The 72,089-nt window shown below is 37.9% G+C and overlaps 1 protein-coding gene across 8 annotated transcripts; it reads right to left on the bottom strand.

The window, feature by feature from the left end:
* Positions 1 to 34,731: 34,731 nt before the first annotated feature.
* LOC127802322 (protein ABA AND ROS SENSITIVE 1) lies at positions 34,732 to 71,391 on the bottom strand. 8 transcript variants are annotated; one of them, XM_052338058.1, is made up of 11 exons: positions 71,244 to 71,309; positions 69,709 to 69,726; positions 66,497 to 66,576; positions 66,040 to 66,156; positions 46,509 to 46,608; positions 39,477 to 39,693; positions 38,557 to 38,848; positions 36,544 to 36,619; positions 36,390 to 36,436; positions 36,109 to 36,285; positions 35,576 to 35,935 (listed from the first exon to the last, which is right to left on the bottom strand). In XM_052338058.1, the coding sequence occupies exons 4-11, from the start codon at positions 66,126 to 66,128 to the stop codon at positions 35,929 to 35,931; spliced, it is 1,005 nt and encodes a 334-aa protein (XP_052194018.1). In that variant the 5' UTR covers positions 66,129 to 66,156; positions 66,497 to 66,576; positions 69,709 to 69,726; positions 71,244 to 71,309; the 3' UTR covers positions 35,576 to 35,928. The 8 variants fall into 8 exon arrangements, with proteins under 8 accessions (XP_052194025.1, XP_052194018.1, XP_052194024.1 ...); XM_052338064.1 differs by lacking the exon at positions 69,709 to 69,726 and having other exon boundaries at positions 36,088 to 36,285; positions 71,244 to 71,391; XM_052338057.1 differs by lacking the exon at positions 69,709 to 69,726 and having other exon boundaries at positions 71,244 to 71,391.
* Positions 71,392 to 72,089: the final 698 nt, after the last annotated feature.

Raw genomic sequence — 72,089 nt, 5'->3', positions numbered from 1 at the left:
TGTTAACTTTAGTAGAGCATAAGATTTAGATCCAAATCAAAATCAGTGGGCATCCCTTCTTAATTGATTAGGAGGAGATTCCTATCTTCAATCTCATGATATAGATATACATATGATATGCAAAGGAAAGCCAAAAGTTGCATACCCAAGACAAAAATGGTTTTCTTTCCTCTGAGTTGTGAAAGAAGTCACCATGCTCTCTCTATTTACTCCATGTATATCATGCTCTTTTTTCAGTTCAATGAGCATTTGAGTAGAATAATGGCTTCTGAGACTACTTCCCCTTTGTTATCATGACTGAATCCTACATCAATTGTTTATTGGGAAGGTTCTAAATATTTTACTTAATTCCATGATCGTATGAGTATAATACCCCAAGAGCCCAGAGAATGGTAGTATATATCGAGGATAAGTAAAAAATGAAACAACACTATCTGGATATCTTTTGGACTGAATGTAGGTAAAGAACTCCCGGGTTAAGCATGTTTAAGCTAGGGAAGCTCAAAGATGGGTGACCCCCTAGGAAGTTCGCGTAGGCCCATCAGGGTAAGTTGTTTCGGCCCTTCCTATCGCTCGATGCGGGATGTTACAATGAGTCACCTTTTGTTAACATATTCTTAGTAAGAATCTATGGTGTTACAAGTGGTATTAAAGCCAACCCAAACTCATTACTAAGTGGATATGCAAGCGAGGAAAGTATTATGAGATTGACTTGAGTTAGATTGAAATATGGAATTTTTGGCTTGGTAAGGATGCCAACAATTAAATTAAGGGAAGTTTGTCACAATGCAATCCCATATTGGTAGTTTGTTAGGAGATTTTAGGTATGGAGAGGTAAACGAAGTCCATTCTTCAAACTAGCTTCATGGACTGCAAAACCTCCATCTCGAACAGTCACAATACAAGTCTCACCTTGACCGACAACCCTCGCTTGATAGCATGAGGGGATATTATAATTACAAATAAATTGACTAACATCGTCCACAGTAAGAGTTGAACGACTCCCCATTAAGATCCTATAGGCTTGGCAATCAGGAGTATAAGCACGAATATAGACTTTGCTACTCACCATGATCGAAAATGGCAGAACAGACTAGAAAAAAGAAGCAAGGTTGGTTAAATAGCTTTCACTTTCTCTAGGAAGTAGGAAGTTTCTTCCAAGAAGACAAAAGTTTCTTCTAGGGACAAGGAACATTCTACTAGGAAGAACGATTGTTTACCAAGAAACAAGAAAAGAATCCAATAACTAACGCAAAGATAGAGGAAAAAGCATAAACATAAATAGGTGAATTCTAAGAAAGAAATAGATTCTTTTGGGAACAAGGAACCTTCTTATGGGAACAAGAGTGTGCGAAAGTAAAAAGGCCACAGCTAACACGGTTAAAAGAGGTGAAAGCATGAAAATAACAGTCGTATAAACTCGATATATATAGGTAAGTTCCACCTTGAAGACAGAAGGTCGCAAAGGCAGTTATTTCCTCCTGAAAGAAGAAAGGCAAGGAAAATAGTTAATTCCTCCCAGAAGATGGAAGAGACAGTGAACTCTTTCTCAAGAAGAAGAATAAAGAAGAAGAAAAAAACACTAAAATCTACTCTTCTATTTTACCAAGGGTAAAATAAAAGAGTGAGGGGCAATTGTTGTACCATTCCATTTTGAGGGAGGAGGATAGAAACATTTTCACTGAGAGGAAAAATTAGGTACTCTTCCCAGATAGTTATTTTTCCTAGATAGGTTTTTCCTCCTGGATGGGTTGTTCTTCCTGGATAGGCATTTCTTCTCGGATAAGCACTTCTTTTCGGGTCGACATTTCCTCCCGGACACGTTATCTCTTTCATGGGTAGGCATTTCCTCTCGAGCATGATATTTCTCCCCAGGTAGGCATTTCCTCCCGGGTATGTTATCTCTTCCTGAGTAGGCATCTCTTCCTAGGTAGGCATTTCTTCTCAAGCATGATATTTCTCCCCATGTAGCATTTCCTCCCAGGCACGCTATCTCTTCTCGGGTAGGCATTTCCTCCTAGGTACATAGTCTCTTCCCAGGTAGGCATTTCCTCCCATACATGTTATTTCAACCTGGGTAGTGCATTACACCCGAGCACAACCTTTCCTCCTGGGACCTCCAAGTTCTTGGTGATACGAGACATGTGGCTGCCCCAAACTTTGGGGATATGAGACCTGTGGCCTTCCGAGATCCTCGGGTTCCACACCTATAAATACCCAGCTACAAGACAGAGAATGGATCTTTTTTCCACTTTCCATAACATTTATTCTCATTCAGTTCAAACTATCTACATTTGTTTTTCGTCCAATTCTGACTTAAGCATGGAGGATCTTCACGAGCAAGAAATCCTAAGAAGCCTTCTAACTGTTGTTTGTGATCGCAGCTCACTTGAGGAAGCCACCATTCTCCCAAAGCAATCAGCCATTTTCCCAGAGCAAGAAGCCTTCCTCCCGAAGCAAGCTACCTCTTTCCTGGAATACTCAACGGTCTTCTCTGAATCAGGAGCCTTCCCTCTGGGTTTTTTCCAACTAAGCCGTGAGCTTTCCTCTCTAAACCACCTTCTCGGGATCTTCATCTTCCTTCCAAAAGCCTTCTTCTTAGAGTCTCGTTATTCCTCCCAAAAACTTCCTTCTTCGAGTTTTATCTTTTTTAATACCCAAAATTTTCTAAAAGGACTCAAGCATAATTTATCATGGGTCATAAATGGAATTATCATAAGATTAGGGGTTATAGTGTTATATTCTCACAAATATGAGTAACCGAATTAACTGTAGGGAATGTCCTAAAGCTTAGATGTCTAAGGAAAAAGGTATGTCACTGACTAGCATCTCGAGGCATGATTTATAGCATTGAAAGAAATCGGATCAAAGATAGTTTCGGTACAAGTATGGTTCAGGCTGAAAAATTGAATTATCGTAAGGAACTTCTGAAAAGTATACAAAACCTTAAATGGATTCAATTTTTGCATAAGGAACAACCCTAAGGTGGTCTCGGGATGAAACATGAGGGATTTCAATCAAAGCGTACTTTCGAGCCCAAGTGTAATTTTTCAAAACTTGGTCGCAAGTGATAAAATGAAACTTGGGGGATAAAAAGTGAATGAGAAAATTTAGAGTTTCATTGTGGATTTTTTAGAAACTCAAGGGGTTCTCAGAAGGGCCCAAAATGCAATTTTGGAAGTTGAAGGGATGAAAATGCAATTCTCAGAAAACTGGCAGTGTTAACACTACCAGCCGCTAGCCACCTTTCCCATCGTCGATTGTGGTCACTGAGGGCTCCCAATGAGAGCTCAAAGGGTTCAGGGCTACGGGTAGCCGCATCGGGATTGTTAGAGTTATGCCCCACAAGCTAATTATATTTTATGTAACTGATCATATTATTCCATTGGGATTCTTTATTAAGGCCATAGATCAAATAGGCTCATGGAATATGATCGTGCATAGAGATGACGATCATGAAACATATTCCTTATAAGCCTTGATCTTAAATGTTCCTAGTCATAGAGTTATTAGGAGTAGACACTAATAACTCGGATAGGCTAGCACATATGATGCATACTCAATCATGAGAATGTCTTGTTTCATGGACATTGGTGTGAGGACACTAGTGCATATATGTGGGTGTTTATTATAAGAATAAGTACACTGAACTGACCCGCTACAGAATTTCTAATCGTTATTGTTTAACGTTGAATTGGAATTCTTATGTTGCAATTATGCAGATTGATCCTTAGACTTGAGACATCATGGTAGTCTTATATTTGACTGGTTACGCCTTGGTGTTTTTTGGGATTCTAATGGAGTCATCGACAAACTGTCATTGGGCGTGGCCTTGTCACATATGAAGGCTTGTGAATGTCTAAATAGGATTCATCACTTATCGTCAAGATGAGAGGATGTCCTATGTATTTCGATGATTTCATGAATGTGGAAATCCTTGGCCAAGGTGAGGGAGAAATCAAAAGGTGTTTTGATTTCACCTATCAAATCATAAATCTAGAATGGATATATAGTTATTGAATGATTAGAGTTTCATCATAAAACCATACCCTAAATTCAATCGGGACATAGATCGATCAAAGGATTTTACTACACGATAATCGCAATTGAAAAGGTTCGCGTTTATTTCATCATTGGCTAGGTATTCATGGCATGTTGCTAGACGTTAACCATGATATGTAGGGTTTTAGAATTAATTTGATTAATTTTAAAATAATTAATTAAAGAGTTTAATTAATAAGCCCATGAGATATGTTTAATTAATCCAATAAGTTGGGCCCTAATATAGCCCAATAGGATTGGACCTTACATCTAGTCTAATGGTGGACATAAGAGGTCACGCACTTAGATTGAGCCCATTCCACAATTAAAAAAATAGGGAGAGAGCCGGCCCAATGTAATTAAGGGTCGGGCCTAAAGCGTTTAGGGTTTTCTATGGCGTGATTAGGGTTCTTGAACTCTATTTATATGCCACTTAAGAAGCTGAAAATAGGTGGAAGAAAAATTCATTTCTCTCAAAGGCATTTGGGGTTGCTAGCACGACCAAGGACGTTGTGGAAGGATCGATCGTTTGGACTGACTTGGAGGAGATCGCGTTTGCCTCTCTACGGATCGAAATCAGACGAGATCCAAGGCTACATAGTCGCGATTTCTAACACTGGTATCAGAGCTTTCAGGTTATCTTAAACCTTGAATGGTGTCGTTATCTGTGTTTTTGATTTAGTCATCATTTATTGCAGTAATGAATCTGTCTCATTTTGATTCTGCCATGTCTTGATGGATTATTTATGCAGTAAAGAATCTGTCTCATTTTCGATTCTTCCATGTCTTAATGGATTATTTATGCAGTAACGAATATGTCTCGTTTTCGTTTCTGTCATGTCATGATGGATTATTTATGTATCGGTTCGGTATGCTATGATGGTAGATAATAAGTTCGGTAATTGGTTTTAATGAGATATGAAACTAATGCATAGATACTATTTTGATTTTGCCATAATTTTGTGTTGACATTAATACTTCAAATCAGTTTGTTTTCGAGGGTTAAGATAAGATCTATAATCGGCATGAAATAAGATTAAAACCGATACATATGATGGGGTCGATTTATAAGAACAGTATGTTCGAATAGCAATGTTTTGATATGATGAACTCGAGTTTATTATCTGTTCGAATAGCAACGTTTGATATGATCAACTTGAAAACTAGTGACTGTTCGAACAGCAACATCCTGATATGATCTAAATGGAACAACTTTCTATGTGCTAGGTTTATGATTCAATCTAAGCCGAACACCAATCATTTTGATATGATCAAAGACGAACAGCATTCTATCAAATAGCATTCTATCTGCAAGGTTTATGATATGATCTAAACCGAGCAGCAATCAATTGCTCGACCCCGTCAGGGGCACTGCCCCTGAACCCCCATATCGTACGATACATAATATGTTATGCGCAATATAATTGCAAAGGTTGTAATCTGTTTGTATACATGTTTTTTTTATGTTGTATTCAAATGTTATGAACATTGCATGAGATGGTCTTATGATTTCTAAAATGCATGCTATTAACATGTTAATATCATTATGTATGAGATGCATGCTTATGATAAATTAATTTATGCAATGTGTTATATGCATGTCTTGTGATCTAAATGAAAAATTAAAAACCCTTCATTTAAAATTATTTTTTAAGTATAAAATATTAAGTTGCAAGCGGGGAAATCAAAAGAGTTTAATTTCACCATTACCTTCCATCATTGGCATATAATATGAGGAGTTACCATGTTTAATATGCATCACCAATAATATTTGGGGCATACTAAGTATGGAAATCTATGTTATATGTTATGCATGTTGATGTTCATTAGGTGATATGTAGAAATACTATCGTCAATATTATTTGGGGGTATCTCTATTTGTCACACTTGTGGTTAATGATGGTTTGACATCAGAGCATCAATAATATTTGAGTTTACGTAAATATGAGGCAAAATAATTTGAGGGTTACATGAGATGTAATCGGTAAGAGTTATAACATAGATTATGGTAAAATTACTATAAGAGCTACGATATTATTTGGGTTTATGGTAAATTTAATTGGATCTCAAACCCACTAAAAGGCCTATGTAATTAAGCTTTCCGAATCTTATCTTGAGGGTGCTAAGATTTGACTAAAATAGTAGGAGTATCACTTATGATAAAAATACTTAATCATATGTGACTAAAATTGATTGAATGTTTATCTGTACGATTATGTTTATTTTTGCAGATTAGTGAAATCAAAAATGGCCAAGAATCCAATTGCAAGTTTGCTAGACACTAACAAATTGACTAGTCCCAATTATCTGGATTGGCTGAGGAATCTCAAAATTGTTTTGGATTCTGAGAAAATAACACATGTGTTGGATAAGTCACCACCTAAAAAAGTTTCAAAGGCATCCACCCCAGAGGAACGGACCACTTGGCAGAAGTGGAAAGATGATGATCTACAGGCTCGTTGCTATATGATGGCATCGATGTTTAATGAGCTACAAAAGAAGCACAAGAACATGGAGCATGCAGCAGAGATCCATTTGCACCTACAAGAGTTGTATGGTGAACAAACTAGACAAGTGAGATTTTAGATCTCAAAGGAGCTTTTTAAGGCCGTATGACGGATGGTGAATCAGTCAATAATCATGTATTGAAAATGATAAACTTGATAGAAAAGCTTGAGTCTTTGGATGTTGTAACTGATAATGATCTATATGTAGATCTTATCCTACAATCTCTTCCTGATTCATTTGATCTTTTTGTCATAAATTTCAATATGTATAAGCTTAAGACTACTCTTCCTAAGCTTCTTAACAAAGAAAAGTTGGTCTAAGAAAGGAAAAGAGAAAAGTTCTCAGAAAGGGAAGGTGAAGCTTAAAGGTGGATTCAAGAAGTCAAAGCCAAGTCCAGCAAAGAAAAGAAATTGCTTTCATTGTGGAAAGCTTGGGCACTGGAAAATGAATTGTAAGACTTATCTTGCAGAACTAAAGCAAAAATGTTCTGATTCAGGTATATACTTTGTTGAAATTAACCTTTCAGTTAATGATGTTTCTTGGGTGTTAGATACCGGATGTGGTAGTCATATTTGCAATGATTTAGAGTTGATGACAACAAGTAGGAGACTAAATAAAAATAAGGCATCTCTACGGCTTGGGAATGGAGCAAGGGTTGCTGCAATAGCCATAAGGACAGTTTATTTAGTTTTAGAATCTAGAATAAAATTAGTTTTGAATGATTGTTTTTATGTGCTAGACATTATCAAGAACATTATTTTTATTCCTATTTTGAACAATTAAGGTCTTAACTTTACAATTTTTAATGGAATTTATTCTATTTTCAAAAATGATCTTTTATATGGTACTAGTGCATTGTCAAATAATTTGTATACTGTTCAAACTAATGATTCCATGATATGTCTACAACAAAGTAACAAAAGAAAGGTTGATGATCAAAATTATGCTTATATGTGACATCTAAGGTTAGGTCATATATCCAAAGACAGGATAAATGAGTTGGTTAAAAATGGGTTGTTGAACTTATTTGACTTACAGTCACTTCCAACTTGTGAATCATGTCTTAAAGGAAAGATGACAAAATCTCCATTTGTTGGACAAGTGGAACGTGAATCTAATCTATCAGATTTGATCCATTCAGATGTTTGTGGACCACTAAATGTTAGTGAAAGAGGTGGTTTTTCCTACTTCATTACTTTCACCGATGATTTCTCACAATATGGCTATGTGTACCTTATGAAGCACAAGTCAGAAGCCTTTGAAAAGTTCAAAGAATTCAAGAATGAAGTAGAAAAATAAACAGGAAAAAGTATTAAGGTCATTTGATCTGATCAAGGGGAAGAATACTTTAGTACAATATTCATTGATCATCTTAAAGAGAATAGGATTCTCTCCCAGTGGATTCCACCAAGAACACCACAACTCAATGGTGTTTCTAAACGAAGGAATCAAACCTTATTGGATATGGTTAGATCCATGATGAGTTTCGCTAATCTTCCTTTATCCTTTTGGGGCTATGCTCTTGAGACAACTTCCCATTTACTGAATAGAGTTCCCTCTAAATCAGTGCCAAAGATACCATATGAGATGTGGTTTGGTAAGACACCCAGCTACAAATATTTAAGAATATGGGGGTGTCCTACCTATGTCAAGAAAATAGTGGGAGATAAGTTGGATAGTAGATCCATCAAATGTAAGTTTGTGGGATATCCAAAAGAATCAGTTGGATATTATTTCTATCATCCCCTTGAACAAAAGGTGTTTGTTTCAAGGAATGCCACTTTTCTAGAAAAGGAATTCCTATTGGATGGGAATAATGGCAATATGATAGATCTTGAAGAAATTCAAGAATCACAAACTACTATCCCACAGCAAGTGGAAGCAGAAAATATCTTGGAACCTCAAAGTACACAATCTCCATGAAGATCCCAAAGGATCTCAAGACCTCTTGATGGGTATGGTTTCTTAGTTGAGGGTAATGCTGATAACTTTCTATTGGATGAAGATCCAATAACCTATAAGGAGGCGATATCTAATATCGACTCGGGAAAATGGATAGAAGCTAAGAAATTTGAAATGGATTCCATGTACTCAAACAAAGTGTGGACTTTGGTGGATCCTCCTAAAGGTATTGTACCTATTGGCTGTAAATGGATCTATAAGCAAAAGCTTGGAGTTGATGGAAAGATAGATACTTATAAAACTCGTTTGGTGGCAAAAGGTTACACTCAAACTCAAGGTATTGATTTTGAGGAAACCTTCTCACCAGTAGCGATGCTTAAGTCCATTCGAATCTTACTTGACATAACTCCATATTATGACTATGAGATATGGCAAATGGATGTGAAAACAGCCTTCCTTAATGGTGACATTAAGGAGGATATTGATATGGTACAACCAGAGGGATTCATATCCAATGCAAATGAGCAGAAAGTCTATAAGCTTCAAAGGTCCATTTATGGACTAAAACAAGCTTCCCAGAGTTTGAACATGTGTTTCGATGAGACAATCAAATTGTTTGATTTCATCAGGAACTTGGATGACCGTGTGTGTACAAGAAGGTCAGTGGGAGTGCAGTCACTTTTCTGGTGCTATATGTTGATGGCATACTACTCATTGGGAATAATGTAGGTATGTTGCAAGCAACAAAAGCCTGGTTATCTACTAATTTCTCCATGAAAGATTTGGGCGTAGCATCTTATATTTTGGGGATTAAGATCTATAGAGATAGATCAAAAAGGATGCTTGGTTTATCCCAATTGATGTATATAGATAAAATTTTAAAGAGGTTTAACATGGAAAGATCTAAAAGATGATTTCTCCTAATGCGCCATGGGATTTCTCTCTCCAAGTCAATGTCTCCAAAGACTCCAAAGGAGAGGAAAAGAATGGCATATATTCCCTATGCTTCTGCCATAGGTAGCATAATGTATATGTTATGCTATGTACAAGACCCGATGTCACACATGCTCTGATCGAGTGTCACCAGCAGATATCAGTTTTATTGGGAAACTAACGACCGTGTAGGCTTCGTTCCTGCCTTGATTCGATCCGTAGAGTCGCAAGCGCGATCTCCCCCAAGTCGATCCACACAATCGACCTTTCCACGAACGCCTCGAGAAGTGCTAGAAACCCTAGGCATTTGAGAGAATGCGAATTTTCTCCTTCTTCTTCCAGCTTCTTAAGTGACATATAAATAGAGTTCAAAACCCTAATCGTGCCTTGGAAAAACCCTAAAATATAGGCTCTGCCCTTAATCACATTGGGCCGACTCTCTCTTTTAAATCGTGGAATGGGCTCGACCTAAGTGTGTGACCCCTTAGGTCCACCATTAGACTAGATGTAGGGTCAATTCTATTGAGCTATCTCAAGGCCCAACTTATTAGATTAATTAAACTCTTTAATTAAACTTATGGGCTTCTTAATTGACACATCTTATGGGCTTCTTAATTAAACTCTTTAATTAATAGTTTTAGAATTAATCAAATTAATTCTAAAACCCTACATATCATGGTTAACATCTAGCAACATGCCATGAATACCTAGCCAACGATGAAAAACACGGATCTTTTCAATTGCAATTACATTGCAGTAAAATCCTTTCATCAATCTATGTCCCGATTGAATTTAGGGTATGGTTTTATAACGAAACCTTAATCATTCAATAACTATGTATCCATTCTAGATTTATGACTTGATAGGTGAAATCAAAACACTTTTTGATTTCCACCTCACCTTGGCCAAGGATTTCCTCAGTCATGAAATCATCGGAATACATAGGACATCTTCTCATCTTGTGGATAAGTGATGAATCCTATTTCGACATTCACAAGCCTTCATATGTGATAAGGTTACGCCCAATGATAGTTTGTTAATGAATCCATTAGAATCCAAAAAAGAACCAAAGCGTAACCAGTCAAATATAAGACTACCATGATGTCTCAAGTCTAAGAATCAATCTACACTATTGCAACACAGGAATTCCAATTCGACATTAAATAATAACCATTAGGAATTTTGTAGCGGGTCAGTTCAGTATACTTATTCTTAAAATATGCACCCACATATATGCACTAGTGTCCTCATACCAATGTCCATGAAACAAAACATTCTCCTGATTGAGCATGCATCATATGTGCTAGGCTATCCAAATTATTAGTGTCCAATCCTAATAACTCTATGACTAGGAACATTTAAGATCAAGACTTGTAAGGAACATTTTTCATGATCGTCATCTCTATGCACAACCATATTCCATGATCCTATTTGATCTATGGACTTTATCAAGTATGGAATGCAATAAATAATAACGACAACCATCAATGAAAATAAAAACATAATGCCTTACAGTAATAATTGATTGAAAATAGAGAATCCCAATGTAAAGTATGATCAATTACATAAAACATGATTGGCTTTGTGGGGCATAACTCTAACAAGTCTAATCCAGGTGATGAGCATTGGAAAGCTGTGAAAAGGGTTCTTAAGTACTTAAGAAGGACAAAGGACACTTTCATGGTTTATGGAGGAGGTGAACTAAAACTGGAATGCTTTATGGATTCTAGTTTTCAGTCTGATGTAGATGACTCAAAATATGTGCCTGGTTATATATTCACCCTTAATGTTAGAGCAGTTTGTTGAAAGAGTTCCAAACAAGAAACAATTGCAGATTTTACCACTGAGGCTAAATATATTGCAGCATCAGATGCTGCAAAGGAAGCAATTTGGATGAGAAATTTTATCCCAGCATTGGGAGTGATTCCTACTATTGTTAATTCAGTTCTAGTGTACTGTGATAACAATTATACAATTGTTCAAGCAAAGAAACCGAGGTCCCATCAAAGATCCAAACACATATTGCGGATATACAATTTAATCTGCGAGATAATTGGTCGAGGTGACGTCCAAATGGAGAAGGTTGCATCAGTAGAGAATATAGTAGATCCCCTCTCAAAGCCATTGTCACAGTAAGTGTTTGAATGTCATCTTGAGAAGATGGGCTTAAAATACATGGGAAATTGGCTTTAGGGCAAGTGGGAGATGAAGGATCATAACGAGGATACATAGCATGCAACGGAAGCGTTTTTAAATAAAAACTTTCCTCGTATTGATTAGAATCTAGGAAACTTACTTTTCCTTTGGATTACCAGACGGAATGAGGCGACAGGCGGAGGATGGGCGAGAGCTTCTTCTCGTGGTGGAGATGACGGCTGTCCTGCAATTCTTCGGCTCCTTCGCATCAGAACTTGAAGGCTCTCTTTCGATCTTCCGAAGTATGACTCGAACTCGTGGCCTCTCTTTCGGTGAAGAAGAGTAAAAAATCGACTTGGATGAAAAACAACCAAGGAGAGAATATATAGGGAGAACCCTAGGGTTAAAAACCCTAGTGGGCCAAACCCTAATGGCCCAAGTCCATTTAATTAATTTTCTAATTGGGTTAGCCCAATTAATTAATTAAAAACTAATGAACTATTATTTTATTCTAGCCCAATTAATTATGGACCATTCTGAATAAAATAATTCTCTCTCAATGTAATTCACCCAACAAACCAAATGTATTAAATAATACATGAGTTATATCGAGCTACCCCGGGGACCAAAAGACAAATTGTTCACGGCTACTAAAATGACCAAAATATCCCTGCTACCTAGTAGCTATATTTTGTCATTCTAAGTGTTCCAACTATCACCATATGGTAACACTGACCCCACGAATAATTTTGCATATGCAATGTCTTTGACCTACTAGTGTAATGACGAAAATGCCCCTCTACGTAACACCCATCATTTAGAAAGGAATAATGTACCAACACCTCTCTAAATGATTTCTACCATCCTTAGATCACTAGTCCAATAATCCGTGACTACTCGAATGTACTTGCTTATCACTGGGAGCTACCCAGAAGCACACACTCTTAAGTCACGTTCCCAGGGCCCTGGATTATTTGATTATTCTTGGACAATCACAAGGGGGTGAATCACAGAAACTATCTTGTATTAGTCTATCTTAGCTAATTAGAAACCATACTCCCAACTCAAAAGGTTATTGATCTTTGATAGACCTCACCTATAGTGAATCTAAGAATATAGCTCTAGGTTCACTAGACCACCAACTAATACTCAAGTATTAGAGTACTCGTCCACGTAGTAGCAGTGATAGACTAGCTTCATGATAATTAGTACTTTGTCATTAGCTTCTACCACAGGTCCACTCTACGCATTCCAAATGCGCTTGTATAATTAGAGTAAACGGACTGTTTACTGGCTAAGGCAAGCCATCCTCCATTAGGATCTATTGTACAATGATCTTATCATGGTAGAATGCCCAGTTCTATCAAAAGATCAAGAGTAATATTTTCTTGCTTATTAAGTACCCATGATTCATGCCTAACTGTGAAGAACGACCCATCACATGAATCACTTACTTAATAGCATGGACATTTTTCCAACAATTAAATGCAAATAATATATGTGCCACAAACTGACTAAAAGAAACATCATTACCATAAATTAAACAAAACGTGTCTTTAGGGCATACATTTTCAACAGGAGATTGTTAAAGTTATGACCCACAAGCCAATTATATTTTATGTAATTTATCATATTATTACATTGGGATTCTTTATCTTCAATCAATTGTTATTACAAGGCATTATGTTTTATTTGTCATTGATGTGTGTCATCATTATTTATTGCGATCTATACTTGACAAAGTCCATAGATCAAATAGGCTCATGGAATATGGAGATGACGATCATGAAACATATTCCTTATAAGCCTTGATCTTTAATATTCCTAGTCATAGAGTTATTAGGAATAGACACTAATAACTCGGATAGGCTAGCACATATGATGCATACTCAATTATGAGAATGTCTTGTTTCATGGACATCGGTGTGAGAACACTAGTGCATATATGTGGGAGTTTATTGTAAGAATAAGTACACTGAACTAACCCGCTACAAAATTCCTAATGGTTATTGTTTAATCTCGAATTAGAATTCTTATGTTGCAATTGTGTAGATTGATCCTTAGACTTGAGATATCATGGTAGTCTTATATTTGACTGGTTACGCCTTGGTGTTCTTTTGGATTCTAATGGAGTCATTGAAAAACTGTCATTGGGCATGGCCTTGTCATACATGAAGGCTTGTGAATGTCGAAATAGGATTCATCACTTATCGTCAAGATGAGAGGATGTCCTATGTATTCCAAAGATTTCATGACTAAGGAAATCCTTGGCCAAGGTGAGAGAGAAATCAAAAGGTGTTTTGATTTCACCTATAAAGTCATAAATCTAGAATGGATATATAGTTATTGAATGATTAGCGTTTCGTCATAAAACAATACCCTAAATTCAATTGGGACATAGATCGATAAAAGGATTTTACTACACGATAATTGCAATTGAAAAGGTCCGCGTTTATTTCATCATTGGCTAGGTATTCATGGCATGTTGCTAGAGGTTAACCATGATATGTAGGGTTTTAGAATTAATTTGATTAATTCTAAAATAATTAATTAAAGAGTTTAATTAATATGCCCATGTATGTGTTTAATTAATCCAATAAGTTGGGCCCTAATATAGCCCAATAGGATTGGCCCTTACATCTAGTCTAATGGTGGACCTAAGGGGTCACACACTTAGATCAAGCCCATTCCACAATTAAAAAATGGGGAGAGAGCCGGCCCAATGTGATTAAAGGTCGGGCCTAAAGCGTTTAGGGTTTTCTATGCTGTGATTAGGGTTCTTGAACTCTATTTATTGTTAGTGTAGGTGCTCTAGACCCAATTAGATTGGACAAATTCTACAGTGACAATTGTAATCATGTTTATTATTTAAATAAGGAATTATTCAAATTCACAAGAAGTCATTCTATTAGTTTCTTGTTATTATTGTAATAACCAAATGAAACTAGATAGAAGTCCATATGATGTATACTGTGATTAATCTATAAAGATGTGAGATGATGCATCACAGTTTCTAGACATCATTAAATGTCCCAAGTCGTAGCAATGTCAAGAATGGACATTGACAATTGCGGTAAGACTTGTATGTGCTATGTATTTGCTATGTCATAGCAATGAGGGTCTCACACGCATAGGCATGGGGATGTCTAGACAAGTACATAGGTGACCAATGTTAGAGAACGTGTCACTGGACATGACTCGTCATGAGAATCTATTTTGGTTATATGTTGATGGAATTCTCATACGAGATGGGTGTAACTAATCCTTGGACCTGAGGTTGTCACGGTCATCTCATAAGAAGACCGATATGCTTTGACATCGTTTCGATGGGTCTAGACAAAGGCTGCACGTGGGCGATCGTTGGGTATATCGTGAGGCTTATGGAGATGGGTGTATAACTAAGATGGGACTCGTCTATCCCTTGATAGAGGATGATGTATCTAAGGCGCCTTCGGTGGATATTCACTTTAAATCCATGGCTGTAATACCCAGTATTAAATATCAAGAGAAGTTTTGGAAGTTATGGGATCAAAATGAAATTTACAATAGTTTCGGGCCTAAGTGCAATATGCTAACATAAACAGAAGGCGAGGGACTGTGTCAAGTAGATCAACAAAGGTCAAAATGATTCAAATAAGCAATACTCAACACAATCAAGGGACTTTCAAAGGATTGAAGTCAAAAGCACGCAATTAGGAGCATCCGGGCAAAAGTACAGTTTTTGTAAACTGCCCGAGAGAGATCAAGATGATAAGTTTTTCAGAAATTCCAAAGGGAAATAGGAAATATAAAACCTGAGGGTCATGGTGAAGGTGTTAGATAGTCTAGGGGTATCAAGAAATAAAAGAAAATTCAATTAAAAGTTGGCTGGGGGCTAAAATGCAATTTTTGAAAGTTGCTTGGTGTGAAACCGACCGGCCGCCTATGGCCGTCGGCGGCCGCTTCTGGGGCATCGGGCAGGTCACCCGGAGGCTCTAGGCTAGCCTCCAGGCGACGATGAGGCCGTTGGGAGCTTCCATTGGCCGAAAAATGGCCTTGATGTGATCGGAATTAATGGCCAAAAGATTTCCGATTTGGCCAAATTTTTCGAGGGATCTAGCGCTTGATTTGGTGTTTTTCGATTGGTTTAGAGGCGAGATTTGGGCTTAAGGGATAAGGACGAGCCGGATATGGTAGGGAATCGGGTCCAAAACGAGTATAAAATGAGGTTTTCGGCCGAGGGTTCAAAAACAAAAATCGCTCAAATTTCTTGTGTTTTTGCTTGAATCGAGCTTGAGGGATAAGGGGCTTTTGTTCCTTGGGTTGAGAGGATCATTTCTGGAGCATTTGGGAGCGTTTGGTGTAGATTTAGAGGGGTTTTGGAAGTTTGGCCGGAAAACCGAACCGCCGCCACCGCGACCTGCAACTGGGTTTTAAACCCACCTCCGGCCACTCTTTTCGACGATCAAGGGCACCATTGAGGTCGCCTTGAAGAGATCTACAAGCTCCTATAAGAATTTAGGGAGTTGGACATCGCCGGAATCGGAGAAGAAGACTGTGCGGCGGCGCGTGGCAGCCACTCGCGGGACCTCTGGGTGGCGCGTGAGGGCGCGTGAGGTATGTTTTTTCTTTGTTTTTAATTTCAGAATTTAGGTAAAATTATTTTAAGAATTATCATGGAAAAATATTTTGTGAAAATTGATGTTAGGTATTTTTAATGAATTTCCGAAGATAGAAATGTTTGAAAAATAAATAAAAATAGAGAAATTGTGGAAAAATAGAAATATTGATTCTAAAGGTCTTAAATGGTGAAATAGGAATCAATTGGGTCATTGGAAGAAGAATTACACAATTTTTTAGGTGTGGCACGTTTTTCGAGGCAAAATCTGGACTTTTCCGAATTAAGGTGAGTGGTTTGATTTTAGCCTTATCTTGACTCGAAAGTGTTTTAAAGTGCTTTTGGTGAGTTCTTGTGAGTATTTGTACGCTCCTAGACTTAGCTTATTTTACAAGGCATTTACTTACATTCGTTGTGTCGATATTCACTACATTGCATTAACTGTTTATTTTTAAAAGTATTGGTGCATGGCGTGTAAATTTTCATATCATATAGGGTCAAGTCTAATTGCATCGTTGGGTCCATATGGGGCGGTAAGGGGTCTACTTGAGATTGGGACAATGATAATCCAGGTGAACGGGTGTCACACTGGGGCACTCGAGGGAATAATGTTAACCAGGTGAACGGGTGTCACTACGGTGCACCCGAGGGATTAACGTTGGACCAGGTGAACGTGTGCCACAGTGGGATATTCGAGGGATTAAGTATGTCAAGGTGATATCTCGAGCTAGACATGTCTTGCATGTTGTCGTATAGTATGCCATGCTCGTATGTCTTTCATGCATTGTATATCTGTTTCATGCCTTCACTTAGATGGTTTATCATCTAACATGGGTTATGCCCCTGGAACATTCAACGTTCCAGTCAGGGACAGCTGCGAGGTCGAGGACACGGCCGGTGAATCTGTGGTGTTTATTTGATAGTTGTTGTATTATTTTGGAAACACTAGTATTCATAATGTTGTATGTATGAGCAATCGCTCGACGGTGTTGTAATCATTAGTATCAATGTTGTATACACATATCGGTATGGGAACATTTTGTGTGTAACACGTGGTAGGCCACGTCATCTTGATTAATTAAGTATTCCGCTGTGTTTAAATTGTCTCGTTCGGTTAAGATTTGTTATTGTTAACTAAATGCGTAAGACTGGAACTCTCGGGGTATATATCTGCATGTGGAGTTGTTCTTATGATCACCGCGGGTGTCGGATGTAGCTTTACGACAAGTGTTTCATCTGCATGTGAAGATTGTGCTCACAGGCGCCGCGGGTAACAGACTTGAAAAAAAAAAAAAGAAACCCCGAGAATTTCCTTATAGTGACATGCCTGTATAGAGCAGGGTGTTACAATGGCCATGGTGAAAGAGATCAATAAGGAGTTATTGATTTACTTTCTAATTAAGTGAAGATATCCAGAAAATCGAAGAAAACTCATGTGATCGTTATCAAGCAACACATCGCCATACTTGAGATCACATAAGATACATTGACGAGAGGATCGTATTACACGGTAACCATGCTCGTGAAAGGTTATTTGCAGATTATGAATTCTTCTGAATAATTGGGTAGGCATGATGCCTTGCTAGAGGCCAATCTTGTCTTATGTGTTTGTACCGACACATTGCCAACATATTCGGAAGCCTAATGAGTCATACGCAATAGGCACGGTCCCTGGCTTAAACCAGGAGAGTGGACGTATGGTTAAGTGGGACACTTCGGCAAGAAGTTTTGCCGTCGTAGGTTCTCACGGAAAAAGAACAAATAGACGTAATGACGTCGATATGACGAGGAGTCGTCATAATGGAAAGAGTTTCCTAAAATGGCAATTGATTAAATTAGGAAGGAGTTTTTAATTTAATAATTTTCTATTTGTTGGAGTGGGAAATAGAAAATAAAATATTTTTGGGTTTAAGTTAATATTTGGACTAAATTAGATTTGGGCTAAATATTAAATTAAATATTATATTTGGACTAAATTTGATTTGGGCCAAATATTAAAATAAATATTATATTTGGACTAAATTAGATTTGGGCCAAATATTAAATATTATATTTGAACCAAATTAGATTTAGGCTAAATATTAAATAAAATATATTTGGGCTTGAATTAGATTTGGGCCATAATATTTTATTTAACCTATAAAAGGATTGGGCCATTTAATTATATTTCTAGTTGGACTAAAATAAGCCCACATAAGATTCTAATTAAATTAGAATTAATGGGCTAGCCCAATCCATTAGGGTTTTAGAAACCCTAGGATATTTCACTATAAATATCCCTTTATGGGTTGCCCAAATTAGATGGAATTTTTGGTGTCATTTTTCAAGAGTTGAAAAATGCATTACCGTTCACTCTTCCCCATTTCTTTTGGCATCAATACGAAATGAGGGCCTTCTTTTTCCGTCCATACACAAGTCACGCAAAGGAGAAGGAGCTAGCACTCCTATTCTGCTCTCCTTGCCAACGGACGCGTGCCGCGTATCACGAGTTATAAGCCGGACGCTTGGACGGCTCGAATCCGCGAACGACTCGATAATCTAAAGGTTAGATTTATTTATTTGTATGTGAATGATTTGATTTCGACGTTGATCCAATCGCCGGGATAGGGGTAAGTTTAAAAATTTTGAAATACGCTATTTGCCCCGTAGCGATCTTGCTTTACTTTCATTTATATGCCGCTTAAGAAGTTGAAAACAAGTGGAAGAAAAATTTGTTTCTCTCAAAGGCGTCTAAGGTTACTAGCACGACCAAGGACGTTGCGGAAGGATCGATCGCGTGGACCAACTTAGAGGAGATCGCACTTGCCTCTCTGCGGATCGAAATCAGACAGGATCAAAGGCTGCACGATCGCGGTTTCTAACAGGGACCTGAATTTGTGAGTTTATCGTACCATGACTCTCACTCAATCTAGACGTTAGGTGATGGAAAGATTATACTACATGGTAATTGATAATTGTAATATGTTCACTTGAAGTTCAACTCCATTGCCTTCTGTATTGTTCTTGGTCATTCAAAATGTCTCGAGAACATGGAGAGATTATTGAGATGGGTTGAAGTGTTCGACCAGCGTCAAAAGGGTTTGACATTATTTAATTACTATTACGTTGTGAACCTAGAAAGTCACACACCATATAGTATACCATCTAGTATTAGTACTATGCACATGTTGTGTTCTTAACATCATTAATAGTTAATGATGGGTTAGATTATGTCATCAAGAGTTAATAACGTGGTTCATTAAATGTTAATGAACCGAATGCAGCTAAATGTGAAACCATGCAGCATGCAGGTCAAAACTATCTGCTACTTCTATAAATGGTTGACTGGTTTTCCCTATATGGAGAAATGGGCCATAGTTTAAGGAGATGATTGATCATTTTTCAAAAGATTTGGGAAATGATCGACAACTTGAATGAAACTGTCGACTATTTCTACTGCCTTAACTCTGGTTAGTGTCTTACATGTGTCGTCTTGGCGGCTATCCTTTTGGTCACGCGTGTAGGTTGTTGGGGGCTTCAATAAGAGGTGAAGAATCGAGAGAGAAAGTGGATAGAAATGAAATTTGAGATTGAGAGTCATTTTTTTCCTCTAGGCTTGCTCTATTTTCTCTGCTTCTACTCCTTCTCCACTTCTTGTTGCAAGTGGCTCAATCATTGAGCTGGAAGATTCCAGATAGTCTGAAAAACATAGACGGGTGCAGGTAACTGAAAGTCCTCTGGCTAGCACGAAGACCAAGACTACGAGTTGATATGGAAAATCTTGCTAAGTGTGGACGGACTATGTCTTCCACAATCTGAAAAGGATTCAGTCTCAATGTAGAAATAGTTTCTATACCCACATAACATCGAGCTTTAAGGTACGTTGTTTATTCTATCACATTGCTTAAATATCCAAGCTGCGTCTGGTATGTGTAGGCTTTCGCAGTGCATCTCTGATGTAAAATTTTAAATTTCATACACCATCATACGACTATTCCAACAATGGTATCAGAGCCTCAGGTTGGTATTTAATGCATATGCAAGTATGTTAATGTCAAGTTTTGTGGAGTTTCAAGCAGTCGGTTGTGTACAAGAGATAAAACTTACAATGATTTTTAAGAAAAATCGAATGTCTTCCACAAAAGGTTAAAACTGTAAACTTGTTCATCAACCAGCTAACAGTTTATTTTAAAGAATAAAAATAGACAATTCCCAGGTAAATAGTCAACATTTTTGTACAATGCAAAATCAGTCTACAGTTTGTAGTAACCAATCGACTGTTTTTAACTGTTCTGCATAGCAGCATGCTAATTACGTGCTAAATGTCACTGGTTATGTGGTATTTACATTGGACGATGATATGTGCATGTTAGGCTGAAAATGTTAGGTGCCCAGATGTTAATTCTTGACATAAGCACGAATGTTTTTTAAAATTTGTTCAACTAAATGATTTGATTTTATCAAACATGATCAACATGGGCTTGGTTGTGAATGAATGAATGAATGTTACAAGGGCTTTGTTTTAATTTTGTTAATATGTAATCATTCTTTCGTTCCATGTGTAAATGAGACATGGGTCTCAGTAGCTTCTTTTAGTCTTTGTTTACAAATGTTGTAACAGGAGATGGGCATCAAGGAGATGATGGGGAAGACATCAAGAGTTGATGAATTCTCAGGTTGAGAAGCTGTAAAGTCCAAAGGAATCCAAGTCGCATGACATATGGCATATCACCATGGATTAAATCTTTGAGGCTTAGGTTTAATTTGTTTTCTAGCCCATGATCATCTTATATTATTTTATCTATGTGTTCACTTTATCTTGCATATGATATATGATGGAATGTGTTGTGGGATACCCTATAATTTTCCTAAATTTCCCAAGTCTTAGAAGCAATTTCATATCATTCTCCCCCAGAAAGTCTACGGGGTGGTTGCCTCCCATAACCCAATGGGTCCTCGAGATTGGCTTATATCATTTTTTGCTAAAGTCCTTAGATGCCCTTCAAGGTCTTCCAGACCAAGCCATCCAGTGGCCCTAAGCCTCTTCGAGGCCACCTGGAGATAACCATCAGGGTGGTTCACCCCAAAGTCTTCATTAGGCCTTCCAAGCCTCCCCGAAGGTACCCTTCTAGAAATGCCATCCAACTCAATAGTGGGTCCCACAATTTTGCCTATAAATAAGCGATTCCTCAATGGTTTCGAGATCTTTTGAAAATCTGGCCTGACTCTCTACCACTTTGTATTCTCAAGCCATTGAGCCAACATTTTGTCTCTCCCTAGACCCCATATGGGAACAATGACATAATTTTCATACCCCTTTGGGGCTTGAACATGAGCATCTAAACACATATCGATATCATCATACATATTACTCGGGACATATATTAGACATATTTCTCATACCTTTATCTGACTTAAGCATCACAAGGCATGTGTGGGGGAGTTTCCTATGTGGCTTTCTGACCATTGTTGTGTTCATAGGCAGAGTCCCAAACTGCTCATCCCAAGCTCCAGAAGGCCAACCCACCGAAGACTCTCCCAGACATCTCACCCTGAAGGCCCCAAAGACCCTTCCAGGCTTATATCCCATTTGGCTCTGCCTCCAACCCGATCCAGATCTATTTTGGCCTCACTGGTGATACCTTGGACCCCTTAGTCATGGTGAAGGACTCTGTTTTGGTTTATTCCAATACAAATAAATATAACTGTTATAGTTAGGTAACAACAATTTGGTGTCGTCTGTAGGAAACAAACAAAAATTTAGCCTCCATGGTAAGAAAGGCAAGGTCATATTATAAACATCGGAGAATTACTACAACTCAAAGAGACACTTAGGGAGCTAGATTCTATCTTGTTGATTTTCCAAGAAAAACACCTCGGTTCTTTAGCATCTTTATATTCTGGCCTTCTAGCATACATATTATGGCATCCCTACATACTTGAAACTGGGGAGCTAGTGCCCACTTGCTCGCCAACCTAAGGTAACATATCGTGCATGAGGGCACTCCTATTCTTTATACTAACCTCCATGGTTGGCAGCTTCTTCAGAGACACAGAAAAAGAGCAAACGTGACCCTCAAAACGAGTGTGTCTCACACCATCTTCAAGCTTCGGATGTAGGCATTTTGTCGAACCATTAAAAGAAAAAATTCCATTTAGGGAGTTGTGGACGTAGGCGTTCTACTGAACAGCTAAAACAAAAATACCGATACTTTGATTATGGATGTAGGTATCGTGCCAGATAGCCATAACAAAATATTAGCATTCTGATCGTGGATATAGGTGAAAGGCATCGAACTATGTGAACAAAAACATATGTACCAAAAATCATAACAGACAGTGTCATATGCATGTGCAATGCTTGCTACTAACTCTTACTTTCATGTTCTACTCACAGCAATGTAGTATTGCTAAGAAAATAAACCAATGACCAAGCTCAAGCCACACTAGGCAGCTAGTGTGTGGTGCCCCCTCGCTCGGTCTAAATTTTTCTTATCTCACAACCAATGATAGGTAATTCTTTGGGTTTGTTAACCTTGACTTAAAGGTATGTCTTACGACATAATTCTCTAAACTTACATATCAATGTGGGTGCTTACATTATATAAAATTCCTCATATGCATCTCACATTTGGATCCTTGAGATAAGTTAGCCTCCCCCTGTATCATTACACTGGGTGGTCAAGCTTCTCTTTGTGCACAGATAATAAGAAAATAGTGGAATCTGAGCTTGATTATCGTAAGTGATGTTCCAAATCACGGATGCTATGCGAAGTGTGCAGTTTGAAGTAGTTACGCTTTATATGTTATCTTTTGCACACAATCGTGAGGAAAGGTATCAATTCACATCTACATTACTATTATTTTATCCTAACCTTTATAGTCGACAGGCTTCACAGAAGCATACCTAATCTACAAGTGACCAGGTATTACTATCTTGTTCCATACCTTGTATCATTGTCACCTTTAAGCATGTCCATTGTATAGACATGCATCTAAATTACACCCTGAAGAAAAGTGGAACAAACTTGGCAATCTGTAAGCTCGATAATTTACAAAACTCGACAATCTGTAAGCATAGTAATTTACAAAACCCAATAATCTATAAGCCTGGTAATCTATAGGCCCGACAATTAATTCATAAGCAACGAGGGAAGAACTTAACTCTTACATACTATGTTGGGCATGTGTAATGGGCACTACCGTACTTCCTCGAAGTTAGCCCCTTCTTATAGAAATATTATGGGTTTTGATGTCCTCCCTCCCGCATTCTACGAGGGCACGCACTGAACAAATAAATTCCTGAGCTCTTCAATGTCGAGCAAGCCGGGCACAGCGGCGACAATCGGTCAGCCCCGATGATACCTAAAAGTCTAAGGTGGCCCAAGAAGGCAAGTGTGACCAATTCTCCTAGTCTTGATTGAAACAACAATACCCCCCCCCCCCCGGCGCGTGCTAACCTCAAAACTTTGACATGATTCTTCATCTCACAATACAACCACTGGATACATTTATTAAAGTCATCATTCGCACGATTATCCCTTACTCATATAGACATTTCATACTTTTACTATTTCCATAATTTTATATATACAATTGTCTTATCCTCTATAAGTTGGAGGAGGAAAGCATCCCCATTACACTGGGAGTTGGGTTTTCTTAGTGTGTCCATGTGTGCTTCATGGTTGTCCCTACTTATAACCATCGAATACTGTACACCTTTTGTCGGTAACTTTTCATTATGCGTTAGTATTCTACTATTATTCTTAGTTTACTTTACGCACACATACGTGCTTTAAATGCATACAGGCACATGAAGTTTGTGCTACTAGCATCATAACAAGCAATTCGCCAGTCTATTAAAGAGTCTCGATTCATTCTCGCGCAAATGTCTTCAACGCAAGTTCCTCGTATGAAAATGGGAGATCAAGAATGCACCCTAAAATTTAGGAGTGCAACATCTACACATCTAGGCCATAATTAGCTGAGAAAATACCTCAGACTGCTTGTCATTCATTGCTAAAGTCCCACCCAAAACATTTCCTTCTGAAAAAAGCTATGAGCTAAACAGAAACTATGCCTAAAATAATCCATAACATCAACTCGTTCTCACTAAAAGTAATTCTGAGCATTTTTACGCCTCTTAATATTTCTCTTGCGCATTACATAGCATCAGCCAACTCTTGGATCAGTGTTCTCTACTGTAGCTAGTGGAGTAGTTGTGGGTTGTTGTTTTGTGGTTATACGAATGTTGAGGTATGATTGGTGAATATTTGAGAGTTTTGATGGAGTTTTGTGTTGAAACAACCTAAACATGATTGATGGATATTTAAATCTTCTATACACAATTGAAAGAGAAATAAGCGATGTGTTAGGATGTCAGGTTACAGTAGGAGAAACTACATTCTTGATAGACCTGAATTCAATGGAGATCCAAATTCTTGATATTCATTGGAAATCCAAGTTTTTAATATTCATTGGAGATCCAGATTCTTGATGTAATTTTGGGAATAGATTATCATACTCTGAATAAGGTGACCATAAAGAATAAATATCTCTTACCACGAAATTGATGATTTGTTGGACCAACTGTAAGAGGCTCGGATATTTTCTAAGGATGATGTGCAGTTGGGGTATTATCAATTAAAAGTAAAGGAATGAGACATTCCCAAAACAACATTTAGATCACGATATGATGATTATAAGTATTTGGTGATTGTTTTCATTGATGATATACTGATATACTCGTTGAGTGAGGAGACTCATCGGGAGCATTTGAGGATAACTTTGTCCACGTTAAGGGATCACAAATTGTGTGCTAATTTAGCAAGTATGATTTTTGGTTAAGAGAAGTAACCTTTTAGGGTTACATAATTTCAGGGCAAGGAATATCTGTGGAGCCCACTCTTGGCTTGTCTTAGCTCATCCGTTACTTGGGTGATCCTCTTAAACTAGCGTAGTGCCTAAATTCGGGCTTATCTTTGCTATATGCTATGCCTCCTTCTCATTTTCTGATATATGGCTAAGGTGACACCTAACCTCTGACCCCAGCAATCGAAGTCTATGAGCGTACCCTAATCAAGCCTCGCTCACTAGCATAAATGCTCCCAGTAATCCTTTTCATTGATTCTTATTCTGGCCTTGCCCAGCTTGCGACTTGGCCTCATTGATATTATCAAAATAAGTGCAAGCAAATGAGTAATATGTTCCTCGTGCCTTGGTCATCCATATAATCCCTTTGGCTCAATCAATATCTTTCGGCCAGCCTAATTGATTTTCTCATCCAGAGTAAGTTCTGACTTCTCCGAGGACAACTCCCCTACATTTTATCTATATTCTTCCCTTCGCCTTGCAGCCAAAGGCAAGAGTGGGGAGCTATTTTTGTGGGATGCCCTAAATTTTTCTAAATTTCCCAAGTCTCAGAAGCAATTTTGGATCATTCTCCCTTGGAGAGTCTCTTGGGCAATAGCCTCCCAGACCCCGATGGGTCCCCGAGATTGCCTTGCATCATTTTCTGCTAAACTCCTTAAACACCTTTCAGGGTCACCCTGACCAAGCCATTCGGTGGGGCCACTCGAAGATAGCCATCAGGGTGGTTCACCCAAAAGTCTTCTCAAAACCCTCCAAGCCTCCCCGAAGGTACCCTTCGGGAAAAGCCATCCGGCTCAACTATGGGTCCTGCAATTTTGCCTATAAATAGGCGATTCCTCGATGGTTTCAACATTTTTTGAAAATCTGGCTCAACTTTCTACCACTCGGTATTCTTAGGCTATTGAGCAAACATTATGTCTCTCTCTCTAGACCCTTTCTAGGAGCAATGACATAATTTACATACCCCTTTGGGCCTAAACACGAGCATCTAAACACATATTGATATCATCACACATATTACTCTAGACATACATTGGACATATTTCTCAAACCTTCATTTAACTTAGGCATCAGAGGACCCACGTGAAGAAGTCTCTTGCATGGCTTTCTGACCGTTGTGCTTGCAGGTGAAGTCCCAGACTGCTCGTCCCAAGCTCCAGAAGGCCAACCCACCGAAGACTCTCCTGGGGACCTTGCCCCAAAGACCCTTCTGGGCTCATATCCTATCGATCTCTATGTAATACCAAAAAATTCTTAAGGTTATAAATGGCATTTTGTGAAGGGTATCAAAGGAATTTTCAAAATAATGAGGTTATAGGGTACACTAACACAGTTCTAAGCGACCGAATTGACCGAATGGAGTACCCCGTGTAATACCCAAGAACTTTGGGTTATTATTTTAAAGGAAAAATAGAAATTCGGGAAAAATATGTATCTGAAAAGTCTACAAAATTTACCGAATCAGCTGAAGGGAAAACCCTGAAGCTTAAATGCCTAAGGAAATAGAAACGCCTTTAATGAGCATATTGAGGCATGATTTTTAAGACCGAAATAAATTGAATCAGAAACCATTTTCGGTACAACTATGGATTGGGCTGAAAAACTGAATTATCGTAGGAGACTCCCGAGAAGGTAACGGAAGCCTTAGGAAGCTTCTGTTCATCAAGTAGACAACCCTTCAGAAGTTTCGGGAAGAAACCAAGAGGTTTAAAGTCAAAATAGAAATTCGGGCTTAAGTGTAATTTTCCAAAATTACTCGAGGGGGTCAAAATGACATTTTTCTGAAAGTTTCAAGGGAGATATGGAAAGACTAGAACTTGAGGGACTTCATGGAAATATTCAAAAGTTGAGGGGCTTTTGTGAAAGATGGCCAAAACAGAAAAGACAAAACAGTGGGGCAAAAGTGCAAAAAATGAAACTCTTGGCCATGGAATCCGACCAGGCCACGAGGGGGTCACCGAAAGCCATTGGGTTCGGATGGGGGGTGGTCAGGGGTGGCCAAGGAGTGATGATGACCCGACAATGGCCACCGGGGTAGTCGGATTTTTCAGAAATTCGGCCAAGGATGATAGAATTGTCAACGCCTGTAACTTGCTTTTTTAGGCATGGGTTGATGCTTTCAGGTCAATCCAGGGGAGGTGAGGACGTCTAAGGCAATGGGTGAGGCAGCCAAAGGCATTTCGAGGTTTGACTTTGCTTAAAAATAGAGCTCCTTGTGGCCAAAATTTTTAGAATTTTGAAGCTCAAATCGAGGGCATTTTTGAACAAATTGAGAGGCAAGGATATAAGGCTTTTGTTTCCCATAAGTTGGAGAGATTTTCTGGAGAATTTGGTGAGCAATGGAGCAGAAACGAAGGAGATCCGAAGCCTCGTCGGAACCCTAGGCGGACCGCCTGGCCGAGACTTCGACCTTCAAGTTGACCGGCTTCTCGACCTCCTTTTGATCCATCTCAGGTACCATCGTGATCGCTTGGCCTATAGTTTAGCAAGGTGTGAAAATCCCATTTTTTCGACAAGTCGTCACCGGAGAAAATGACCGGCGCGTGAAGCTCACTCGCCCTACCACGCGCTAGCGAGTGGGAGCTTGGTTTTTTCTCTAATTTTTTTTAATATGCTGAGAAAAATATTTTAGGATTTTCTGTAAAAAAAAAAAGATTTACAAAATAAGTGATGTAGGTATTTATTTTGGATTATTAGAGAGAAAAATAGAAAAAAAGGCAAGAAAATTAAGGAAAAATAGTTTTATTGATTTTTTAAATGAATATCTTGCCTAGGGTGTCTTGTGATTTGAGGTGAAACAATTGGTGCAATTTTCGAAGTTCGCATGAAAAACGAGACAAGTTGCACGCTTTTTGAGGTATCTTGATTTTTTAGAAAAGTGAGTGGTTTTGTCCCTATAACCCGTATACGACATGAATACCTTTCTATGCATGATATTTATGTATGTTATGATTATCTCCGTCATATTTGTTCATATTCTAGTGCATGGAAGGTTGTGATATTCACATGGCACGATATTATTGTCATATTGAAACTTGTGCATGGGATTGGGATGTCGCCCTAAGAGTGTAGCCGTAATTCCCCAAGGGAAATTGATGGAACAACGTTAGGATTATCCTGCAGAGGTTTGGGATTCTGCCTAGGGTTTTGTGTCGGGCTGGTGGGATAGGGAAGTTACCCTAGGGTATCTATTTATAAATGGCCATGCATAATTCATTCATTCATGTTTATCTAACCCTCACTTAGAAGATTTCATCTTCTAATATTAAACTATATCCCTGGAATATCCCACGTTCAAGGCGAGACAAGTGGCTGAAAGGGCAAGGAAGTTTTGTGGGCCCCATATGAGACCAGGACCATCTATTACATTCAGTTTTATTGTTCAGGTTTTATCAATAATTGTAATATTATGTTTGGTGGACGATGTGTATGTACCAAGTATGTTATGTTTTCGAGGTTTCCTTCAGGTTCTGATCTTGCTTCCGCTTATGTTTAAAATGTATCACTCCTTCGTTATGTTTGGGAGTATTAATGAATAAAGGTTATGTTGAGGATTTATTGTTGGTTTATATTTGAAAAACAAAAATCCTAGCATATATTAATGCCCTGGAAAGCGGGGTGTTACACCCTGAACCCTAGATGTTTAAGGAAAATGGAATAGTATCGATGAGTGATACGAGGCACAACTTTAGGTATCAAAAGAAGTTAGATCTGGAGCAGTTTTTGGTACAACTGTCAATTGGGCTAAAAAATTGAATCAATGTAGAAAGCTTCGAAAAAGTCAACTAAGTGTCTTAAGGACCTAGATTTTATATATGAAACAACCCTAAGTAATTTTGGATTTAGGGTCAAAACGATAAACCGGGCCAAAGTGTAATTTATTGATTTTCCCCGAGGGAGGTCAAAAGGATAGTTTTTCAGAAATTTCAAGAGTGAAATGAAGAGTATAAAACTTGTGGGCCTTAGTGGTATAGTTGGATAGATCAGGGGTTCTATGGAAAGGGGCCAAAATGGCATTTGAAGAAATAGGAGGGCTGAAGTGCAATTAAATAAAACTTAGGTGTGAAACCTGCAAAATTAGTGTCAACTTTCTGGTCGTCATTTCCAGCTATGGGATGGCCGAGGGAGGGCTAGGGAAGGTCGTATACGGTAGGGGTTTGCTTAGAGGACAAGCCTTAACCGTTGATTGGCAAAGATATGGCCAATTTTTTACTATAAAAAGGGCCGAGGGTTTCGACATTTTTGGCATCAAATTGGCCATTTTTTTGGATGTTTTTGAGAGCGTTGATAAGGGGCTATTGATCCTTGCATCAAGGGGAAGATTTCTGGAGTTTTAGGAGTGTTTTCATCTAGTTTAGAGGCTGTTCGAGGTGTGGCCGGAAAACGCAAGGTGGACCGCTTCCGCCGACCTGCAACTGCTCATTCAGGGGCTTTTTTAGTGGTCTTTCGGCCGGAAAGTGGTGCCAACGTGATCGACTGAGTGAGGGCTTGAAGAAGGTGGGATCAAATCGGCCATCGAAGGAGTCGCCAGCTGCCGGAATCGAGGAAGAAAGTGGCACATGAGCTGCACGCGCCACACTTCATGCGTAGACACGCGCAAAGCGCGTGAGGGCGCATGGGCAGGGGTGATTTCGGGATTTTTCTTTGTATATTTTTCTTGAATTATTTTAGGAATTATTGTGTTGAAAAATTTGGGAAAAATTTTGAGGAGATAATTATTTTTGAATTATCGAGGTAAAAACTGGGAGAAAAATAAAGGAAATTAAGGAAAAATAGATTTTGATGCTCCTTTAATTAAATATGATGTTTAGGGAGTGTCGTGGCTTGAGGTTGAGTATAAGTTCGAGGCATTCCGAATACATTTAAGGTGGGTGTTCTACCTAGAAACTTGGTTTTAACTCGTGAGTGGTTCTTTCCCAAAACTTGATTTACTGTGGGTGCTTCTACCCTAAAACTTGGTGTTTGTGTTATTTAAACTTGTTGAGATTTCATGCAGAATGGTTTTGTTGCATATAAACGGTAACCAATAGCGATCGGTTTCATAAGGGAGGTACATCCCTAAATGTTTTGTACTTGTGCATTGCATTTTATAAAATGTTGTTTATATGATGCACTGAGTTGTGATATGTTGCATTGTCATGCATTTTGTGTTGTTCATATGGAATGTCAACCTGGAATGTTGTCTAGATAGTGTAGCCATAATTCCCCAAGGGATTTGCCAGAATAATATATAGGGGTATCTTATGTTGGTGTGCATGCTGGGATAGCTGCTTTGGTTTTCGTGCCGGGCCGTATAGTCAGGGAAGTTGCACTAGAATGACTAGGTGGTCTATATGGGATATGAGTTGGGATTGGGTAGTGGTTCCTGGATACTTCTGAGTAGGAACGTAATCCCTAACATAATTGTAGTCAGCCGGGTTACTGCGTTGATGTGACCCTCCTGGGCCGGGAGTGGTAACGATTGTTCCCGAGATGTTGGAGAGATGCGTTGACCTTGCCCCTTTTAAACTAGAACCGCGTCGTGTCGATGTGTTAGTATGGTGGTCTAGCCTTTAGAGATATTGCTTTTTCTCCGTGGTAGGGATTCTCTTGGGCTAGTGCTTGCCGGGTGGTGTTGGTTTATTTTATATCTTGTATTCATTCATGAAAACGTGTTTTCAACTCTCACTGGATGATTCGTCGTCTAATAGGGACTTTGTCCCTGGAATATTATTCAAACGTTCCAAGTGAAGGCAACGGTGCGAAGGGAAAAGGGATTGCCGAGGAGTGACGACGATTAGTGGATAGTTTACGATATGTCGTTTTCAATTATATAGTTTATTTTGATGACGTCATGTAAAACGCTGGTTTGGCTTTATGATATGAATAAAGTGATTTTGGTTATGTTCTATTGAGGTTTCGATCTAGCTTCAACATTTGAGGTGATTTACCTGTCTTAGTTTATTAATGATTATAAGTTGATATACTGAGAAGGTGTAACGGGATCTTCAGGGAAAGGTTTTGTGTTGAGTTTTTTTGGAAAAAATATATATATCCTCGGGATCATACGTTACCTAACACCCTGGGAGAGCAAGGTGTTACACTCTGCCTCTGACCCAATCCAAATCTATTTTGGCCTCGCTGGTGATACCTTAGACCCCTTGGTCGTGGTGAAGGACTTTAATCTGGTTGATCCCAAGACAAATAAATGTAATTGTTGTAGTTAGGCAACAAAAAGCTTACCCCTTTAATCAATTAAATAATTAATTAATTAATTCTTATAATATTATTTATTTATAACAATTATACACATAATATTATACCTGAATTAATTACACACTGTGAACACTTCCCAGAAATAATATCCGACTAAAAACACCTAACACTTAATGATACTTTTATCAACCATTAAAACTTAACGGTAATTTAGTCCCCATTAACTCTTAATTGTGGAAATATAGTCAATCAACTCGGATTCACTAATCCAACACATTACCCATTTAGGGTGTGACATTTTACGTTCACAACCATGTAACAATCATGACACGTCAATTCTTTGAAGTCAATCAAACACTTTAACCTACTAAGATGATTTCTCCATCTCCCCAAAGCATCCTAAAAGATCCTAAGTATCCCCTAACCAGGACTCAGGTCAGAGCTTCATGTAAACCCATTTAGGCTTTCAATTACCATGCATTGTAGTCCCTTCACTGACTAACATCCTGACCAAGTGAGAGTCATAGCCCGACTAAACTCACGGAACTCGGCAACTATGCAAACATCCAATTTTAGGTGATTGAGATGGCGTGTCGAAACTCTTTCTAACATCAAAAATTCTTTTTCGATCTTACATACCTTAGCCAAGGATTTCTATAATCACCGACCAACTGAGAATGCATAGGATGTTCACCCCCATCTGATGGAAGATAGTGGATCCCATTAGCGAGCATCTGCCTCCATACACTATTGCACAGAGACCACATAGAGAGCATTCACATCTCTCACATCAGATGGTTCTACTCAATGGAAAATCCCTAACACCAGTGCACAAGATAACTCTGTCGCTTTCAATCAAAGGACTAGATACACAATCAAGAGCCAACAACAGATATTTAATCGATAAATCCATGTAATCTGTCGCAGGCGTCACATTTAATGGATGTTCGACTAACACCCACCCACGTATCTTCTATATGCATCTCATGCAATGTGGTATGTGACTCACTACCTTATATCATTAGCATCTCATGCTAAACAATGGTAGTAGTCCATGTGTCGATCCATGATCGATAAATCATATTCCCCTTCTGATAAATCTGAGGGACCGGGAATACCTTTAAGAAATCCTAAACTAAATATCTTCATCACATAAGATCTCTATCAGGAAATCTAGAGACTCATTCATAATTAAATAGAGAGCTATGAATGAAGATATGACCATTTAAATGACAGGCAAGATTCTATCATTAAGCCTAACACATATGCTAGATGTCATCTAAATCTAGCATTATGACACTAACACAAACAATATATACTATGCTTCAACTGTTGATTGTGCCACTGTGTCTTCTTTGAATTCCAACTGAACACACCTAAACAAATAGAAAACACATAACCAGATGTGCTTTTCATGTCTTCAAAACAACCATCCCAATCACTATCAGCATACCCAAACTAACTTCACATTTAATTTCTTCTTAAACTAGATTCCAAAGTTTAAAGTTCTCTTCAGATATCTTAGAAATATTTTAGCAGCTTTCAACTGCAATTCACTTGGGGTTTGCATAAATCTAGACAACAAACTTGCAGCATACATAATATTAGGCCTTGTTGTTAAGTATTACAAACAACCAATCATGCTTCTATGCATTCCTTCATCCACCTTATCTGCTCATCTTCTTTGCTTAATTTTTCATTTTGAACTAGGGGAGTGCTAACAAGCTTGCAAGTTTCAATACCAAACTTCCTCAATACTTCTTTTGCATATTTCCTTTGACATATAAAGATTCCATCTTCATATTGTAAAACCTCCATGCCAAGAAGTAGGATCTCTCCCAAGTCTATCATCTCAAAAACCTTCTGCATTTCTTTTTTAAATTTTTCCACAAGAATGAAATTGCTTCCTGTCACCAAAAGGTCATCAATATACAAAGAAACAATCACCAAGTCAAAACCAACTTGCTTCACATAAAGAGTAGGCTTACTAATGCTTCTTTCAAACCCCAAATTCACTAAATAATTATCAATTTTGCTATAACAAGCTCTGGGGGCTGCTTTAATCCATATAGAGCCTTCTTAACTGAATACACTTTATCTTCACTTCCTTTCACAATGAGAAAGAGAGGAAGAGGAAAAGGAATTCTTGGGGAGAGAGATAGAGTAGAGAAAATGGGTTTCTGGGTGGAGAGAGAGAGAAAATGGTGATGATGATATGTATATAATAATATATGTATTTTTATGTATATATATGTATGTTAAATAATATATTTATAAAATATATATTTAATAAATAATATAATAATATATATATACACATTATTATATTTAATCGTGAATTTATAATTGGGGTTGCTCGCAAGTCTCTAATCAAGCTAGCTCAAGAGGTAATAAGTTGATTTTTACTGAGTTCAAGATCGACTCGTTTATAAATTGAATTTCAAAATTAGACTCAAACTCGACTCATTTACCTTAACAAATTGATTCGAATGAATTTTTATCGAGTCAGGCCTAAATGGTTTAGCTCATTTGCAACCTTTGATGGGATGGTAAGTGTAGTGGGATCTCAAAAGGACAGGAAGGCCTTTTGGCTTTTGCTTGTGATTAGTGAATGTATATGACTTAAAAGAGGACTGGAAAGAACGATCCAAGAATGGTGTCCCTTCCTTGGGCAAATATCATCAAGTGTAGGCCACGCTTGGTTAGTTTGTTGATTGATCTGTGTGTTAGTTTGTTGATTGATAATCAAGGCTGTTTACTTTTTAATTAATGAAGTTAGTAGATCTGAACTTGAAGGAGCTACACGTTTATGAATCATGTTATAATGAATATTAATAATAAATTTAGAGGTCATTTGATTGAACAACAAGTCATGTTATAATGAAACAAGTGATTAAACAACTAAATTTAATTGCCAACAGCTCCAATTCAGCTAGTAATAAAATAAAATAAAAACTTAATCACCGCTTGAATGCAGAAGATAATTGCACTAGAATCAATTTTATTGTGATGGCACGATTTGTGAGCTATCCGGGTGCTTTCTAATCTGAATGGGGAAGTTCATTTATCAACTTTACTAAGAAGTTGCATGGGTTTGGACCTTCAATTTATGAGGACGTCGAAAATGTTGGGGCAATGACTTTGCTTATTCTGTGGGCAATAATGGGCATTGTGCAGAAAGAACAGAATGCTTGTCACAAGGCACTAATCCCAGGAAAATATAGTAAAATTCTCAACTCAGGCCCAAGAGATTTATTAGCAATAAAAAAAAAAAAAAGGCTATTTTGACACTCATTTTTAATTATATATATTATATTTTATATCACATTAATTTACAAATATGACTAAAAATGTCAAATAAGTATATTTAAATAATATTTTTATATTAGCAAAGTCCATTATTCCATTGTCAAGCTTGGAGCAAAGCATATCTCCTTCTTTAATATGACTTGGATTAAATTGGATAAAAGAGTGGAAAAAGGTGGGAATATGACGTGGACAGCAAATAAGGCTATAGATAAAATTGACCTGCCTTGCAAAGCTTATAGATAAAATCAAAATTTTGTTTAAAAGAATCAAGTGGTGCACGTATAATATTAATGAGTAAATTAGTCCCAAGCTGTCCAAGTACGCATGCATAATCAATGTCACGTAATGCTCTAGAGGTAGAGATAATCAGAGTAGAGAAAAGAAGTTGGAAGTAACTGAACAAGCCAACAGTGATTCAGCCTGCCAACCCTAATTTGTCTAATGACAAGTTTGTTGATCAACCACCAGAATACTTCCAAGTGGGCACCTTTATTAGAAATTCTTTTAACAGCCTTCTCTAATATTTTGGTGTTGCAGAGGGCTGATCGTGTTAGGTAACAGAGTGCGGGATGCCTTCAACAATAGAGATCTCTAATAGAAGCTAGCTGCTAGCTGCTAGCTGCAAGCTTTGCTCCTTCCTTCAAAAGAATACGTTGCATGCAATCACTTCATGTTCATGCCAAAGCGGTTGACCTAATAATAATAAGAAATTAAAGTTAGCCTCTCCTACGGTTAGAATTCAAACATCAAACATCCCTGAAACTGAACCCACACTTGCATAATGTACATGTTTTGTAGACTACTGTGGTTTCCTGGTGAATTTACACCACCATGGCTGCACCCTGCAGGATCTTGCCAATGGCACCAAGAAACATGAAAGGAAAAGAAAAAAGAGTAACCACGACTCCAAAAAAGGTTTGTTATCTGTTGTGCCTATCTACCTATTATAACACCAAGTATATGGTTGGGTAAAAAGATACATCAGAATGGATATGTGTGCCTATCTACCCTAAACCCTAAACTCCTGTATAGGATATGAGTTTGAGCTCTTGTGAGATACATCAGAATGGATCTAAAATAGAATTCTAAAGGAAAGACTTGTGATTAACTAAATGAGTAAATTAGAATGCATCAGATTTATTTATATGACTCGTCCCGTGCTTTGCCTCGAGAAACTTACCTCATTTTATGTTTACACAACAGTTCTACTTAAAATGAGAGCATTTATTTACAGACCACTGTCACCTTACAATCTCAAAGAAGCAACGGATGCTTGTTTTCTGAAGCCAAATCCACTGAGTTTCGTACCATACACTGGAAGGGTTAAGGGTCACTACCGAGGTTCCGAATACCGTCTGGGTCCCACTCCAGCGCTTAACTAAGACAAGGCGTCCAATTGATGTCTCCAGTACAAACCGGCCAGTAAGCATCTAATTAGAGGGGGCAGTTCTGGGCCTCTAGCACCTGTCAGCAATTCACAACTTTTTTAAGCCATCTACGGAGCCATTGTTGTCGAGCTACATGAACTCAAAACGTTGAGAAATGATTTTCTCAAGCATATGTTGCATCACACAAGCACGACTGTCTAAGGTTGGTGGTTAGAGAGAGAGAGAGACCGTATCACAAATAGTGATTACAGATGTTTAGCTCGCCAATCAACAGTGAAATTCTCATCGCTACCGTCATCACTCGATGACTCTTCATGATCAGACCCTTTACTTGCGACTTGAGGATCTCTACGATGTGGGACAGACCTAGCAGCAATTAGCTCCATTTTCTTCTTCTTCAACAGTTCCACTCTCGCCCTATAGCCCCTACAGGAATGGGGAAGATTTGACATGCTTCTTGGAAATTATATGCAGCTAAAAAATGAGGATATGTTGCACGTCTAATATCTGATCCGGTATATCAGACTTACTTTTGCTCCACAGACTCAGCCTCTTCAATCATCTCAGCTGCATCAATCTGCAACATAACATTTCCAACGAAGGATAACATCAAGGTCAATGACAAAACCTTAAGCAAGAGTGTAGAAATAGTTCCATGGATGGTCAAAGAAGATGTAGCCCTACCTCCTCTTCTTCCAAACGGTTGTCCACCTCCTGTAAGTCATCCTTGATCAACTTTTCAAATTCCCTGTACTCATCTCTGTCCAGGACATGCAATAACTTCATCGTTATGCTATGTGCTATTTAATAATAAAGGAAAATAATGGGAAAGAATCACCAAGTGTTCGCATAACCTAAACCAACTGAACAGGCAGAATATTTTAACTCGAAACCAGAATACACTTTTTCAAGGTTCCATCAGAGCAGAAGAAGAAAACCTCAAGGCATCACCCTGAGATTATGGAAAGCATTGAACTTTTCCCAAAATTTTCACCAAACATTGGATAATTCCAGCTTCTTATTTTCATGAATGTAACAACAACAAAACATACCAAGCTTTTATCTCACTATGTGGTGTCGGCTACATAAATTCTAGATTTTTATTCATTTTTATCCCAACATGAGAATTTCTTCCTTAAGTTAAAGCCCAGTGCACAACCAATGGGGCGAAAAAAAAACACATGCCCTCCTGCAATGCTTCCCAAAATGAAAACCACCAAGTTATTAGATGAAGATGAATCATCAATTACTCACATAAAACAGTTCAACAAAATGGTAATGAGTTCATTGCCTTGAGATAATTTATTAATTGAATACCATCAAAATGAACATCAACATATATAAAATAAAAGAACCCATTTTTTCATGCAGATACTTTTGTGCATCATGTCAACTTTGAATTCTCTAATTTTTTCCTTTATGGTAGACAAAAAATCAGTGCGAAGAGGGGTTGAGACCAAATATTCAAGAAGTGGAAAACCCATAACCTATACTCCACTAAGAAGAATAAAATAGCTACTAGAGGTTACAGAAAGTCACCCTCAATACTCTATGACTACACCAATAACCAAGCTACAATCTTAAAATAAGCCACCATTAACCACCTTAAAAAAAACCCTATTATAGAGTTTCTTTTTTTTTTCTTCCTAAATTCTTATTATAGAACTTCTTCCACGCAGTCATGACAAATTTCAAAAGGTGCAATTAACGGGTCCCTCTAAAAGTGCAAAAAGTGCCAATAGGCCAATTGTGCCTCTCATTACCCCTACAACCTTCTCCTCCAAAGGCTGCCCATCTCCAAAGTATATTTTCACACCTTACCTAACAACACCTCAATAACATCCAGAACCAAGCCTTTAAATTTCCAGCCGCCACCTCCTACTAATTGACCAAAATAAGACCTTTTTCCTAGCCCAAGCGATGCATTAATTCCACATCTACAAACCAACTCTAACCCGCAACCGCCCCCCCCCCCCCCCCCCCCCCAAAAAAAAAAAAAAAAAAACAATAATAATAATAAAATGATTATAGTTTTCAGAACCCCCTTTAACACTAACAAGGAAATAGATGTATAAAATTGGTAAACTATAAAGTGTCCTCTTTAATCAATGTCCAGTAGCCCCCTTCTGATTACATATTGTCCCTCCCATGTAGCACGCTTTCTTGCACATCTCTCCATCACGACATCCAAAGCAACCTAGCTTTAATGGAGGGCAATACAGAATGACCTAAATAAGAAAATCAACCATACCTTACAATTCATATTCACTCCACATGTAAGCTAATTACCAAACCAGTGATTGCACTTTCGACCGAATCAGTGGATAAACCAGAACTTCTTTAGAATACAACAAAAACATCTTGGAACACTCTTCATCAGCGATAAAACAGGTGAGTCATATCTATGCAATGGATTGCAATAGAGAATAAGCATCCACCTTTATCTCCATTAATTTTTCCATGCATTAACCTCTGTCACAAAGTTTACCATCATGCAAACTTGAAACCTAGTTTCTCCAGTTTGGTAAGAAAAAAAATCAAAAAACAAAATAGAGGAAAGAATGACATAACTTCTCTAAAGCATTATAAACAATCGTGAACCACCAAGAATATTATTGCAATGTTTAGAATGAATGTCATATCAATATAAGATTCAACACATTAAAATCGATGTCTAAAACAGAACTATGCACTTACTTGACATCTGGCTTAACAGGTGTAATGCCACGAGCACGTAAGTCAGCATCTTTGTCATCAAAGAAGCCTGCAGGAAGAGCTCCCTTAGATTGTGTGGTCTCTGCACTAACAATCACTTTTGACGTCTGTTTATGCTCTCCAGTAGGCTGGGATTGGTTTATTTTTCTGTCCACGACCTTCCCACTAGAGAATGCTTCTGCCTTACTCTCAGAATTAATTGCCTCTGCCACTTGAGTTTGAACAGAACCTCCTTCCTTTTTGTATGTATCAGGATTTCCCATTGTGGTTACATCTGTTCTTACAAAACAACATTTAGGTTAGATGAAATTATTCAAAAAATTGAACTTGCAAATTTAGTCGAGCCACAATATTCAGAAGCCAGAGACTTCTTTTTGCTCTTTTATTTTTGAAAAGTCAGAGAAGTCGGAGACTTCGACATCACAAGAGAATAAAAGTTGAGGCTTTAAAAATAAACTAGTAGTAGTCTGAGGCATAGTTGAACTAAAAATATGAAACAATCCCAAGAGAAAAAGTGCTTGGTCGCCTACAAACTTCTAAAATATCATTTTTTTCATAAATAACAATTTAATCTGTCAAATCAATGGAAAATTTACAAAAACCAAATATAGATATTTTCCAATTTATGAAACAGTGTATGCCCATGCTAACCCTCAGTTGTGTATGTTATTTTCCATCAAATCACCAATTGTAAAGCTATAGTTTATATTCTGGGCTATGTGCTGAATGTCTACTGGAACTCATTAACAGTTTTCCAGAACAAAGTAACATGTAATATTAGGAAAACACAACATAGCATGTACAGTTCCGCTGGGAGCACAAAAATTGCTAATCCCATCCTTGAGTTATCCAAAGGATATGAGCTGGAAAACAAAATCATAAGTACTGGGAGAGGTCTCTACCAGCTTTTGGCCTCTTCGTCTCATTATTGTCAAAAAAATCTGGTGGAAGCACAGACGACGAACGTGCTTTAGTCAATTCCATGGATACTTCAGGTCTGGAATCATGCAACTCTGAAGAATGTCCAGATTTAGGTCTGGGTAACTCTACAGGGGACTCTGTTTTTATATTACTAACCCGTGCTAATCCAGCAGCATTAGCTTTAACATTATTAATTGCCTGTTCAAATATAAGCATTGGAAGAGGTCAATATTCAATTTCACAAATGAAACCTAAAGGATCATAGCTGCACAAAGTTAAGCCATAAATCTCCATGGAAACATTGAAACAGTCAAAACAATTCTCAAACTTAAAAAGAACAAATTCAATAGGTGTCAAAGCATGAAGTGGAATAAATTTGGGACCAAATAAGAAAGCAACTAATAGGAGTAGTTCAAGTTTAAAAAAAAAAAAAAAGAGTATTAGCGGTACATAGTAGCACCCTATTCAGTGCCTTGTAAGAATATATACATACAAATATCAACACGTCCCCATTTAAAGAGTAAACATTGTAGCCTAAATGGTCAGGGCACCACAGCCACAAGCAAAAAGTAGGATCCCTTAATGAAACTAGCATAACTCACCGGATGCCAAAAATATAAATAAAAAAAAGAAGTTCCAACCTCTGTAGCACTTGACAGTGACAAAGAAAACAATCAATCGACTCTTACTTCTTTTGCACAGAGAAGCACCACCCCATCACATATTGATATCTCCTTATCAGGCATTGTGATTAGTGAAGATAGCATTGTGAGAAACAGATCAAATGGGAAAAGCTAACCCAGGAGAAGCCCTCGACCTCCAGCAAACTTTTCCAAAAGAAAACTCAGGCCCTAATTACAAAGAACAAACCATAGAATGAACCAATGGAGAAGAGTCCACCCAACAAAGGCCTCTGGACCCACATACCCTCAAACTTCCCTGATCCAAAATGTTTATCAAGTATCCATAATAAAAAAAACTGACATCAAATCAATTTCTCAATCTCAAGATTTATGCAAAAAAATGGAATAAGCATAACTCGTTGGAGAGTACAATAAATACTCACTTACAGTAGCATCATGTAACACCCCAATTTCAGGCGTGCTATAACCTCGAGAATTCGGGTTCTTTTCCTACAATTACACTTTGACCCCAAAATTTCCCAAAATTCTCTTTTTACCCCCTTAACATAACCTCAATAAAACAAAGTAAAGCATGAAATCAGAGTCTAGATTGGACCTAAAATGAGTGTACAACTTCCAATGAATAATATCTGTATACACATCCGAGTTGACTTCAAATAACAATCTATATAAAATACAAAAAAAAAGACATGCTTAGAAATCCATATCATTGAATATAAATATGCAAGTAAATCTAAAACTCTAAGGAACAAATTTGTTATCTTCATAACACGTTCTTTAACCAATACCTTCTTCTACGGATCATTCATCACATCTACATACATACAATATATATATATTATAAAAGAAAAGTGCATTTGGGGGCGAGCTATATGTTTCAAAATATTTTTGAATGAGATTCATGACAAGTATAAATATTTCATCATTAAAATACCATAGATCACATACTCACATAAACTTTCCAAAAATAGTAATTGGCATGTGCAAAGACCATTTTCCACTTGTTATCACATACTATTCAACATAATGCTATGTAATCAAGTATTTTCATGTGCAAATAAAATGCTCAAACCACCCCATAACTTGATTATTTTGGAAGAAAAACTTGGCAAGACCTTTGCTTTAGTGTTGAGTTATAGCCTTGTCGTTTATCATCATGATGCGCCCCAAATAATTCTCAAGCATTGAACCACCTCCAAGCACTTAATTTTCTAAAAAAATATTTTTCTTATTTTTTCATATCTTTCTCCTTTTTCTGATTTTTTCTCTATTTTATATATTTTGTTCTTTTTCTTTTCTCACATTGGCACATGCACAGTATACGCCACGTCCCACACGTGCCTCACTCCTGGCACAAGTGATACACGTGCTCGATAGCCACTGCCTCTAGTCGTCTTCTCCAATAATGTTCTTGTAGCCAACTGATTGTAATGGTTTGATTTCTTCTACGTTTCTACTTCCTTTCTTCTCTTGTTCTTCTCCCCCCTTCACCTCCCTTGCTTCCCTAGCCAAAATGGTTGCTGCAACTACAACTACTCCCTCACCGAACTGGCTTTTCCGACGAGGGCCCGACTTTTTGACGAAGACAAAGACTTTGTCAAATCTTCACCAAATCATTCCCTCAATCCACCAAAACCATCCTTACAACCTCCTAATTCCTCTCTACAATCTCCCTTTATCTCAAACTCGTGCCCTCGACCAAGAACCCCAATTTATAGCCAAAACCAACCACCCAAATCCTTCAATCTCTATTGCTTTTTCCTTCCTTCTTGTAGGATATTCGAAAATTACACTCCAACCCCTTGATTTTTTTGATTTTTTGCATTCCAACCTCTATCTTGCACCCTCAGCTTTTTAGACATTTCATCAGCATTTCTTATGTCCCAAAACTTTTGAGAAATTATATTTTCACCCAAAATGCCCTTCGGAAAGTTTCAATGACTTGTCAGATTACAAAAATACCCCTTGGATTTTTATCTTTGACTTTACTAGTTCTTTGGAAATGTTTCTAGAACTTTCCAAATATTACAACCGTCTCTATGGCTAGACAAAAAGAATAGAGTCATACAAATGACAAAAATATCCCTCGCGCCTCACTGCGCCTCTGCGCCTTTAGTGAGGGATATTTTAGAGATTTTAACATCATTGTGTAGTCCAAGGTGTACACAATGATGTACCAATAGCATTTTTCAAAAGAATATGAGGAAGTCTAACAAAAATTCTGACAACACAACCCATCTAGCAAAAATATAGCATTAACCTGAAACCCAAGCTTAAAACTATTTACAAATTTCTTAAAGTATCTGGTTGAAAATATTTGTGACCTTTAGATCATATATTGTTTCAAAAAGTTGAGATCAGCAAGGGAAAATATGTTAAAAAAAACAAATATTAAAAAGTGGGAAACATATAATGTGAAATATCTACATAAACAAATGCAGGAAAATCATATATGAATTCCTTATCTACTTGATCTTTCATACATAATAGCTAGGGCTAAGACTCAATGGTAAATATTTGGTTATTACTTCATCTAACTTTATAAGTATTTTCCTTTCACCATGGCAAGCAAAATTGATAGAATATTGTGTCCATTGTGTAATTAACAATTCACTCTTTTGAGTGCTTAAAAAGTTGCTCTTAAATTCCAGTAATATCCTAGAATGTTTACATACATCTACAAGCCTTACTGATGAGTTGCATCTAATGCAGTATTTAACATTGACAAAAATCCTTGCACAAGTTTCCTTAATATACAGGAATAACTTAGTAGCTTGAAAGTAGTTCAAGATGATAATGGTTTAATTGTGGGTTCTAACTTCTAAGATTTCACTCTCTTAGTTTCCACAGTTTTCAAAACCAAGAATTCCAAAAATTTTGTAAATATCCTTGTTTCCCTATAGTTTTTCATTTTTTATTATAATGGTCTTCTAAACAAATACATACATTTTTCTTTTGTTTCCTTAAATGTAGGTATTTTGCAATCAATTCTATAAAAATATATTTAAAAACCAGTTCACTAAATGCAATCTCATGAGTTTTTAAAGTTCCAGAACTAGAAAATATTTATTTGAACTATAAACATTCAAGCCCTAAAATTTTTCCATGTATGAAGCATAGATGACTATTTCAAGGCCCACAGAATCAGATCCAAGCAGCAATATTGAATACTGTTTCCCATAAGATACATCTATCCTTCCTACCCTTATAAAACTAGTAGGATGATCTTAAATTCTTTCTTATTACTTCCATGCCCAAGTCAACAAACCTGCGCCCACTATATGTTTGGCTACATGACTACAGTTCACATATTCTGCTCTGAAAACCAGGTATTGAAAAAGGCCCAACAATCCTTAGCTCTCAGAAACAAGGTCGTCTAGTTTCTTGCCTGCTATGGGATCAGTATTACATAGTGTTCCTCAACTGGGGTATTGGTAGGGATAAACTACAGATTTGACATTTTGCCACAAGTAACAGTTTCATCTAAGAAAGTGGCTCCAAGCAAGTAAACAGTAAAACTTATCAGAGACTGATTGTCCTGACAACACTGATTAGCCTAATGGCTTGAGTTGGTTTCATTTTGGCACGCTTGGCCAGTCCTACCACATGGTGGGCTAAGCAGTGTGTTGAGAACACATAGTTCAAGGTCCTAATGGTATTTTTCCTAGTATTAGATAATTATGTGGAGACCATAAGGAATCCAACAGAACTGATGGATTTGGATTTGGTGATCGGGTGAATTTCCTAAGGACCATTATGATTCATTAAGCGTGGCAATGTTTTCTGTTGTCCCTTGAAGATGGCTCAAAATGCTATCATAGAGGGGGGTCTAGGTATTGGCTCTACCTCCCCTTGCATGTAATGTTTGGGCGCTAGAATTAAGAGAGCCCCTCCTTGATGTCATTCTTTAAGGGCTAGCAATGCTGCCACAAGGGTGTCATGGTCCTTACTAGGCTTCGTGCTTGGTGGGCAATGCCATGGATGGTTAAGGTGACCAACATTAAGCAACAGTGATAGAGATTCTAGCATAAATTGATGCCAGGACACGGGTGTGTTGACAGTGTCTCACATGCATGGGATGGAAAAGGCTACCGGTGTAATATCATGCATGTCATTGTTCATGGAGTGAACACATCCTTGGGTTCAACATCGTCCAAGAAACCATGTACTTGGCTGCCATGAGCAGGTCTCAACAATACGCATGCTTGTGGGACATGAATGCTATATGCTTGTGTCTTGTCTATGCGAGATTGGGAAATAGTATCAATACATGGCTATATTCAAAAACGGGAGCCAAGCCTTGCATAGGGTTGTATATCACTTGACAAGCTCGGAGGGACCTTGTGATTGTGCTTGTGATAGTGTATCACCGTGGGAAGGCTTGCGAGGGTACAAATGGCTTGAGATGCGTACCAATAAGGGGAATGGCATGTGGCCCCTTGCTTGTGCGAGGCATTACATCTGTGTATTAGCATCAATATTGTAGAACCTCTGAACTTGATAAAGTGAATGTGGCACACTAGTTTTAATTTAGGGGATGTGGTTGTGTACGGTCATGTGCCATGCAGAGATCATGGATGAGGACAAGATAAGAACTTCAGTGTTCCAGTAAAGGCTGGGCTGAGTCAGGGGACTTGATCGCAACACAAGCATGCTTCTGTTATGTATCTAAAAGGCCATGCAAAAAAAGTGAAATCAAAAGAATGCAAGTCTCAACCCATGAAAAACCACCTTTGTTGATAGCCAATGTGATTAAATCCATGGAAAAGATGACACTAAACAATAGGAAGCAAACATAAGGATGCAGAGGTACAAGTGGTCAAACAATTTGCTATCAGCTTTACACAATATAATAGACCAAATTAGCACTTCAGGTACAGATAATTAAATTTTATACAAATTCACCACCACAGAATGATGTCACATCAATTAAAGCTAGCACTTAATTGTTCTTATTAAAAGACACCCCTAAAGAGCTTTGACCCATCTTCAGTCTTACATCCAACTTTAGCTTTCTTTGAAACTGATATAATTTTGTGCATTCTTTCATGTATTAAGTGTCTAGGATAGTATTCTAGGTACTCCAAAATCCCCTAGTGACCAAGAGCTTTCATTCTGATTGTAGATAGTTCACTGAATCTTCATGTAGGGTACCAAAAAAACAAAATTCTGAGTAATAAGAGTTTGGAGTTATTAACCTAAATTCTGAATCTAGTAGGGCAGTGCCCTAAAATTCCTTAATTCATTCAACCTTCTGAATGTAGCCTCCCCAGATGATCACAAACTGTTAGGATTAGGAGCTCCATTGACAACTCAAACAATGTTTCCAAATGCCAATTCTCTCAACTCCTCACCCGAAATCAACCCAAAAGACAACAAAAAATAAATGCAACCAAATCAGAACAGAAATAAGAACCAAGAAGAGATAAACACAAACCACAGAACACAGATTTTATCCTGGTTCATGCCACGTGAATGGCACTACATCCAGCAGTCAAAACACCCCTCCAGCAGCTTTCTTATTCCGTATGAACAATCAGTACACAGCCAGTTCCCTTCCTTCTATTCCCGAGTACATGAATCCTTCGCTCCCTCAAGATTACAAAGCTATATCTCTCGATCACTAGCTTTTCTCTCTCGGAACAAACAATACTGTTACAATAGAAATGAGAACTCTCCAGCTTGTTATCTCTCTCGGCTACCCCTTGCCCTCTATTTATAATAAGGGGCGGACATCCCAATATAACCGACTGGGATAAGATAACTACAGTTTAACCCGCCAAACATATACTAATAACATTTAGGTATTATCTCTAACTGCCTATCTATACTCTAGCCGACAAAGCCACTGCTGCTACCTTCACTGATCTCCTAGTATAGCTCGAAACAACATTTTAACACAAACCTTCAAACTCCATGTTTCTGCCAACCCTTGGCCACAAATACTCTAATTATAATCAAAGATTAGAACCCTCTTTCCCATGTCCAATATCAGAAGGTTGGAAAACAAGCTTTAAACAATACCATAAAGACATCCTAACTTCCATTCACAACCAAGGAAAGAGAAGGGTTTGACTTTTTTGAGTTGAAAGTTCAACATCACAGTTTATCTGAGTGTTTTTATTTTTAACCAATAACCTGATAATATGTCATCAAACTATGTGGCTTCCCCAATCCTGATTTCTAGATCCATCTTTGTTTTACTCTCAGCATTAAGATAAGGATATTATCATCTTCAATTCATGTATCCTACTGTCCTTCGAAGATAGTTAGCACATGCATTCATTTCAAAGCTTTTTGTATAGAAATTTTAAAGGCCACCTCATGATGTTTATGAGAAGCTTTATATAAAGAAATTGTAAAGTTCACCTCATGATGTTTACGAGAAGCTTGGTGTGCAGGCCAAAGTGACTCGGATTTCAAAACAACATCACAAACTCTACAGACAGGTTGATCAAATTCATTGTACCTATATGCACAAAAAGAATCAATAAGATGCATAATCATGAACAAATTCAGTATTATGGCAATCATTTCACTGGACAACACAGCATTGAAGAAGATATAACAAAAATACAAGAAATATGAAAGTGAATCAAAATAATTGAAAATAAAAGAAATAAACAAAAGAAACTTAAGAACGTATCATGGTATCTTAAAGCTAGTAAAACAATTTTTTCTTAATAAATAGATGTGTCAAACTAATAACTGCACACATTGACTTACAATAACTCTTGACTTACTTCATAAACACACAAAAATTACAATACATCTATCTTGACAAAGCTGCACTGGCTGAACAGCCTGAACTTCAGGCCCATCACAGGCCTTAGAATTCTCTTCCAAGATAGATATAAACATCTAGATCTGCAAAAGATAAACAGACTCCTCCAAATGTCACAAAGGAAAATGGAACGTTTTTTTTTTTTCCCTGTTGGAGGTGGGGATCGATGGTCCTGATGGACCTCAGCATGATTTCATCTACTTTCAGCCATCACCACGGCACGAGTTGAATCCTCAACCATTAGATCATGATTTCATTACAAACAACCTCCTTTGCTACCAGACGCTATCATAACAAACTGATGTTTCTAATTTAGGTATATAATATTCGGGAAAAAACTACATACAGGCAGACAAAGATAATATTTAAAATTTTAAACTTGTAATCTGATGTGGGACAGCAGGGAGGGGCACAGAATGTAGGCATAGAAGAGAGAATTGGGAAGGAATAAGAAGAGGAGAAGAAGAATAGTGGAAGAAGCAAAAGGAGAATTGTAGAAGGAAAAAAAGAACTCTGCAAGGAGAATATCTCATTATTACTCTGTCAATCAATGTTCATTATCATGACTATTTATAGTTCAAGATAAATTAACTTCCTAAAAAAATCCTACCAAAAACAAGGTCTAATCAAATTTTACCAACCATAAAAAGCTGAAAATATTTAGTCTTAATCAAAATCAGAACAAATCAAAATCATACTTCCTATCAGAATCATATCTAAAGAAAAAATGAATGAACTAACCAGTTACTAACTCTCAGTGGGAAATTTCACTGGAACATTAATTACAGCTTTCTGCCAGATACATGGTGAAGAAATCATTTTACAGTTCACAATCTTGTAGTTGGAAAAAAAAAAATTCCGGGGCATGGACAGCATTCAGACATACATTCCGGGGCATGGACAGCATTCAGACATACACGAGTCTCCAATAACTTGAGTTCAAAGCTTAAGGAGCCATGATGGTAGCCAGAAATCAACCAAATAACCAAAAAAAGCCCACAGTATAGCCATCTATCTGTTACATGTTTGATAGATTTATCATGCAGGCAAGCCAATTATCTCATTATATGAGGAAATTTCCACAACTAAAGCAAACAAATCAAGACTTGCAAAAAAAAAAGGGAAAACAAATCCAGATTTTACTTGGAAACAGTTTGGAAAATGTTAGGTGGCTAAGATTAAAAACTGGGGTGTGAGGAACCGAGACCTTGCCTAGGGTTTTAATGGAATTTGGAAAAAATCGAGGCAGAGAGAATAGAAAGGGAGGGAGAAATCAGAAGAACAGACCGAGAATTCAAAAAGAACTTGAAAGATAAGAGGAAGAATAGAGAGGATTAAGAGAGAAATTGGGAGAGAATTGTAGAGAGAAAAGACTTGAAATCTGATATCATTCAACAATCATCTATCCTCTAAGATTTAGCCTATTTATAGGCAAGTCAGCCTTTCAGTTACAATAACTGAAAGGTACGACAGCTACAATACAACAAGGTACAGCTTACTACAATACATGTAATATACAATTACTAACATATGGATTGTGACAATTCCCCCCTCCTTACGAGATTTTTTGTTCGTAAGAAATTACAACAACTGTGTCAATATTTCTTCATCCAATCCCTGCTTCTTTCACTATCCGATTCATCCTTGTTAGTCTGTTCCATTGAAATCTCTTTTTCCTTCCTCTTTTCCTTTTCCTTTCTTCCTTCTCCTTGGCCTTTTCCTCTTCTCTCTTATGTTCCTTTTCTTTTGCCTATTTCCTGCAATTGTAAGATATGGTCCTCAAAGATCTCTTTGACAAAGCCCTCTTCTCCAAGTGATCTGTATTCTGAGTAGAACTCAAAATGCTGTTTGTTTTCCTCTCAACAGAAATTCCAGTGATTTCCTTGATGGTGCCTAAAAGATTAGTAAAGTCTTTTGCCACACATGGACAATTTTTAACTTCTTTCAATCCTGATGATTGATTGTCTGAATCAATCATCTCATGATCAAAACTTCCAAGATAGTCAACTTGAGCATCTTCTTCAAAAATATCTCTTTTTAAGGAATCAGGTTGTTCCTTTAGATCCACTTTCTACACATCCTGGACCTTATTGTTTTTATTTGGAGAATGAATTTCACCACCAATATCATCACATTATTGCTAGCATCCTCCTTATCAGTACTTTCTGAATCAAAACACTCCTCCTCAAGATTGAAAGTAATCCTTCATCTCAAGATTGGAAGTAATCAAAGAATCATTTCTCAACAATTTTGACTTCTTCTAGTATTGCTTTACTTGAAGAAACTCCTGAGGCTGGAAAACATCGTTCACAATGTCCTTCTTATAACTTCTATCTTCCTTAGTTGAACTCTTTGGTTTGTTAATGGAATTCCTTGGACAAGTAACGTATGCATCTCCAACTGTCACTGGGACTAATATCTTTCTTTGAATGATTGGATCAGAATATTTCTTAGAAAGTAATTTAGTTGGAAGACTAACTTGAAACCTCCTTGCAATCAAAATTATTAGATCATCAAGCTTTTGATAAATTTTAATACATTCTTCCTTGATTCCTGCATCCAGCATCCGCATTCTCTCAGATGTCCTTCCAACCATTTGCACAATTAATGTTCTTCTAAATTCACTCTGAACAGCAAATGACAATCGCTTGGATATATCTCTGAAACTGCTTCCAATAATCGCCTTGATTTGTCTCTGTAATTGCTTCCAGAAATCAACTGAATCAACCACCTCTTGAGAATCAATCGGTTCTAAATCTACGTCACAAGTCAGCAACCTAGGATCAACTACTAAGGATTGACTAGATCAATCAATCGAGAATCGTTAACTCTGATACCAAATGTCAAGAACCAAGCCCTTGCCTAGGGTTTTAATGAAAATCGAGGAAGAGAGAATAGAAAGGGAGGGAGAATCCCAGATCTGACAAGGATCTTTTAGGTATAATAAGGAATGGAGAAGAATTTAGAGGGAGAGAGATATAACAGACTGGAGAGAAAAAAGATTCACATCATTCATTTCATAACTCCATTCTCTAGCTGTAGCTTTATATATATAGCCTCCAGCTAGAATACAACCAATTGGGAACGTACACCCAATGATGCATTATTAGGGGTGAGCAGAAGTTCGGATAAACCGAACCAACCGAACCGAACAATTTGGTCGGTTCGGTTCGGTTTTTTTGAAGAAATTATTTAGTTCGGTTATTTTAGTTTGGTTTTTTTTATAAAACGGTTCGGTTCAGTTGGTTTGAAGAAATTATTTAGTTCGGTTATTTTAGTTCGATTTTTTTTATAAAACGGTTCGGTTCGGTTTACAATATTATAAATTTTCGATTAGTTCGGTTAACCGAACTAACCGTGAGTTGAGTGCCCCCCCCCCCCCTAACCGTGAACCCCCTCCCCCCCCCCCCCAACACGGAACCCACCCAGACCCAGCTCGACCGACACTCATGCTCTCCCCCCTTCTCTCTCTCTCTCTCTTCTCTCTATCTATCTCCCCCCCACCCTCCGACCCTCGCCTGCGAGCAGCGAGTGAGTTTGGGCCACACCCAACTCGACCAACACTCATACTCTCCCCCCATATCTTTCTTTCTCTATCTCCCCCCACCCTCCCACTCACAGGCGAGACTACGATATCAATTCCGACGGCGTATTTCTTCTGAGTCACCCTACCGAATCGAAGACTCAAAGGTACGCGATCTCAAGGTACGTGATTCACCCACACCCGACCGCATCGAAGACTCAAAGGTACGCGATTCACCCACACCCGACCGAATCGAAGACTCAAAGGTATGCGATTTACCCACACCCAACCGAATCGAACCCTAACCCTCACCCCACCATCCCTAGCCTTCGTTTCTTCTTTTCCTTGTGCTTGGACGATCGACGAGGGCTATTCCAAGATCTGGGCCATGGCGACGGCGCTAGCAGTGGCGACTATCGAATTAGTGGAGGGGAAATCAGCGACGTGCGCTTCGAAGCTCGTCGACCAAACTCTTTTTCTTCCCAAGCGCTTCGAAGCTCGTCAACTCTTGCGTCAAAGACTCAAAGGTACGTGTATTTCTTCTGATTCAGTGATTCTTGTTCACTTGTTCTGGAAAATTCCGATTGGAAAACTCTCTGGCTATTTCTGATTCTTGCTCATTTGTTTTGGAAATTCTGATTGGGGACTTGGAAAATCGTTTTGGTTTTGGTTTCATGTTTGTCTATTGTCGGTTCGGTTCGGTTATTGCATTTTATTCTTCGGTTATTTCGATTTCGGTTAGTTCGGTTATACTAGGATTATCGGTCGGTTCGATTCAGTTATTAGGGACAGTTCGGTTCGGTTCGGTTAGGAATTTTTGGGCAGTTCGGTTCGGTTATAACCGATTACACACCCCTATGCATTATTGCTGCTAACCAAGTACAATCTTTATAACATAAGAGAAATTACATTTAATGTCCTACCCTTGGGAATTTGACAAATACCCCCTCCCTTGAAACATTTCTTGCCCTCAAGAAATTACAAAAATTGGGCATGTCGAGGGAATGACTTGAGAAGATCAAGCAGGTATTCTCAGGTTGTATGATCAATGTGCAAGTTGGTCCACTACACCAAGTTGGTCCACTACCAGCGAGTCCACTCTTTCTGACGAGTCTTCTTCTAGAGGAGGAAGTTCAAGCTAGTCAAATCAATAGACCCCACGGATTTTTTTAACATGGAGACATGAAAAATCGGGTGAATCAACACTCCTTTTGGTAACTGCAACTTGTATGCAACCTTCCCTAGCTTGGCCATTATAAGAAATGGTCCATAGTACTAGGGACTTAATTTTGTCGTAGGGGTTGTAGAGAAAATTCTTGTTGCTGGAACTTTTGACCTTCAAATAGACCATGTCCCCCACCTCAAAAGCTCTCTCACTCCTCCTATCTATCATTTGCTTCATCTTGTTTTGTGTTATCGTTAATTCTTTCTTTATCACCTGTTGTGCCTCCTATCTTTGCTACAAGTACTGGCCCGCCCCCCTTTTAAGGGTGTTTTATATCCAAAGAATGCCTCAAATGGGGAGGGGATCTCTTCAAGGAATGGTGGAAGTTATACCACCATTGGGTTAGTGGCAACCACTTGTTCCAACTCTTTGGCTTAGCAAAACAAATGCACCTGAGGTAAGTTTCTAGACATTGGTTTACTCTTCCGGTCTGTCCATCAGTTTCGAGGTGGTATGTCGTTGATATGTGTAGCCCCACTCCCAATTGCTTGAATAGCTCCTTCCAAAAGTTGCTGGTGAATATTTTGTCCCTGTCCAAGATGATGGACAATGGCAGCCCATGTATCTTCATCACTAAATTTAACAACAACCTTGTTACCCCAAGGTTGTAAAGGGATGAGCCACGCTTATGAAATGGCCAAATTTCGTTAGTTTGTCTACCACTACCAGCACAACATTCTTCCCCTCTGACTTAGGCAAGACTTCCACAAAGTCTATAGATAATTTGTTGCCATGCCTGTTTCAATACGTTAAGTGGCTACAACAGTCTTGGGTAAGGGACCTGCTCATGCTTACAAAATTGATAGACTCTAGCACATATTTGGTCACATCCCTTTTTTGACCAGGCCAGTAAAACAACTACCTTACCTTGCGGTAAGTGACATTTAGGCCTGAGTGTCCTATGGGTGAGTTGTGGAGTGACTCCAGGATCCTTTTCCTGACCTAGTCATCTTCCCCTATCACCAACCTTTCTTTGTACCTTAGTAATCCAGCAGACAAGGTATAACCATTCCAATTGGTGGGCTGAGTCAATAACTAAGTCACAAGATCCTTTACCCATGTGGTCTGTGCATAACTCCTTATTATTTCCTTCACACAATTAGGCACCACTGCCGAGATAGCTTGGCAACCCTCTTTATCCTCCTTCCTTGACAGTATAACAGCCACTGTGCTTTCTTTCCCTTTCTTGTATTGTATGGTGTAGTCAAGTCCTAGCAATTTAGTCACTCCTTTTCTTTGTAACTGAGGATGTAGCCTCCATTGCATTAGGAATATGAGGCTATCATGGTCAAATTTTATTATCAACTGGTTCCCCTCTAGGTAAGACCTCCATTTGTACACTGCCATTAACACTGCAATCAGCTCCTTGTCATAAATGCTTAGTCCCATGTGTTTTGGGCCAAAGGCTTGGTTGAGAAAAGCCAAGGGTTTACCCTCCTGCACCAACATTGCACCTACCTCCGTCTTACAAGCATCTATCACCAAAATAAAAGGCTTAGTGAAGTCAAGTAAGGCTAGTGTAGGGGCATGTGTCATTGCCTACTTTAGTGTGTGAAAGGCTGCCTCTACCCTGGGATTCCATCCAAAGCTATTCTTCTTGAGCAACTCTATCAATGGCTTGCTTATAACACCATAATCTTTAATGAACCTCCTATAATATCCAATTAACCATAGGAATCCCCTTAAGTCTTTGACTTTTTGTGGTTTCGGCCACCCCACCATGACAACAATTTTCTTTAGGACTACTCTTATTCCTCTTGGGTCATGACAGGAAGCAAGTTTAAGCCATGAATGGTCCCCTCCTTCTACTACTGCATATCGTCCTACATCTCCCTCCTTACCACCCCCCCCCCCCCCTCCATTGCACATAGGGAATGTAGTTGGGCTATGGTAGCTTCCCCATGCTGAAATAATTTTTGCATCCTTCTACTTGTCACCAACTTGCATTCACCCTCTTCCAAACTCCCTGTTAAGGTTAACCTCTTTCCCGCCAATTCAAAGGTTACTTCCATCTTATTAAAATCAAAAATCAAGGGACTCACTGTTTTCATCTAGTCCACCCTAGCACAATGTGGCAACCACCTAATTTTAAGATCCGCAAGTTCGTAGTGAATTCATGACCCTGCATCATCCATTTGAAATCTGGGTATTTGAATCTACTTACCATTTTATTGCCATTGGCAAAGGTAACCGCTAAGGGAAGATTTGCATGCATGGGACATTGCAAGTTTAAGGCAACATCATCATCCAAAAAGTTGTGTGTGCTTCCACTGTCGATGAGGATCATCGCTTTCCTCTTTCTCACTGAGCTGCTCACCTTAATTATCTTTTTAGACGAGTAGCCTTCTAAGGCATGCAATGATATCTCCCCACCTTCCTCTCCGGTAGCTCCATTACCCGTAGCCTCCAATTCACAAGCATCCGCAACTGATTCTTCCTCCATTTGCAATAATTGTTTCCTACATTGGTGACCAGGGAAATACCTTTCTCCACAACAAAAGCATAAACCAAGCTGCCATTCCTATTCCAACTTCCATCGAGAGGGATCTCATCGAGGCAGGGTTGGGCATAGCCTTAGAGAGCGGTTACCCTAATGTCCTATTTGATGCCCAGGTTTAGACATGCCTCCTCCACTATTATGTAAGCTGCTCCTAACATATCCCTTAAATATGGTCCTCTGCTTCTTAAAAATCGCCTCCAAGGCTAACTCCGAGAGCCAGGCTTTCTCTACAACCTGTTTGACAATGGTTGGCTATAACATCTTAACGGTGGCCAATTGTAACATCTTGACGATTAGTCCGAGTTCAAATTCCATTCAACAAGGAAATCATGTAGTGGCAATGAATTGTGGATTTAACAGAAAGGCGGACAAGAACAATCAGAATTTCAGGAATTTAATAGCTCATTCAATTGTTGTCTCAAATCAGCCTACAGGAGGATGTCAACTCCTGAGGATCTGACTGGTTTACTCGATCAATTGGACAATCAAGAATGGTGACCGAGAAGAAAGAGAGAGAGAATATGAGAGATGAGACAAAAGAGAGAGAATAGAAACTTCAGAGAATATTCATTAATCATTGGAGAAATGATCAGCTCATATATAAAGTTGATCCCACCCGTCCCATGTGCGATAGCAGATTACCGTTGCTGGGAATGTACTAGTTCCCTAATGCAGCAACAAACAATTTACAACTCCTTAAAGCATATTTTCTAATATTCTACTTACTACCCTTAGTATAGCCCAATTACGCTAGCACCCTCTCCTTATCTCACGACACATGACAGAGGAAAGTCTGGTAATGCAAGGCAATGTAGGCAAGCCAGTTTATGCTTTAGATGAGGAGAAAAATATATGCCGAGGCATCAATGTAAGAGACAATTGTTATTGTTGAAAGTAGAAGAGGAAATAGTGAAAATTCCAACAGTTGAAACTGAAATTGAAGAAGCAGATAATGGGGAAAGATCACAGCATGCGCTACGAGGCTTAACAAACAACAAGATTATTAAGGTCGAAAGGAAGGTACGCAACCATAAGCTAATGGTGTTGATTGACAATAGAAGCGCGCACAGTTTCTTAGACGAAAATACAGCCCAAAAACTAGGTTGCAGGCTTACAAGTACTCAACCTCTATCAGTGACTAGCCAATGGCAATAAGGTGATCAGCAAATTCTCTTGTATTGATTGTCGGTGGGAAATACAACCAAGAGATTTGTAACTGATTTGAGGCTATTAAAACTCGGTTGTGATATAGTTTTGGGAGTGGATCGGATGAACACAGTCAGTCTAATTAGCTTTGATTTCAATAAATTGGAAGTCACTTTTGAGAAAGATAGAAGGAAGTTGACTCTTGCAAGCAGCCTAGATACGAGATTATGCAAGATGATCACAAGAAAAAAGTTGCAGAAGACGTTGAAGAACAAGTTGGCACAAGTGGCACAATGTCACAACCTGAGCCTAACAATGCTTTCCCTTCTAATCCGACATGAATTAGAAGAATCAAACACCGAAATAGAGAGCAGAAATAAAGAGAAAAAGAGAGAAGAACAGAGAGAAGAGAAGAGAGGTATTGCAGAATTCTGATATTTTCGTTAGTTTCCTTCCTTCACCGAATAGGAGAATATACACTAGTGTTTGGGATGAGAGATTCTCCTGCCAGGGTGGGCCCAACAGCCTAACAAATTGATATTCCCTTAACCTCCTTGCACATGGCAGTAACTACCACTACACTAGGAGTTACAGCAGTAAAAGTAATTAAAATAACTTCTACATTAGGAATTACAGCATTAAAAGTAACAAAAATTTAAAAAGTGCTATGGTAAGGATCCTTCTCGTGACACACAGCTATTCTCTATACAAGCCATTGACGAAATGGAAAGATTACAGGAGCAATCCAATGAATTATTGGTGACTGTCAGCAGCCAGTCTCAACCAAAATGGGAGGTACATAAATTTGACTCTTTACGCATGGTTTTAGTTGAGTATGAGGACCTCTATGTAGAACCTACATCCTTACCACCTAAAATACTATTTGACCATGCCATCCCATTTAAACCTGATGCTGAGCCTATCAATATTCGGTCACACCACTATCCACCAATTCAAATGACCGAAATTGAAAAATTAGTTAAAGACATGTTACAGAAGTCCATTATTCAACCCAGTCATAGCCTTTTTGCCTCACCAATGTTACTTGTCAAGAAAAAAGATAGCTCGTGGCGATTTTGCATTGATTACCATCAATTAAATGCCATAACAGTCAAAGACAAGTTTCCCATTCCTACTATTGAGGACCTTTTGGATGAACTCAAACATGCTACTGTTTTTATCAAACTTGACCTAAGATCCGATTATCATCAAATTTGAATGAGATCAAGAGACATTCCTAAAACAATCTTTCATACTTGCCAAGGGCATTGAGTTTAAAGTTATGCCTTTTGGGTTAACTAATGCTCCAGCCATTTTTCAAGCCCTCATGAACCAAATTATTGAACCCTATTTATGAGATTTCATCTTAATATTCTTTGATGACATTCTTGTATATAGCCCTACCTTTGTTCTGTGGAAGAGTAGCTGATGTTATTTCTGTTGTCTTTTGTTTCTCATCTACTGTTGTGGTTGGCTATCAGTTAAGTTGTGCTTGTGTTTGTTAGACGATAGTTATAATTCAGTTGTATATAAGGATAGTCAAGTCCTTACTTGTTTTGAAGTAGTAATTTTCTCTATCCTTCAATAACAATTTTTGTTTGAGGTCTTCTTCAACTCGATTTTTTTTCTTTCCGACCTTGAAGCTCTCGTTTCATGGTATCAGAGCCAATCTGACTCGCATCAATGGCTTCTCTTCACACCGTTAGCTCCTCTTCATTGCCTCGCTTCTGTACTGTCATCGACATCACAATTGGACTTTACAGCGATGGCGAAGGCATTTAGTTTTGTTCTGATCAAATTAGACTCCAACAACTATTTGTTCTAAAAAGCTCAAATTTCAACGACGATTAGGGCGTTCGATTTGCAACAGTACATCAACAAGGCTCTAACACCTGCGCAATACATTCGCGATCCAGAGAATCCAAATCATGATGCTCAGGTGCTAAATCCTGATTATATCAGTTGGATCAGGTCAGATCAACTTCTCTTAGGCTGGTTATTTTCGACTATGGAGAAGGATGTTTTAGCGCAAGTTATTCACTGTGAGTCTTCATCTGAAGTTTGGAGTGTGCTTGAAAACTTATACTCACAACAAACTATTGCAAAATCTTTCCAATTAAAACAACAATTAAGGTCTATGAAGAAGAATGATATGTCAGTCATTGATTACATTCTGAAACTTAAAAGTATTGGACACACCCTAGCTACTATTGGAGAGTCGTTGAATGATAGAAAATTGTTGATGGCCATTTTGCATGGCTTGGATAGTGAATTTGAGACTGTCATAAGTCTAATCACATACCAGATTGATGATATTGACATAGACAAAGTTCAATACCTTTTATTAATGCATGAATAGCGGCTTGCTGCTAAGAATACCTCCAGTGTTTCTTCTGTTTATAACATTGGATCTACCAGTGTTAATTTGACCTCACAGTGGACAAAGGATGATTCTGGAGTGTTTAGAGGTGGTGTTGGTCCTAGAGGTGGAAATTATAGAGGACGTGGCCAATCCTCTAGACGTAGAATGTATTGTAGGCTTTGTGGAAGGCCTGATCATTTGGCTGACCGTTGTTACCATTGGTTTGATCGAAACTTTTAGAGGAGCTCATCATTACCTCCTAATCCTAATTTTGGTCCTCCTTAGTTTGGTAGAGGCAATGGTTCTTTGGTACATAATCCTCAGTCATTCGTGGCTCATCCCATCGGCTCTAATGAAGCCTACTTAGCTGATAGTTCTGAGGCTTACTATGGTAGCTTGCCATCATCTTCAAACATTTCCTCTTCATTCTCTGCCTCTCAGTTTTCTCCTACATCAACCTCTCATGGTGACACTTTGTGGATTGTGGATTCTGGTGCCACAAATCATATCACCTCCAACCTAAACAACCTGTCCATTCACTCTCCTTATGGTGGCAATGATAGAGTTGTAGTTGGCAACGGTAAGAAGTTACCTATCTCTCTTATTGGCTCTAGTCACTTGTGCACACAAACTTCTCCTCAAACCTTCATGTCCTTACCTAATGTGTTGCATGTTCCCTCTATACAACGGAATCTTATTAGTGTCTCAATTGACTAAGGATCATAACTTGATTACTGAATTTCATGCTGACTTTTGTTTTGTTACGGACAAGGAGTCAGGTCATGTGCTGCTTCGAGGGATTCTTAAAGATGAATTGTATCACCTTGTTCCAACATTTGATCCTGTTGATCCTAGATTGGTGTCTGGTTTTGTTTCTAGGTCAAGAATACCAGCAGCTTTCTTGTCTGTAGATTGTTCTTTTTCAAATAAATGTAAATGTAAAGGACCAGTTTTGTCTACTGAGTCCTCTTTTCCTATTGCTTCCTATGTTTCTAAAATTTGTCAGCAATGGCACGCCAAATTAGGGCGCCAAATTAGGGCATCCTTCTTTACATGTACTCCGACTTGTGTTGAATAAGATTGGTCTTCCTTGTTCAAGTTCGAATATGTTCTTTTGTGATTCTTGCAAGATAGGCAAAATGCATCAAATTTCTTTTGATGATTGCATAATTATAGCCAAAGCTCCCCTAGAACTTGTTTATTCCGATCTATGGGGACCAACACCAGTGCTCTCCACTGAGGGGTTTAGATACTATATTGTTTTTGTTAATGCCTACACAAGGTACACATGCTATATCCTTTGAGATTAAATTCTGATGCTTTAGCCATTTTTAAAACATTTCACAAGCTTGCCGAACTCCAATATAATACCAAACTCAAAGCTCTTCAAACTGACAATGGTGGTGAGTTCAAAGCTTCCATACCTTATCTTACTGCTTGTGGCATTCAATCTAGATTTACTTGTCCTCATACACACCAACAGAATGGTGTGGTTGAGCGTAAACATCGCCACATAGCTGAAATGGGCCTTACCTTATTAGCTCATGCTCAAATGCCCTTAAAATTTTGGGTCGAAGCGCTTACAACTGTTGTCCATATCATTAATCTCTTGCCAGCTTCTCCCTTAAAATTTCAGTCCTTACCATAAAGAGCTTGATTATATGCAATTACAATCATTTGGCTATGCTTGTTTTCCCTTTTTTCGACCCTATTACAAGCACAAATTTCAATTTCATTCAACCAAATGTGTATTTCTAGGCTATAGCCATGTGCATGTTGGTTTCAAGTGTTTGCACCCCTCAAGGAGAGTATATTTCTCATCATGTCAAGTTTAATTCGGGGGAATTTCCTTATTCTACATTGTGGACTTCCTCTTCAAATTGCACGTCTACATCTTCTGTTTCAAATGCTTGTTCTGGTCAATCTACTTCTACTCTTCATTCCATTTCTTCTTTTCCTGTCCATCCTTCATCTTCGGTATATCCTCAAGCAGCACAGTCCTCTCATTTGTCCTTTGTTGTTCCTTCCCGCATATCTGATAATCCTTTTGCTTAATCCTTACCTATACCTTCAAAGTGTTTGCGATTTGCTCCATTTTCTCTTCAACCCGATCACCCTAAGCATTCTAACTCTAAGCCTACTCCTGCTCCATCCATTCATCCTATGATCACCCGATCCAAGGCCAAACATCTTTAGTAAGCACCTCAGAACCAAATTCAGTTCAATAGGCTTTCTTAGATCCTAAGTGGGTTAGAGCAATGAATGAAGAATATACTACTCTTCAATGCAATCAGACATGGGTTTTGGTCCCATTTTCTTCTAATATGAACTTGATTGATTGCAAATGGGTGTTTCAAGTGAAATATAATTCTGATGGATTGATTGCAAATGAGACCTTTAATCCAGTGGTTAAGCCTCTTACTATTAGGGTTTTGTTCTCTTTGGCAGTCACCTTTGGTTGGGATATTCAGCAGGTTGATGTCAACAATACCTTTTTGAATGGTGATCTTGGTGAGGCTGTTTTTATGAGGCAACCAGAAGGGTTCGTTAGCTCTGAGTTTCCTACCCACGTTTGTCGGTTGAAAAAGTCCTTGTATGGACTGCGCCAAGCCCCTCGTGCTTGGTATAATAAGCTAAAGGGAGCCTTACAGCAGTGGGGTTTTAAGAAGGCAGTTTCTGATGCCTCTCTTTTCATTAAAAGGGCTTGTTGTACTCACTTGTATTATATTAGCTTTTGTCTCGAGAGGGGGTTATTTTCTGTTAGCATTTGTATATCACTTGTGTTATTCTAGAAGGTTTGTTTCTAGAAGGGTTAGTTAGCTGCAGATCGGTTAGTTGGTTGTAACTAACAAGTCTTTTAGTTAGTTTTCTGTTTACCGCCTCTATGGTGTATAAATAGAGGTCGGGTGAGAGGCTTTAATGTATGTCTTTTCTGTCTTGTGGTGAGAAAGTAAGAGGAGTATGCGCAAGGTTTTACTTGAGAGCTAAGAGGGTATATCTTTGTATTCTTGGGTAGGGAAACTCGCTGCAGTTCTGGGTACAAGACTATTGTGAGTTGTAGTGCATGTAATCCTTGGGTTTCATTCAAGATAGTGAAGATAAGTGCCTCAGGCAGTCTAGATGTAGGTCTTCTTTAAAGGACCGAATCAGGATAAATGTGTTGGTGTTCTTGTTTACTATTTTGTGTTCGTTCTTTCTGTGTTTTCTTAATTCTTGTTACTGTAAGGGATTGAGAGATTCTATGGGTAGGTTACTTGTAAGTACGAGTGTCATTGAGAGAGATAGTTGTGCGATTATTTCAACAGGACTTCTCGTTATGTGTTGTTTGTCTTAGTATATGTTGACGATATTTTGGTGACTGGTTCAGACTCCTTGGCTCTTCAAAAGTGTATTCATGATTTGGACAGGAATTTTGCACTTAAAACTCTTGGGTCAGTAAACTACTTTCTTGGGTTTTAAGTGTATAGAAACTCCACTAGTCTTTATCTCACACAATCCCAGTACACTATGGATTTGTTAAAGAAAGCAGGGATGGATAACTGTAAACCTTGTCCAACACCTATGACTTCGATCCTATCTTTGACTGATGAAGTTGAGATTTTTAAGCCTTCATTTTATCGAACCATGATAGGCTCCCTACAGTATTTGACTTACACTCGGCCAGATATTGCATTCACAGTCAATAAACTGAGCCAGTTTCTTTCAACTCCTAAAGTTCAACACTGGCAAGCCTGCAAAAGATTGTTGAGGTATCTTAAGGGTACTCCTCATCTGGGGCTAATGTTTACACCTTCTCCTCAAGATGTCTCTAATTGTTTTTACAGATGCGGATCATGCCGGGTGTAAGGTGACCCGCAAGTCTACCAGTGGATTGTGTGTGTTTCTTGGCTGTAATTTACTGGTCTAGGGTTCTAGGAAGCAATCAGTGGTGGCTCGGTCAGTAAGAGAAGCAAAGTACCGAGCAGTGGCCCAAGGGGTTACAAAAATCCTGTGGCTAAAGTCATTGCTGTCAGAGCTGGGGTATCCTTGTGAGAAAACTCCTATCTTGTGGTGTGACAACCTGGCAACTAAGAGTATGACTGAGAACCCTGTTTTTCACTCCAGAATAAAGCACATTGAAATTAATGTGCATTTTGTCCGTGAGAAAATTGAAAATAGAGATGTTGATGTTTGGTATGTACCTACTCTTCATCAGGTGGCTGATATCTTTACAAAGGGTTTAACAAGGGATCGGTTTTTATTTATGAGCAACAAGCTAAGGCTTTGGCAGTCACTTATGAGTCCCTCTCAACCTGTTGTTTGTGCTAATTCTAAAGTACTATTGTTGTTTACACCAGCTGCAGGTGGTCCAGCAGGCTCAATGCTGCCAAGGGAGCCTGATTTGAGAGGGAGTGTGGAAGAGTAGCTGATGTTATTTCTGTTGTCTTTTGTTTCTTATTTACTATTGTGGTTGGCCATCAGTTAAGTTGTGCTTGTGTTTGTTAGGTGGTAGTTATAATTTAGTTGTATATAAGGACAGTCAAGTCCTTAGTTGTTTTGAAGTAGTAATTTTCTCTATCTTTCAATAACAATTTTTGTTTGAGGTCTTCTTCATCTCGATTTTTCTTTCTTTCCGACCTTAAAGCTCTCGCTTCATGTTCAACATCTTAACCACCTAGAAACTACATTTGACGTCCTTGGACTTAACCAATTGTATGTGATGAAGACAAAGTGTGCTTTTGCTCAAGGCCATGTGGAATATTTGGGGCATATAATCTCTAATCTTGGGGTAAGTACTGACCATAAGAAGCTGGCTGCAATGCTTTCTTGGCCAAGACCTACCAATGTAAAGGCTGTGAGGGAATTTTTGGGACTAACTGGATATTACAAGAGATTTGTTAGAAATTATGGTATTATTAGTAAGCCCCTGACACAACTGTTGAAGAAAGATAATTTTAATTGGAATCCACAGACTGAAGAAGCTTTTGTTAAATTGAAAATGGCCATGAGTGAAGTTCCAGTCTTGGCTTTACCAGATTTTAATAAACCTTTTGTGCTGGACACTGGTGCAGGTAATTCAGGAGTTGGGGCTGTACTTATGTAGGAAGGGCAACTACTAGCCTTTACAAGCCAAGCTTTAGCTCCTAAACATTTGGGGTTAAGCATTTAAGACAGAATTGTCAGCTGTTTTAATAGCTGTGGATAAATGGAGGCATTATTTTGAAGGTAGGCAGTTTATTATTCAAACTGACCATGAGAGCTTAAACTGTTTACTGCAGCAAAAACTACATACTCAACTACAAAAGAAGGGGATGACTAAGCTGTTAGGCCTCGATTATACAATCCAATACAAAAAAGGAAAGGAAAACCTAGCTGCTAATGCCTTGCCCTGATGTTTTGAAGAAGGGACTTCTGCAGCCATCACATCCATTATTCCTGATTGGTTGCAGGAGGTGACAGCTAGCTATGAGTTAGCCGACTGGTCTAAGGAATTGATTTTTCTAGAATACCAGGTTATACAATGGCTAATGGATTAATTAGGTCCCATGGCAGATTGGTGATTGGAGATTGTGATCAAGGAAAAAATCCTGCAATCTTAGCATGGATCACCTTTGGGAGGACATTCAGGTATTCAGAACACTTACCATAAGGTGAAGAAGATATTTTATTGGCCACATTTGAAGAGAAACGTGACGGATTTTATGATGCCTTGTGATGTTTGCCAACGTAGAAAGCATGAAACAGAGGCAGCTCCTGGTTTATTACAGCCATTTGGCAACGCCTTTGCAGGCTTGGACAAGTGTATCTATGGATTTTGTGGAGGGATTGCCTAAATTAGAGGGCAAAGACTGTATTTTGGTGATGGTGGATCGATTCACTAAATTTGCCCATTTTCTTAGTCTCTCACATCCTTTTACAGCTCAAGAAGTGGCCAGGATATTCTTAGATCAAATTGTCAACTTACATGGAATTCCACAATCTATAGTTTCTGACAGGGATACGGTTTTTACAAGCCCATTGTGGCTGTGGCAGGAACTTTTTAAATCTTTGGGCGCCCAATTAACTATGTCTACTACCTATCACCCAAAATCAGATGGCCAAATAGAAAAGGTCAATCAATGTTTGGAGACTTATCTCCATTGTCTGTTTTCTACAGCCAAGGGTTTGGCACAAATGGCCTTCTTTGGCCCAGTGGTGATACAATTCTTGCTATCACAGTTCCATTAAAATGTCCCCTTTTGAGGCTTTATATGGTTATAAGCCTCCCCTTTTACCTGCCACTCTGTAATCTACATCAGTAGCTGTTGTTGATACTTATTTACAGCAGCGACAGGATGTATTACAGGTGATATGAAAGGAATTAGCAACTACTCAAATTAGGATAAAGCAATTTGCTGACCGAAGACGAAGCGAAAGGGAGTTTGCCTTGGGTGATATGATTTATCTAAAGTTGAAACCCTCCCATCAATGGGCTCTTTCTCACAGGCAAGTTTCCAAGATAAGTCCAAAATTCTATGACCCTTTTCCTATTGTAGCTAAGTTTGGAACTGTAGTTTACAAGCTCCAGTTGCCTCTTGACACTCAAATTCATCTAGTATTTCATGTTTCACTGCTTAAAAATCAGTGGGTTCACAGTCGATTAGTCCTTTGCCATGATTTGTTCTTGATGCTCCTCCTACAGTGGAACCGACCTTCATTATGTACAAAAGGGGTCATTTACAGGCATGGAACTCCCTTAACACAGGTTTTGGTTCAATAGTCTCACCACCATCTTGATAACAATATGTCACACCCCTAAGGATATAATAGTAATTGTAGTTTAATTGCAATTATTATTTACAGTTAGGAGTATTATTTGCAGTTATGAAGTAGTGGAGAAGTAAAAGAGTAGTGATAACCGCTTTGTAAACTGTTGGATAGCTTTATATACAAAGCTATATCACAGTGCCGAGAATATCAATCATCAAGAAGTTATTTGAAGTCCCTCTCATTTTCTCCCTACATATTCTCTGTTCTTCTCCCTTTTCTCTCTCTTCCTCTGTTCTTCGGATCTTACTCCCTCTGTTCTTCTGAATTATCTCTCTCTCTCTCTATTTCTTCCAATTTCCACTCAAAATCCTAGGTTCATCTCCCTCTCTCTCTATATATTTCTTCCAATTTCCACTCAAACCCCTAGGTTGAACCTAGATCCCCAACACAATACTTGGGAGTATTTACCCGATTTGCTTACTCAATTTCTTCAAGCTTCCTGCCTTCTCTCTATTTCTTGAGGACAAGAAATTTTAAAGGGGGGAGGAATTGTTATGAACTTAATATTTGTATAAGTTTTTGGCATGGTAGTTACAGTAGCTGTACTGTAACAGGCTGTTCAAGCTTGTACGTCTGTATTGGCATCATTATTGGCCCCAAACTAAACTGCTTGGATTAGTATAAAAACCTAATCCAGCTGAATGAAAAGGCATCAAAGCAGTTTTCCAACGAATTCTCTATTTCTTTCTCTCAATTTCTCTCTCTCTCTCTCTCTCTCTCTCTCTCCTACTTCTATTTTCCCTCTCTTTCTCTAAATCCTTCTCACATTTCTCCCTAAGTTTTGTCCAATTCTCTCAATTAGCAGAGAATTGACGTTGTCAGATCTGAAGACCTTATAAAGCCATTCAGCATTAACTGGAAGGGTCATGACTGGTAAACTTAGCCCAGAGAAAATTCTTTAAACAAATTGTTTATGCTACAAAAGCAGCTTAATTTTATCAAGGACTACCTCAAACCTACCTATTCCTCCACCTCAATGATACTTCCAACCTAAGATTATATTTTAAATAATGAAAAAAATTTATCCTCAACCAACAAGGGATTGAACACCTCCAAATTGTAAAGATATTTTTTTGGTTCTTCTAATATATCTTAAGCTCAAAAAAATGAAATGTTTGGGTAAATGACTTTCATTTTCCTAGCACAGATGTGCATCTTCTTACATGTAGATTTGGTTTTAAAGTGCACAAGCTAAGTCCTTTTCCTTTTACCTAGGCTTTCTCAACTAACCAATTAGTGATATCAAGAACTTAAACAACTAGTAGCACCAACCTACATGAAATTCGCAATTTGGTATAGCTACTGTAGAAACAACTACACTACAAGCCAACAACTCTGGTAACCAAATTAATTCCAAATCCCACAAAATTTTGTGAAAAAACAATATTTAATGGCACACAACAGATAACACAGTGCACACATACCATCTTCCATAACAAGTTGAATTAGTGAAATTTAGCTTCTAGGTGGACATTAAATGTTAATGAAAATAGGCACAAGGTCTTGCCAGCGTTAATGCATTGCAAGAGAGCATGTGCGTACCATAACGATGTGGGAATGGAGAAAATTACCTCACAAGGGGAGATTCTATGCGCTTCTCTAGTTTATTAGCACTCAATTTTGCACGATACAAGGCTTTCTTTCTTGCCTGAGCATCCATTCTTGAGAAAATAAAATGTAACTTAAGCCTGAAATCAAAAAATATTCCTCTATATAAATCTATGTACTAAATGAAATTTTAATAAGAAACAAAGACTTATTATCATACATGAAATAGATTAGAAACAAAAATATCATTGTCAAAGTCAACAGCACCTTATCCTAACCAAGTTAGGGCTAGTAACATGACATCCATAATGCTAATTGACTTCTAAAAGTCACAATGACAATACAAATCCATGCAAATAAAACAATGTGACAAAATTTTACACCATTTGCCCTTCATGATGCAACCCTCTAACAAGGGAGCGATAAAATAAAGTTCCAATGACATCTTCAGAAAAAAAAAAAAAAAAAAATTGTCATGACCTGAATTCTGGGGCCTATGACTGGCACTAATCCCAAGACAGGGCAAGCTCCACCTTGGTACTAGTGAGCCAAGTGTACAACTGTGATACATGAGCATCCACAAAATGATAGATGGTTAATACTGCTGATCAATGAAAATGACAATAAACCATGACACATAAATGAGATGGGAATGAACATCCATCTAATCAACGTGTATAACCAAGATCTGAACATCATGATGAACAAAATTGTCTCAAAATACCATATAACAATATAAAAGAATGTACCAATAGTAACCCAAAATAAAGGTACAAACCATGTCATGTACAAGAAACAAAATGATGCAATGTATGCTCGCAAAGCGTGCCTATACAATTGAAATACCAAGACTATAAAGCTAGAGGTCCATGCCAAAAGCCAGTTATACTGATATCAACTACCACTAAAAAATGTTAATCAACGGGATTGAGTCTTGTGGACTTGCAAGTAAAAGGTATGTTATGCCTGCTAGGTGAGAATGCAGAGAAGCATGCATCAAGGAGATCATGAGTACTGATGTAATATTATGTATTTTAGTAATCAAATAAGTAACAATAGCATAGGTGTGAAAACATGCTAAAGGAAAAGTAAATACACACTGGGCGATTGATGAAGGAGTCTAGAATAAAATTTACCAAGTTGCAGAGAGAAAATCCTAAGAGAAGAAGGTTAAAATAGATCTGAAACACAGCTTAAAGTGACTGGTTCTTCAACCAAACAGGGGTTGACATCTGGTTAAGCATCCAGGAACAAGGAAGACAGTTCTTCTGATAGTAAAACTGCCAAAAATTAACCCTAGGGAAAACATTACAACTATTTAAATAGTCCTCCTAAATTAACCCACAAGCATTAGGGTTTAGTTTCCTAATTTGTCTAGACACCTTCTACTACTCCTAGGCCCATGAGGAAAACACGGGCTTTAAGATAAGACTCTAAAAACCATAACAACATAATCTGAATCCAAATAAAAATAACATGACCAAAAAGCTGCGAAAATAATAAAATATGCAAAATTACAAAAGTAACCCTGCTAATAATTTTTTTATTGCTCCTGAATCAGTGATGCAATGTCCTTTTTAGACTACCTATGAGTCTGCTCATCAGGGTACTTAAGATCTCTACGCATTTTATTATTTGAAAACCATTTTATTAGCAAACAGCCATAAGAAAGCATGAATGCAACAAATGTGGGAACAGCTGGTAGAACCATCTTACATATCTTCAATCAAAATAGCAATAATAATAGTGAAATCACAGTACCATGCTTTCAGTATTATGATGATCATGGCACTGTGAACCTTTGCATGCCTCTAGCATGTTTGTACAACAACTATTGTGAGCAAGGAATAGTTGAGAACACCAAAGTTCTAAACTAGTCCGTCGCACTATACCTAATACTGAAATCATCTATAAACATCATAATTTGAAACAAAATGCAGCACACCCATAGTTATTAAAGGTGCGCCTAGGCGCAAGGCGCCTTAAGGCGCCAGTTTGGCGCCTCACCTGGGCTGAGGCGAGGCGGTTTCTGCGAGGCGCGCGCCTTGCAAGGTGAGGCGCTGAGGCGCGCCTAGGCGAGCCTCATGAAAACCGCGCCTGCATCCTGCCTACATCATTTCTTTCTCTCCTCTCCAGCATCCCCTCTTCTCAGTTTTAGCATGTATACATCACTACTTATTTACATTTCTTTAGTTTAAGTAAATGGAAGGTAAAATATGTGGACATTTACTTTAATACATAAATGTAAATAAGAAAGTACCCCCCATTTGGATTAAATAAAAATATCTAAAAAATCAAAATCCATAACAATAAGAAAATAGAATTTTGATTTTAGTACAAATTCAGGATTTAGCGATTTTACCACCCCCAAAATACATACCTACTATTTCTTGAAAAATTCATTAAAAATCATTTTAACAACAATGAATATTAACTATCAAAATACCGGGAGTTAGTTTTTCAAAATGAAAACATTTTCTTATATGTCTCCTTATAATGCCCTAATCTTCCAGACTTAGAAAAAATGCGCTAATCTTCCAAACCTAGAAAAATAGCATTTTTCAAAATGAAAGCATTTTCTTGATTGTGGACTTGTAGTGTTTATTGATTGTGGAGAATACTAAAGCTATTCCAAAAATGTCCTCCATCAATAAAACAAGAGATTGGAGAGTACATGCAAAAGAAGAAAAATAACAAGGAATCAAGGATGAGCAAAATATGGCACCGTAAGATGATGATTTTCAATTTGGTGAAGGGTATGATGATGATGATGATTAAAACTTCTTTATTGATTGTGGACTTGTAGTGTTTATATGTTTGTTTAGAACTTTGCACGATGGTTGGTACTTGTTTGAGTTTGAGACTTTAAGTTTGAACTTTGATAATGTTTCTAGTTTAGAAATTGTATGATGAATGAATTAACTTTGATGCTGTTAGTTTAGAATTTGAAGATAATGAAACATTAATGATATGCATGTGTTATTATTGATAATTTGATAGTTTTTTATGATTTTACAAGATTTTTAGTTTTTTTCCTAAAAGGAGCGCCTCGCTTCGCAAAGGCGAGCCTCGCCTCGTGCGCCTCGCGCCTCAGGCTCCAGGACCCTTTGCGCCTCGTGCCTTTCAAAACTATGAGCACACCCATAACAATTATATAAACTGAGTACAAAGAAACAATTGGGTATCATCATCATATGTTGTTGAAGTGTTTTAAGCGTGCATGGGACTATTGGAGTACGTATGAAGTACGTGTGCATAGTGCTGTTGGAGATAAGGAGCCATTCAAACTCCAAGCAAGAAGATAAGTCAAGATAAGTAGATAGATATATTCAAGTTATGTACTTGTACATTAATTTGTTTATTTGTTGTTGTAATCTACTGGATAAGATTCATAAGAATAAATGTAATCAAAATCCTAGATAGTAGGGGTGTAATCTAGTCCTAAAGTTTAGGAGATTTTTTTGGAGTTCTTGAATATATACTCATACCTCTTGGAGCAATAATTTTAATCAAGAAACATTCTGTTTCTACATATATCATAATGCAAGTCTCTCCAGTAGGATGAAAATGTTTCATGAGCATTTGAAACATTAAGCAATTCATAAATAAATCATGTAAGATGATCAGATTTAAGGAGTATAGGATGCATCAATATATACATGTGAGCAACATAACATAGCCTTTCTACTCGCCCGGTATATAGAGAAGTCCTGTTGTGGAAGAAAAGGAAAAGTATAGGTCAGACCATACAATGACACGAACAAAAGATCATCACACTAAAATTGGGATAGCATCATAGCAGAAATAAAAATCCATAAGCTAGTCCCAATAAGTGCCTAGATAACTCTAGTGTCCAACACTAGCATGGTTATCGCCTACCTTGCCTCAAACAAATTGAATCTGGCATTATGGAATTTCCCAGGCTATGATATTATGTCTCATCAAAAGTTGCTATGAGTCAGTGCACACTGTATAGGTCACATGGTTACACATAGGCTTTGCATGTTAGTGTAAACAACGAGTATGTGAATACATGCACAGCACCTATACACTAGCAGTGTACTCATATACTTAGTCCGTCCTCATGTATGCATTATGTTAACATATAAACAAGGTTGTTAAATTCGAGATTTTAAGTGGGGTCGAAAAAGTGTCCATAAAATCGAATCGTAAAATCATAAGATTATAGAGACAATTAAAAATATCCTTTAATTTTTGTAAACATATGTTTATAATAACATAATTTTATTTAAAAAATGAATTAATATTATTTAATAAGCTGATTGAAATGGTAGCTTTGATTTAGAAAATAATCACAAATAAAATGAGTTTTAGTTGTGATTATTTTCCTAAGTAAATAATCACAACTTAAATAACAATAAGTTTAGGTAGAACTTAGTCTTAATTTTAAGGTTGAATTTGAAATATGAAAAATCCTGAAATATTAATAGGAGTTGAAACCATAAGACTTGAAATGACAAAACTAAACTTGCACACGCACACGCACACGCACACGCACATACGTCAAAATAACCAAAATTATATATGCGTGGAAGGAAGAGTAGATAGAATAGTAAATATATTAAACGTGGATAATAATTGCAAACTTGTTTGGTGAAGTTCATTAATTCCCTGATAATTGAGAATCCTTACAATTGAGTGGAACTCCAAAAAAAAAAGTGAATATTCAAAGAAAGGAAGGTGTAAGATGATGTATATACAAATCAATGTCGGTGAAAGGCAGTAAAAGTGAAAACGGTGAAGAAGACTGAAAGAGGGAAACACAAGGCAAAGAGAAAGAGATAGAAGTTACACTGTTGTCGCTGAGAATGACGAGCACCGAGAATGTCGATGAGAAAGAGATAGACGACGGCACCACCGAGCAACAGCGCGGGAGAACGGCGATGGAAGGTAGAGACTAGAGAGAGAGAGAAGGCCAGAAGGGTTTCGGAAGCAAGCCCTCGAATTCAATTGTGATTCACTGATTTGGGGGTGCATAACTGGAAGCTTACTTAATCAATTTGGTCGCTAACGAATATAACGGTTACATCTTAGTATGTCTAAGTTTACATCTTAGTATGTCTAACGAATGATCCCAAAAATCAAACGAATCTTAGTATGTCTAAGTTTAAAGCAGTTGATTTTACATCCTCAAACTGGCATATATATATCGCGTGTATATACATAAACCATAAAAGTTGACGGAGAATGATCCTAGAGACCTTACCAGCGAGGGATGCAAGACCCCGTTGTCGGCGTCGGCAGCGCCTTAATGGCGGGTGGCCGTTCGTTCTCCCAAATAAGAGAGCTTTTTGAGAGATTGAGAGAGAGAGAGAGAGATGCGGCTGGCCGAAGGAAGGGGTACAACTTAGGGTTTCAGCTTTCATTTTATATCCGACCCAATTACGTCGGGTCGTCACTAAACTAAGTAGATCTGTTTCCGGATCCGGTTCCGAATCCTGTTCGTTTTGTATATATATATTTTTTCTTTTTCTTTCTCTTTTCTTTTATTTTTTATTATCCAACAATTATATATAATTAAATAAATAAAATATCATTATTTATTTATTTATTTAATTCCATCTGCCCCATCACTTTATAATAATACCCAACTATCTCATAAATAAATAGATAAAATAATTAAAAATATTGTATTTATTTATTTCACCTTCATTTTTCTTTTTTATTTTCTTCTCTTTATTTTGTTCTCCCCTATACTCATAAATTAAATGAGTCAAAGCATTTAATTTATTTATTTTGGTCATGTATTACTTTAAGCTATGCCCATAGTTTAAATTCTTACTTAACATAAATGATTAAAAAATTTATTTATTAATTTATTTTATCAAATTGCCCCTTAAAAATTAGATTTTAAAAATTTTAAATTAGGCTAATTTTTAATATTTTACAAGATGTTTAATAAAATGGTGACCAATAAAGGTATTAGAATAGACTATAAAATTAGGCATCTTTTATCAAAATGAAAAGATAGATTATAACAAAGTTAAAAAGATGACCTAAATCTGTAAGGACTCACCCCCACTTTGTTCTAATTAGGATGGGGTCAAAAATT

Source organism: Diospyros lotus, chromosome 5 (assembly GCF_014633365.1).
Source record: "Diospyros lotus cultivar Yz01 chromosome 5, ASM1463336v1, whole genome shotgun sequence".
NCBI classification, from domain to species: Eukaryota; Viridiplantae; Streptophyta; class Magnoliopsida; order Ericales; family Ebenaceae; genus Diospyros; species Diospyros lotus.
This window is presented reverse-complemented; position numbering and strand designations above follow the sequence as displayed.

Coding starts and splice junctions, on each gene's coding strand:
- LOC127802322 (XM_052338057.1), bottom strand. CDS start 66,128: ATGGATGCTCAGGCAAGAAAGAAAGCCTTGTATCGTGCAAAATTGAGT. Junction 46,609..66,039: donor ATAGAATCTCCCCTTGTGAG/GTAATTTTCTCC, acceptor TTGTGCATATAG/GTACAATGAATTTGATCAAC. Junction 36,437..36,543: donor ACCGTTTGGAAGAAGAGGAG/GTAGGGCTACAT, acceptor GTTATGTTGCAG/ATTGATGCAGCTGAGATGAT.